At 42.0% G+C, this 65788-nt stretch overlaps 6 protein-coding genes across 6 annotated transcripts in view; 3 read left to right on the top strand and 3 right to left on the bottom strand.

Moving 5' to 3' along the window:
• The first annotated feature begins 3017 nt into the window (after positions 1-3017).
• Positions 3018-5973, top strand: LOC109473948 (glycogen-binding subunit 76A-like). The gene is given in 3 exon segments (XM_019774132.1): positions 3018-3975; positions 3977-4015; positions 4017-5973. Coding segments are annotated over 3 exon segments (897 nt in total). The 5' UTR covers positions 3018-3255; the 3' UTR covers positions 4155-5973.
• Positions 5974-18717: 12744 nt separating this feature from the next.
• Positions 18718-33643, bottom strand: LOC109473944. Its single transcript, XM_019774126.1, has 26 exons — positions 33485-33643; positions 33080-33167; positions 32402-32578; positions 30295-30534; positions 29732-29886; positions 28870-29016; positions 28520-28664; positions 28074-28250; positions 27808-27946; positions 27495-27586; positions 27159-27377; positions 26788-26907; positions 26338-26504; positions 25827-25939; positions 25313-25479; positions 24739-24912; positions 24079-24254; positions 23392-23636; positions 22610-22668; positions 22094-22249; positions 21439-21600; positions 20962-21120; positions 20343-20483; positions 19833-19933; positions 19490-19623; positions 18718-18870 (listed from the first exon to the last, which is right to left on the bottom strand). Exons 1-26 carry the CDS (start codon positions 33541-33543, stop codon positions 18734-18736), a joined length of 3849 nt encoding a protein of 1282 aa, XP_019629685.1. The 5' UTR covers positions 33544-33643; the 3' UTR covers positions 18718-18733.
• Positions 33644-35096: 1453 nt separating this feature from the next.
• On the top strand, positions 35097-41772 carry LOC109474015 (DDB1- and CUL4-associated factor 11-like). Its single transcript, XM_019774220.1, has 17 exons — positions 35097-35294; positions 35438-35550; positions 35750-35817; positions 36103-36203; positions 36460-36562; positions 36974-37017; positions 37138-37195; positions 37871-37939; positions 38057-38114; positions 38387-38572; positions 38925-39014; positions 39391-39454; positions 39601-39716; positions 39877-39916; positions 40172-40218; positions 40475-40534; positions 40728-41772. The coding sequence occupies exons 2-17, from the start codon at positions 35467-35469 to the stop codon at positions 40923-40925; spliced, it is 1386 nt and encodes a 461-aa protein (XP_019629779.1). The 5' UTR covers positions 35097-35294; positions 35438-35466; the 3' UTR covers positions 40926-41772.
• Positions 41773-42086: 314 nt separating this feature from the next.
• LOC109473925 lies at positions 42087-44607 on the top strand. Its single transcript, XM_019774093.1, has 4 exons — positions 42087-42379; positions 42976-43196; positions 43508-43630; positions 43922-44607. Exons 1-4 carry the CDS (start codon positions 42150-42152, stop codon positions 44482-44484), a joined length of 1137 nt encoding a protein of 378 aa, XP_019629652.1. The 5' UTR covers positions 42087-42149; the 3' UTR covers positions 44485-44607.
• A 205-nt stretch (positions 44608-44812) lies between these two features.
• Positions 44813-57919, bottom strand: LOC109473926 (plasminogen-like). Its single transcript, XM_019774094.1, has 18 exons — positions 57720-57919; positions 56503-56946; positions 56143-56269; positions 55732-55865; positions 55569-55595; positions 54970-55424; positions 54540-54726; positions 53999-54238; positions 50044-50166; positions 49429-49503; positions 49115-49246; positions 48391-48579; positions 47838-48086; positions 47403-47583; positions 46835-46960; positions 46134-46279; positions 45693-45838; positions 44813-45191 (listed from the first exon to the last, which is right to left on the bottom strand). The coding sequence occupies exons 1-18, from the start codon at positions 57877-57879 to the stop codon at positions 45030-45032; spliced, it is 3303 nt and encodes a 1100-aa protein (XP_019629653.1). The 5' UTR covers positions 57880-57919; the 3' UTR covers positions 44813-45029.
• Positions 57920-60236: 2317 nt separating this feature from the next.
• LOC109473754 (low-density lipoprotein receptor-related protein 4-like) overlaps positions 60237-65788 on the bottom strand; it is a 36650-nt gene continuing 31098 nt past the window's right edge. Inside the window, exons 20-27 of the mRNA XM_019773777.1 lie at positions 64874-65062; positions 64114-64353; positions 63720-63962; positions 63396-63578; positions 62709-63052; positions 62141-62276; positions 61566-61715; positions 60237-61158 (exon numbers count right to left, since the gene is read on the bottom strand). Of these exons, the coding sequence (XP_019629336.1) occupies positions 60740-61158; positions 61566-61715; positions 62141-62276; positions 62709-63052; positions 63396-63578; positions 63720-63962; positions 64114-64353; positions 64874-65062 (1904 nt within the window). The 3' untranslated portion in view covers positions 60237-60739. The remainder of the gene's footprint in view (positions 61159-61565; positions 61716-62140; positions 62277-62708; positions 63053-63395; positions 63579-63719; positions 63963-64113; positions 64354-64873; positions 65063-65788) is intronic.

Here is a 65788-nt window from a genome sequence, read left to right as displayed (position 1 = left end):
ATATATATATATATATATATATATATATATATATATATATATATATATATATATATATATATATATATATGCCATAAACCCTTTCTTCATTTGAAGCTGCAATGGCAACCTGCAGGTCGAATAATAATGGGTTCGACGTCCTTCAGGTTGATTGTCACCGGTGGACCAGGGTCACGTACACCACGAGACAAACGTAGGTCGGAAATACACCCACAAATTACACAACCATGTGGTGTACACACTCAAAAATAAACCACGCAATTAACACAACTGTGTTACATCTAGGTATCTATAGTATATCTATTTCAACTTATATACCTCCATGACATTAGGCATCTATAGTTTATCTATATCAGGTATCTATGTTATATCATGGCGATTTTAGTTATCTGTATTAATATCTATATAGGTATCTATATTAGGTATCTATATCTATATTAGGTACATGTATCTAAATAATCTATCTATATTAGCTATAGGTATCTAAAAGACACACTGGGAAAGACAGTCTTGTATCTATAAAACGTGCATAACAGCTCCTGAGGGATTGCAATAAAACTGAAAGCTCAGAGAGCCACACCCTTTCTTAACTTGGTGCAGTCATCAACATAAAAAATGGCACAATGATGTTAACTTGACCCTTAGGGTCAACGCCCGGCTGCATTTGGGGTAGACGTCCTGCAGGTTGTCTGGAGTCTTGCGTCGTTTTTCTCATGAACATGATGGGACCCGTTACGTTCACTATCGCACGTAGACAGTGTGATTTGTTCAGTTAAGATCAATGCGGCAGTGCCATACCTTATACCAGGCGTATATAATGAACGGATGGTTGCTATTACAGTTCTATGTTTAAAAAGTATGACATGTTATTGAAACTTAAATACTTTTCTATTCAGACATGGAAGAGAGAAAGTTGGTAGGTTACGGAAACGGTGTTTCATTTATTTCTCGTTAACCTCCCGTTGAAAATTTTTGGTACTTTACAAAATATTTGGTACTATCAACATACACATACACAACCAATGCAGCTGTAACCACTGTAATGAAGCAGAGAAACGTCCCGTGTCGCAAGGTGTCGCCCAGTAACGTTACGTTTCTGTGCTACATGTAGCTAGAGATCAACATTTTAGTATTTACGTACAGGCAGCTTGTACCAACAGCTCGGAAATTTTCGCTACAACAAGACTGTAATTGAGATACGTGAAAGAAAATCCTCTGATTCGGACTTGACTTTCTGTCATTTAGATCTTATTTTAATCATATAGGCCGACACAGGGGTTCCACGCACATTCAAGGTGTACATGTAGTACATAGCATCGCCGCTAGGAGCGCAAAGTGTTGTGTTCCCCACGATGACAACAGCTGTACGATGACGTCAGAGGGCAAACTCCAAGGGATTGCCCGACCTACTTACAGAGACAAACCAAAATAGTACGTGTGGAGCGTTGCAGACGCCACTGACAAATCGCCAATTTAATGACGCAAGTAGAGGACAAGCAAGCGCAAGTACCCAACAGAAAAAAAGACAAAGAACGGAGGGATCAGTATTGAAACGATCCTACATCTTCAACATAACGAAGAAGCAAGAATATAGGTTACTTTTCTGATTAAATTTTCTTACTGTCTGTATCTTGTAATTGCACATGTATCTTCGGACTTGTGTTTGGTGTGTAAAACTAGATACGTATAATAAAGCTGCATAATCAATATCAAGAAATATCTCCTTACAGGAAATATATTAATCATGACGACAACCTAGGCCTGGTAGAACGGGCATATTCGAATATTCGTCGTACTATACGTACTATCGCTAGTCCCACAGTGCGTTAGTCCTGCAAAGAATGTGTAAGAGAAAAAGTACCTGTAACAAAAAACTTGGCATAAGATTTTTCTATATACTAGTATACAGAAGCCTTTTTTTCTAGAAGTTTCTATGAATTTCATTTCATAGATGTTTCTAGAATTTTCTTTTCGAGAATTTTCGTTTGTAAAGGGAAAGACTTTAATTATTATTTCCTTGGAAACAGACCTAAACAAATGCATGAGTGCATGTCTGTATATGTTACATGTATTCATAAGATTTACTTTTTGTGGCCAGATGCCAAAATCCAAGTTATTTATACAGCACCGGGTTAGGAAAGTGGGCATAGTCTGCGGTATTCTATACGTCTGCCCTGCTGAGCTAGAATAACACACCATATTGTTTCCGTGTGATTTATTTACCGGTGTAATTCCGACGATAACATAAATTTTCTCTGCTAATTGTTCGGTCCTGGCGTCGTACGCGGCTGTACACAACCGCGGGTGATATATGAGCACCCGCCTTTTGTTTCACAGGGTCAAGGTCATCCTAACGATCATTGTGCTTAGTGGTGACACCCAATCGACACCAGGTCCGCTTCTTTTGTTTACCTCACCACAGGTTGACCCAGTGCTGTAGAAAACGACGTGATAGCATCCATGGACGCTGTTTGTGTTTGCAAGGGGGGGGGGTAAACTTAAGGCACCCTTAACTAGCAGCTTCAATCAGGTCTGTGTTGGCCATCAAATCACACATTTACGGGGTCACAGGACACAGTCTCAACCACAGGTAGCCGACGTCAAGCCTACATGTCTACACGGCACAGTTTTAATCACATCCGAAGTGAAAGCGAGCTTTTTTTTTCTGGAACATTCCGTCAGGGACCCTTAACTAGCAGCTTTAATCAGGTCAGTGTTGGCCATAAAAATGACAGGGTCACAGGACAGTCTACCCGATGGCTCACAGATAACCGACGCCAACCCTACATGTCTACACAGCGCAGTTTTAATCACATCCGAAGGGAAAGCGAATCTTTTTTTCTGGAACATTCCGTCAGCCCCCGTGTGCGGTATCGTGCGGTACGTGCCGGGTTGTGGCGCTATTTACCTGTTCAAGCCGGCCGGGAAACACCACGCGCTGCTGACGTCATCGGGGTTACATGGGTACAGACGTCACTCGGCCAATGGGAGAGCGCCGTCCCTTCATATGATAAAAGTCGGGGCCGTGGGTTATTTATACACGGAACAGAACTGGAGAGAGCAACATGGCGACGTCGCAGGTGATATTGGCCAGCAGAGCTTGGCGATATCGACACCTTGTTGTTGCTACGGAGGGCAGAGAATTGCAGCCAAAGTGAAGGTAGGGCTCAGAACGTTTCTTACCCAGAATTTTATTCGAGCTCTGGTGCCGTCTGTGAACCATACTGGAAATCTGACCCAAGGTTCTGCAAAACTATGTCAGCGGAAAACTCCGAGTGTGACGCCGAGGACCAGTGTAAACCAAAGTGTAAGGCCGGCCAGAACCTGGTCGTACCGCCGGCAGCGAAGCAGGACCGCGCTAACGTTAACGATATCAAGTCGTTTGACGAAATAGATCCTTCAAAGGCTGAGGAAACGGCCAGAAAATTATTCGGTCACAGTTCCAAATACCTTCTTCCCGAGCAAACCGAGCGAGGTAAGACACATCAGCGGTCAAAATCATTGAGGGAAGTAGGCGAAAAACCACCGCCCTCCCCCACTAGGCGAAAATCTGTACGTTTCGCGGATGCCCTTGGATTGGAACTCGCGGACGTCAAGGTCATTAGCAATGCGGAGCGAGAGCGGCCACCGGAAATACCGGCACAAGTGCTACAGTCTCTCCGCCGGAGTCACGAGGAGTTAACGGAGGCCACGAAACAGTTTATCGAGAAACACAGATACCTGACGCCGCTGTTTAACCAGCCCGGGTCGGCACGGGAGTTCCTAGGCAAGGTGTTCACACAGGCCGTGTGTTTGGAAACCGCCGTGGTGTCCGATATGACTATCCTAGGCACGATCCGAGTCAGAAATTTGCATTTCGAGAAGAAGGTGGGTGTACGGTGGACGTATAACGACTGGAAACTGTGTTTCGACACGCCCGCAGAATACGTGCACGGGTCTTCAGACGGGACTACCGACAAGTTCTCCTTCACAATCTACCGCTCCAAACAACATGGAAGTCGGCGGGAAAGTGGAACTTGTGCGTGCGCTTCGAAATCCCGGGAAATACCTTCTGGGACAATAACCAAGGTCAAAACTACGTCTTCGAGTGTTTCAGCCAGGGTTATAGCACCTTGTCGACATCCCCAGAGGATTCTTTCTGGCGTTTTACCTGATTTTTCCAGGTGTGTGACAATTCTTGTAACGCTGCCCCACCCCCTGCCTGCGTGAGTTTTGTAGATATCAATATCTGTTCACTACAGATCGATCTATCACTGTTCTTTTCAGCACGTTATGAAAGTGAACTTCGACCTTTATTTATTTGACCTTTATTTATTCATGCATGTGACTACACGCACAGGACTGTACCATTGAAGTAAGTTAGAGGGACTGATAATAGTCATAGTGTAAATGTTTTGAATATTTTCCAGAAAAGCACAGATGTCCCTACATTATTAAGCCCTTGTACAAATATATTTTAAAGTTGATTCAAAATCACTGCTGTATTTTATTGCATATATTATATGGTATATAAGGCCTATCCCATCCCGTATCGGGTGGTATTAATTGGGTATGTAATCGAATCGGACGCCTAGAGTAGATATGTGTGACTGTCAGATATTTTTGATAGCATTGTCCGTTTGCAGCCTACAAATGTTCTAATAGAAATATCTGTACGCCCCTTGGCCTCTACGACACGTCTGTGATTTGGAAAGTAGCAATATCAATGTAATAATTTCGTCCCCGTGTACAACAAACTGACTTCGTTTAGAAAAAGTGTGAACATTTGAAACATACAAAAAGATGTAGAAGATGATTGGAAGACTATGCAAAATGAGAAGTGAGTGGATGTGGTTAAAAACCACATGTTCTGGTTGACGTAAAATGTATGTAAAATTGGTTGGCGAGTGATGTTTGCCTCATACTCAAATTGTGATATATATATATATATATACGTCACCTGTGAACCCAAATTACTTGGATACCATTGTTGCCATGCAATGCTAACTACGAATTGATGATTACTATGTGATTCTACGCAAAGAAAAAAAAGAGATGTTGGAGTTACAAGCGGCTGAGCGGTTGTGCTTGACGTAAATGATTGACGTGTGCATTAAACGGCTGCTCAGTGCCCCCCAACCGCCATCTGTCTGACCTTGAGAACCATTGGAGAGGAAATCAGGTTATATTAGGGAGACTAGGTCGAAATAATAGTGGTCTGTCAATTATGTCCGAAGGGAGGGGCCAGTTGTACATTTTCTATTCTGCCTGACCTTTGAATCCCTGGCAGAATGTTACCGAAATTTCTATTCGGCATGTCAACACGCAGTATTGCGGCAATGAGCTGGCCTTGTTCCGTTTAAAGCAAATCATCGAAAGTGAATACAAACAACAGACAGTTGTTAGAGCAGTATGTGGAAGTGTGGTGCTGTTTCACGTTCAGTAGAAACGTGTACACAAGTGGCAGAGGCAGTGTGAAGTGGGGAGGGTTTTTCCTCGTGATTTGACATTGAGCATTCCGCATAGGTCAGACTGAGATGAGGCTAGGGGAGTATTGCACCACTGTGTTTTGCATTAAAACGATGTATCTTCGGCAAGAACAATACAAATGGATTTTGACTGTCAGACGAACGAAAATCTTCCAATTTATGACTGTATAAATGATTGATGTTTGGACGTAGTCCCTGAATCCCCTTGTGGGTTGCGTTTGCCTGCCTTAAAAAACCAATGCCATTTGCCCTGCTCTTGCCATTATGTATTTATGGCTTGTCAGATACACTCATGGCCTTGCACTATTTTGGAGCATCGCAAAATTATTAATGTGTGAAAAATGTTGCATCTTGTACATTGTTGATATGACAATAGTAGTGTACATAAATATAGTGTTAGCTTGAACTTAGCTGCTACCGTTTTTCGTAAAAACGAATACTGTACAACCCTAAGCTTTATGAAATGTTTGAAAAAGAAAAGAAGCTAATTTATGTATCAAGAAAATCGTGTTTTTGTTATTGTCTCATAAAATATGTAGAGGGGTATTCAGTGTTGAACGTACCCCTGGAGTGAATGTGGAAACATGACTTACATTTAAATTTCCTCCGAACACAAATAATGTGCACTCTCAGACTGTGGGTCACTCCATTTTGCATGTCTATTCGGACTAGTCTAGTGTATGGTGGTATTTTGTAAGCATGGACTTAGTGAGTATACATAATACCGAACAAAAATGGATAGAGGCGCTTCATAAAATGTCAATTTATGACTGCAGGAAATCTGACATCCAAGTTGGTGGCAATGTCAAGTTGGTGGCTAGGGTCACGTAGACACGTACATATAGCTTTGCTTGTTTTAAATAACGTTTAGGGCCAGGGGGCAGCTAGTGGCCTTTTAGTCTGTTGACACGTATACGGCTCAAATTCAGGGTTTGTATTTCGCGTGGTCTGAAATCGTGGCCGCCAACCAGCGGGGCAGAAATGGAGACTACAGAATCGCCCCGCTTGTGAGAATAGAACAGGGTCGGAAAGTGGGGCGGTCATTCACCCGGTACCGCCTGACGAATGATTTATGTCATCTCCAAGGTCTCTTGTAACAGCTGAACACTAGCCTCTACCAGGCTCAAGAAAGGGCTGGAAAGAGTAGAAATTGGCCAAATTTATAACATTCCAGTAGAGTTGGTCCACTAAAGGAGTACAGTTTGTCTTTTTGGCCAATTTCTTCTCTATCCAGTCGCTTCTGAAACCTTGAACAGGCTTAACTGAACACGGACAAAAAAAAGCGATCAAAACAAAAACAAACAAAAACTGGACTGTGTGGCGTCAGGAACGTCACAGAGAGTTTTCTATTTGAATGTGTGGAGCGCCTCTTCTTTAAAATCGAACCCCGATGGTAAGGAATAGTCGAGTGGGCGTGGCATCATAGGGTTCATTGACATGTCCATTTTCGGACTGCCTGCCTCCATTTGACCTAGATTATCGCCCAAGTGTAAGATTGGAAAGCTGCTAGAGCCGGTTTTATATCACCTCTGGCCTTGACAAGCTAATGGACATATGATCGTTAAATTTGTGCTTCTACTGTAGCTTGTCATGAGTCCAATTGTGTATTTTAGCATCTCAAGTGACGACCTGTGACGATACACCGAAAGAAAATGGTTGCAAAGATCACTCATCCCATTTTGATAGTTGCTGTAGTCTACTTGAAGGAACGTTTTCGCTAAGTCAGTATCAGTATTATGTACATAATATGACACTGGAACCTACATCATTGATAGCCGTGTGCAAAATGTTACTCATTCATACATGACCGCTAGTGAGCCCGTGGCCTACGTGATACCGGCCGCATACAGAAGAGCACTTCAACGCCTACATTTCAACTCCAGCAAGAAGTAACCATGTGATAATTCCATTCATAATCCAACAACACTACCACGGAACCTCGATTAATCAAATTAAATAATAGAAATTGTAGAAAGGAATTTTAACTTACAATCAATATGCTTGTCTCGGCGAGATATGTATAGTGTTGGACATTAGAAATGTAAAACAAACAAACAGACAAAATTAGGTCACGAAAATTCTATCCACTGTGGTCACCCCCCCCCCTTGTTAAAAAAAGATAAGCGTTAACTCCTCTAAACTCAAAAGATTATATGAATGTGAGCCTGCCATTAGAGACGCTGTTTTGGAACGTATTCAGAACTCACTTATGGTGTATCAAATGTGATTCCGCTTATTTCACCAGACACAGACGGGCAAACTGCCTTACAGGGCAGTATGTCTGGCACCATGTTTCTACATGCTTGCCGTGTGATGTACCCTTTTGTGCCAGTAGAGCCAAGAATGTGGTATCTTTGCCAAAGACTTGGGGTTTGGACGTGGTGGCATCAGGGATTTTCAGTAGGGTCGACATTCCGCCAGAAGGACGAAAGCGGAAATAGAAAGGGGAAATGAGTATGGGAAAAATTGCACAGGATAGGAATTTACGTTTCACACAAAATTTTGGGCCACGAGCGCAGACAAAATAATAACAGGAACTGATGTCGGCAGTGGTAGCCTAAAAACTATATATTTTGTCCTTTCCAGATCTTCGCGATCCTTTTCAGTCTGTCTCAAAGAATTAACAGCATAGGTTTACGTATTTCCCGTTTTCCTATCAGTAACGACACTCGTAACAGAATTATAGATTAATTCCATAATAAAACATAACTACACCAACAGCAGTTAGAGCACAATTACATGCTATTCCTGATAATTATCAGGCGAATCGATAAGAGTAGTTACATATACAGTTATAGTTATATATACAGTTACATATACTAATTTGTGATCACTATAGACGTTTCCCAAATTTGGCAATGCTTTATCTATCCATTCACACAACAGGTAGTCAATGTTAGAAGCTCGAATCAATGAAGTGGAAGAAAAGGCAGCTGTGTTGTCAATTATACCCAGATTGCAGCGTGACTAGAACTCAGCCTTAATGAAGCTTTCTAATCGCTTCTATTAATTCTACAGACGTAACGTTTGCGTCTTGCAATGGGCTGATATAATTGGAAACAAGGGACGTAAACACTAGAGTCGGTATTTTCAAACCTCCGGCAATTGGTGTTTTTGTACATGTGAGGTTTTTGAGGCTGGGAAACCCGATTTTTCAACCATTCAATATTCTAGTCACTTTTTTATATACTGAGAATACAGTATACACTGTCTCAATGTATATTGACCCTTATGGAGCACAAATTCTGATAGGGCCCTTGGCTGATTTTTCGGGTACCACCCATAAAATAAAGGACTCATATTGGGGCTTGCAGTTTAAATGCCCAAAGTATGAAATACTGATTGAAATGTGCTAATGTGAAGCAGTATGTGTTAATATCATTAATATCGCCTTATTCAGAATATTTCCATTTTTGCTGCTCTGAAATCGCATTGGACGTCTTTAACAAAATAGTCATCACGTCAATATTGCACATTCAACTAAAGCAAAACGTATGTTAGCCGATAAAACGTGTAGCAAAATGGAAATCCCTCCGACACTCGCAATGGAGCAAATTAAATTTGATCTGTCCCTATATCTTGCATACATAATTCAGAGTTAAGCCATAAGCATGAAACTGCCTGATATCATCATTGTCACGCGTTACTTGGTTGGTAATGTTGCTTCTAGCTGTAACTAACAATGTGTAAAACCATATACATGTAATCTCAAACATTTGTTGACCTCACACATTTCAAGTGATAGGGTTTGGGTTGAAGTAGACGTATAATACTTGTCAAAGAAATGTCAAATCAGCAAAATAAAGACTTTGTAATCTCTGTTGCACCGATATTTCTGTGTCATATGACAGGCGCTATAAAAATTAATTTTCTGAGAATATCGTTTCATTTTTTTTCTATAGAAACGACAACAAAGGTAAATTGTTTTGTATATCGCTATGTGTAATGTGGGGAGGGCACATATACAGTCCTGGCACCATCGGCCGTACAGTATTCTTGTAATGTATCTTTTACCAAAGCTAAAGGTAAATTGCCTACATTGCCACTGAAACAGCGTACGATCTGATACAGTCCTATGTACTGTGGGGAGGGTACAGAATCAGGGCATGGTCGGTCACGCTCGGTCGTTCGGCAATCTTCTAAAGAACATCCGGGCAACAACCCGTCACAAACACGTCTGCCTTTCCGGTCATTACCGAGCGTAGAGCCAAGTACAAACGTGAGGGGGGTACACCAGGGTGAGGGGGGTACACCAGGAGGTGGTCTGGAAATCCTGGAAGTTTGTACATAATAGAAATCATGCTTCTGACAATGCTTGTATTGTAACTAGAAAGGTAACATTTGCAAAGCAAATGCATAATGTTTAACTTCGCATGTGGTCTGCTCTCTTAATATTCTTACTCAAACACATTAATATACATGGTGACAGGAGTCTAAATCCCTCCTACTATAGAATTGCAACATGATGTAACCTAACACTAGTTACCATGGTTACAGACCTCTGGTTCAGGTCATTGACCCTATTTGTTTGGAGAAGAAGAAGACGAAACAGAGCAAAAACAATATGTCTTTCTTCAGTAAACATAATAATGTGCCCTTTCTCCTAGGAGATCTGGTATTCACTAGCAAATGTGTACAATAAAAATTATAATCCAAGCCTTAATCTTCCGAACCTAAGGAAACGTTCCGTTCGCACTAGAATCAATTATATTGATGTACGTGAAGAAATTACCCTAGCTTCGGCGTTGATCGTTATGTTCCTTTGTGGGAGTGAATAAGGCACATGCGTGGATTCCTCTCTCCCTAATGATCTTAAATAGCAAACCCCCTGGCATGGCAAAAGTATAGACAGACCACGTATCACACGTAGCACACGTCTTATCAACACTCCAGATAATGACGTTCAACATTCAGCTCAATATATATGTATATATGTCACAGGAAGCAATGATCAGCTTCCTTCTGGCTGCTAATCATAAAATTTTACGATCGGGCCCCACAACAAGTCGTATAAATCATTTACCTATCAAAACCCAGACTGTGTTATGGCCACGTCGAAATTTATTGTGTCGATCAGGGGAGCTCATATGTTTGCCAGCTCCCTACGATTTTCCCCCAGACGCCCACTCTTATCTGTAACTAAGTGCGCAGGAAACACCGGATGTTAACAAGAATCAAAGTTCATGTTCGACAATACAGTTTCTGTCACGGGTCACCCCATAGCAAACATAGAGTGAAGCGGAGTCAGTTGAAAGAACAAACGAATAGTTTTGAATCTGAACTCTAACTGGCATATCGTTCAAGTAGCACTCAGCGAAAATCATTCAGTCAACATAGTCTGGTACAAATATCTACACCACGGACAAGTACTTTGTATGCTCAAGCTGTTATAGTTTTATAAGCTACGTTTTCTTTAGACGTAGACAGAGATTACTGTACATGTCAAGTTTCTCGGTAATACCCATTCTTCAGATTAACAGAATGCGCAGCGTAATGCTAAGACACCGATTTCCATCGAGAAGCTAAGTGTATCGTATACAGGTGATATAGCCCGTGGAAAATTAGTTGCAGCCTACCTGGAATTATTTCCACGCCAAAGAGGAGCGTGGTAAAACCATAAAAGAAATATACCTCTGCATAACAGATAGCATCGGCATCAGCAGTAGTTGCTGCATGATTTAACCTGCCACTCATCTCACTTGCCGCATGCATCTATCTTTCCTGCTGATTTTGGAAAGCTTTTGGAAAACACCTTTCTGTTATATTAAGCAGAAGGCAACGCTAATTTGTTTAGTTCTTTCTTTTTTCTCTTTACGATCGCGCTCCCAATTTCACCTCGATTTCATCAGCTGATCCTATTCTTCAGTGAAGCGATGTAATGGACACCCTCAGCATATTAAAGTGTAAAGACATCTGATACAGCACTGGAAAAAGTCACGGGGTATAGTCTAGTCATGATTACAGTTAAGGCCAATAAAGATCTGCCAATATTTCCCCAGCTATATATTTCGTCAATGGCAGCTCTGATACTTGATGATTCTGATCTCAAGTCATGCCGAAAGCGCATTAGCCAGGCGGCATTTTAAGTAATTCATCGCACGTCTTTATACCGACTATTGTAATGTTATGATCAGTCTATATAATTCATAGCTATTCACTGCGATATATGTCCCAGCTGCGAAAACGGTGTTTGTCGGCGTTGTCTCAAAAAGAAAAAGACACACGTCCTGTAAAAAAGCGATATGTGCGAAGTATCAAAGTTACTGTTGTGAACCAATGTCTCATTCTGACCCACAAATCTTCCGAGGAATTTGCTTTGGCTAGACCAACCGTAAAAACAAGCCAAAAGTGTCCCCGAAATGTCCTTTCTGTTTAACTTTTGATCTGGCGTCAACATTCTGGGCACATCTTGCAGACAGCTGCATTCTAGTCCTTAAAACAGCGTGTACTCAGCAAACAACAGATTGGTTGTGTAGGACAGTTCCAGGCTAACCTCTCTCTCACCTGCTGTTTTCCAAGGGCGACACCTGTGCCGAAAAAGAGACGGGCATTTGAGTAGTTTTTGCAGTGGCCTAAGGTCTTGTACATGCAATCTTTAATGGTGTATTGGTCAAACATTACCCGTGCAATCGCAGTCTTTTATAGCGCTGCATTGATGGCAATGATGCAGGGTTTACAATCACATGATACATATTTGCTCCCCACACCTTTGTGGAACTGTCGCAAGGGTCTGTGCGGCTGCCATTCGGCGCCATCAGGTGACCTCAATACGAATTTTCCCAACCGAAGTTAGGTACCCATTCACACCTGGGTGGAGTGAGGAAAGTCGTGTAAAGTGCCTTCCCCAAAGGTACAACGTCGGGGCGCATGTCGAGCCATGTCCCGGGTACAACTCGGGATCGAACCGGGTCTCCCCGTTTCATAGTCGAACGCTCTACCATTACGCCACCCGACGCCAAAATTCTCGACAGTTATATGTCGCAGAATGAGAGTTTTTATTATGTTCCGAGGTGACGCTGAGAAGTTTCAAAATAACGATCGTGTGAAGTGAAGTTGAAGTAAAGACAGATCACGATAACCCTGACCCAGAAGATTGTGACTAGCACGGGGAATTACTTGTGTGGTGGATCGATATAGAGGAGGATCCCATAATCAAACATCTTGAAATTTTTCATCACCGATACCTATACTTCATTTAAACCAGGGCATACCTGTATACATCTCTTGGGAAATTATGACCCTTCTTCAAAAATACAAAGTTCAAATACATTTTTATGACGAATAGATATCATAACCCAGTTCCATTTCGCGTCCAACGACATTGTATATGACTGCAATCGTCAGACGCGGTCGGCGTCAATATTAAATCTCCAAGCAGATGTTGGGAGGAGGTATTTCAGACACAACTTTACGCGATTGCCCATCCAGTATCTGCTTGGCGATCAAGCGGCAGTACTAATCTCTGGTGAAGCGCCAAACGCTTGCACGTGCCAGCAGTAATGGGCACGTGTAGGACACGTAAGTCATAAATTTGCTGCTCTAGTCACGCGAGAGTCGTAAATTAACTACTGACATAATGAGAGTCTGATAAAAAAAGACATCCAGGTCAGACAGCACTACTTTACCCTGAAATTCGGGACGAGTGGGCGGGGTCGATGTGCGCGTTAACGGCCGAGTCTGGGGGTGCGTCTGCAGGATCTACAGCATAACTAGAACTGTTGAAAGAACTGGGTACAGTATATTGTATGCATGGAGACGGTAAGAACCTTATCATACTTCAGAACTCATGATGTCTGTACATCCAGAGATGGAAAATGTGCTGTAATGATATCTCAAATCTTCAATTGACAGGTACAGAAACCAATAACCTCAAGTCACTCATACTACTGATCTCCTAGCCTGGAGTCCAGCCTTGGAATCCGCTCCCAAGATTGGGGCTACTGATCTCAAACTCTCAAGGGATAAATACACAACGCCTTCAAGCATACTATTTCATCATAAATAACATTTCTGTGATTTTTGAAAATTGATATGAAAGGATGTGAAAGATATAGTATGCTACAGAGATATATCGAGGATAATGTTCCTCTTCCCTTTCTCCCTTTTCTTTATCTTGCCTAATGGCACACAGGGTAGGACTAGTACTTGCAGCAGATAAGAGATAATAGAAAGCATTGACGGCCCCCCTCAGTACATACTTCACGCTTTATACACTAAACCCTGCGGATCTAGTAGGCAGGCAGCTATTCCCGGCAACACATGAGATGTATTGTAAGGATATGTCTCTCTCCGTGAACCTAATGGTTCTGTCGGCTTCCGAAAGTCTGACCAATTAATCCGGCAGACCGGGTGGGCGTACTAGACGCCTGTGACGTCATAGCTGGCTGAGGAGTCGGTCACGCGCCCTGGGAACGTGAAAAATTAATTCTAGCAAGCTGGGAACGAGGCATACGTGTTTCAGGTCAAGGCCATTTTTGGTCACAGTTTTTTGAATTATAAAAATAAAGATTCATCAAAACGGTTGATAACCTTCTCTAGGACAGTAACGGGTAACTTGTCATTGAATTAGACTACCTTGTCGGCAAGGTGCGTGTGTTCTTTAAAACATGTTTTCCAACATGCACTTTTCTTGTGTTGTGGATTGGGATTAAGCCCCTCCCCTCCTGATATGTAACGTTCGGTCAAAATGAATGACATACAATTAAGTATGAAATACACTGTAATAAGAGAGAACAAGATAAAGTGTTCGGAAGTCGCTGTTCGGCTCTCGGCAATCTTCGGGAGACTTCGGTATCTCTTCGTATGGTTCTTTGGAATCCTCGTCAGGTTGTGGACCGCGAGTTCACAGTCCAGTGTATGATTCTCCATGTTCTAGGAAATCTTTTAACAGACCGTGTTCACGGTGTTTGTGTTCACAGTGTATGATTCTTGGAAATCTTTTAACGGACCGTGTTCAAGATGTATTGTGATGGCAACGGACTGAGTGAGTAGACAGTATATGTTCTTACCGCAAAACAATAGCTTTTGATGGTTTACAAAACAATATAGATTTTAACAAAAACTCGCAGTGGCCTAGCGCAGGGGCTTAGAACCCAGCCATGTCGGGCACACAATGTAGCTGAGCTGTTCTGCAGCAAGGTGGGCGGACCAATCTACAATATTTATAATGTCACCAATTTTCACGTTGCCTCTCATGATGTTAGTTTCCACCTGATGAAGTGTTTTACACGGAATGTACCATAATGGGAGGTCTGGTCTCACCGGGATAAACTGTGAAATTTTATTTCATCTCTAGATCTCTACCCGTACATCGTAAAGGAAGTTGTCCCGTGATGATTGGTACATTAGGCCACAGCAAGTAATTTTTATGGATGACATCAGCACGCATTGATTTTCGCCTGATTTAGGGGGAAAAATTGTTGCCCTTTGACAGTAAACAACATGCCGAAAATGGGCAAAGGTGTCTGTTGAATTGCCATGCCGGAAGGTGGATGACGATGAATATGAAGAGAGGAGACAAGACAAGGCTCTGATTTATTGTTTTGTCTTTTGCTTGACAACTTTTATTTTTCGAATTCAGTGACAAATGGATGTTGTGACAGTTGGCAGTGAACTTAGCCCAATATAGGTATCATGTCTTGTTTAAGAAGATTTATGATGTCAAAATTTAAAAATGTAGCAGCCTTGTTTTTGGGGATCACCTTGTTTCTTTTTCGCACTATCGCACTAGATTTGGAGTCTGCGGAGGATGTCATCTTTAAAATTAACTTGCTGTGGCCTAGAGGGAGTTGTCCCGCAATGATTGCTACATTATCCAGACATCTTTAGAGCCGAGAATAAATGTCTCTGAACAGGCGCAGAATCGTTGATTGGCCGGATTGAAATTTCATCACACAGTACAACGAACTTGATGATCGTTTCTGAGGTGTTAAATCTTCCATGCAAAAAGGGATCACTCAAGAAAGGAAGACGGGTCCGGACTTACATAATTTTAAAAATGCAAATTCTGTAATAGAATTAACGAAGATAAACATTTTTCCCAACCGACAATATGTAAGTCTTAGCTTCAAATTTCATCTGTGTGGAAATAGGATAAGCAGGATTCACCAATAACTCGTGATCTTTGACGAGTGATTATCAGTAATGTATACTAAGAAGATAGCATATGAATTATAAAAAACTATAACTACAATCCATTATTAAACAGGAATTTGAAATAGGATCATTTGTAAATACTGTATTAGTGCACAGCAAGGTGTGCTTAGGAGTTTATTACATGTATTTTTAATTTCGCTGCGTCATGATTTGTTAAAATCCGTGCTCATCACAACAAATATTTGACGTTGACACTACGGGGGATTGATACAACGTCTCCAGCTACGGAAACTGTATTAGGGACACGGCATATTCAAAACCTTTTCAGTACACTACAGTATATCCCCTGATTGATCCTAGAGTTCCCCGGCCATGCATGCCATGATAGGGTGGCGTATTAGTATATTCTGTGTTATCAGTGCTTGTCAACTACGTTCCCTTTTCAAAACCACTTCCGTCGGGTTCCAGATGTTCTTTCTGTGGAAGTCAGAATACCGAGCAGTCACGCCTGGGGGGAGCTTTTATGCGAGGGATGTCGGCAAAACAGGAGAGCGAAGGAAGTTGAAAAGGCGGCAGCCTCCTCTACCAGGAGAGCAGGAAATGCCATTTCCCGTGTACTTAGAAGTCGTGATATATATGTATGTGTGTGACCGCCGAGTTATGCCTACCGTGGAACGTCGGTCAAAGGTGGCAAATGCTTCAGGCCGTTACTAGTACTCTCAACACGCAATCAGAAAACTATACTCACTGGGATTTTAAAAAAAAGACAAATATAACCTGGCAGAGAGAATGTAAAGCAAATGCTTGGCATATAAATGGTAAATGTCTAACAATATTCAAAAGTGTCAAATTCCAACGATGTAAAAACTTATACAAGCCAAGAACGGCATACATGTATGTTGTGCTAGAAGGGAGATGTAACGAAAACGTATTAACTCTATTACGGTTAGGTCTACATTAACTATAAACTATAGGTAACGACTTGTACAAATCAGGATACCCGACGGGAAGAAATAAGGGAGCAGGGCCCTCATTCCCGTGAAAGGCTGTCAATAAGCGTAGCTACATAACAAGATGAACGGCGTGCCGGTGATCAGGTAGAAACGGTGCCGTCAGATACCATTCCCCTGGGTTGTTCTTCAATCTAAACTTTGGCGGGAGTCCAGACATGGCAGCTCCAGACTGAAAATATAACGACTACATGCAGTATCCGGCCGCCATGCCCACATTCGAACAGGTGGGTTTTGTAGACACAAAACCTTTATTTTACGCCAATTTCGGAAAGTCGTGGTGACTAGGGAGACTATTGCGTTTTTTTTCCAAAGATGCACAGCTCTGTTTTTGTACAAGGAACACTGGTAAAAATTGATGACCCGGGGACGTACAATGTACTAATACTTCAGTGTGTCCAGGACATTAACGTTATACATAGACCCCATTCACACTCATTTTTTCTATTCGATTAACAGGGCTATCAGAATAGAAAATTGTCTATCCGAATAATTTTTGGAGATAAATGTCCTTGAGTGTGTTAATGTTATTTTTATTGTTGCAGTTGTTATTTCAAATTGGTATGTAATGTAATGGACCAATAGCTGTTGAGCTAAATGTGGATTCAAATAAAGTCAAGGTCAAAAGTTCTGCTGCTGATCACGTTAAGGACCTCACCGTACACGCACATGCAGCGACATCCGCCGGTGTGCGCATGCTCAGGAATGTTTCGTAATACTCTTATGCAGGTCACGTATTCTCCGGATTGCCCACGTTACCTACGCTACGTGCACTCTACAATACGGGCTTCCCGCTGGGCGAATCGATTCGCCCACGGGCTCCTGGGTGGAGGGTCACGTTATGTACGTCTCTGTAGAGACTCTTTTAAACGGCAATCTGTAAAAATTACCCCGCCCTTACCACATAAAACGTTTTGGTACCTGTGAGCGCCAATACAAATACATGTAATGCTAAACGTCGCAAACTCGACTTGGAGAAGATGAGAAGATAGGCTCAGCCAAGACGTGACATTGCATATTTTCCACACAAGTTTATGCACGCCACCTTGCGGCCGCACGTATGCTAACATGCACGTAGATGTGGTCAAGTGACAATGTTACAATCAACCTTTCGTACTTCTTGGCTTTCCCTCCACAATTAGAATTGTCTTGAAGGGTTTGTCAGATACTTTTACATCAACAACAATGACACAAAAGTACACGCTTGAACAAACAAAGGAAACCAATAGTTTAGTTTTTTTAATAGAAAAAAGTGTGACAAAACAAAAGTGTGACAAAACACAAGTATCCATTCTGCAGAAGTGTTCAGGTTTCTTTTTGACCAAGAATACAGACATGGTTATCATGGGTGTAAAAATATAGTAAAAATATATATCTTTAACCTTTGTTCTTCATCATTTACCAGTTAACTATAGACATTGTCATTGTGCATATGTGAATCCCTTGCCAATGATAAGCAGCAGTGTTGTTTCTAAGTTTTAATTTAAATTTATAAAAAAAACTGACCTATCTAGCCCTTTGTATCACTTATCAATTACTTTCCACTAAAAATAAAAAGCTACAAAATCCTGTCTTTCTTTATCTTCTTTTAACTTCATTGTCTCTTTGTGCAACATCTCTATCTTCTTTGAACTTCATCTTCTCTTTGTGCAACATCTTTATCTATCTACTAAAATCTTCTCTTTGTCCAACATCTTTATCTTCTTTTAACTTCATCTTGTCTTTGTGCAACATCTTTTATCTTATCTACTAAGATATCCATGTACCCTCCTATCACAGTATTTTGCATCCCTCATATCCCCCACTCAACCCTGGTACTAATAATATCACAGTTTGTTTAGTTCCATCTTTTTCACTTAACAATTACGCTCTCACTTAGACAAAACCATTTTTGATGTCCTGATTTGATGGGGTAACTTCAAGCTGATCCTTTTCTGAAGTGAAGCAATGGAATGGACACCCTCAGCATACTTAGGTATGAAGCTACAGCACTTGAAAAAGTCACAGGGTATATATAGTCTAGTCATAATAATTATTACAGTTAAGGCCAATAAAGATCTGCCTATTTTTCCCCCCAGCTATTTCGTCAATGGTGGCTCTGCTACTTAATAACTCTGATCTCAAGTCATCCCTAGACGTAGTGATAACACAGTGCTCCCACTACCCCCTGGTGAAGAGCTGTGTGATCTCGTCATCGTTCAGATTTCCTATCCAGGTCTCCCCGGCCTGGACTGACAGGTTTGACAGGTCCTTCTTCTTCTCCAACATGGCATCGATCTTCTCTTCAAAGGTGTTCTCTGTCGGGCCAACAGACACACCAAGGTACAGTTAATAAAAGTCTGCAGTGGCTGACGTTTAAATCTTCTATTCTGAAAGTAGGAGTGCAAAAATTGGGAGAAATTGAAAGAGATAAAATCTAGCCTCCATAGCCAGGCAATATAAAAACAGCAAAACAAGATGCTACCTTGGAGGCTAGATGTATCATAATACAAAAATTATGAATCAGATAGGATCAAACATAAGGAGAACCTTTTAAGAACTGGAAATGGCTTCTAAGTGTTTTTCATAAACATTGCATTTAGTGAGATTTTTTCATCAGAATTTGCCAAACCACACTTTTAAGCATAGCAAGTTGGCTTCTTTTATAAGATCCTACCTGATCATGGAAGTGTATTGCAAGATAAAAACAAATACATGTGCAGAAATCATACAGGATCCTTGGTAAGAACACCATAGCAGGAAGATATTTCCCTAGAGTGTAACGTCAAATCCACATTTGTATGATGTATAACTTTGATAAGATCTTTTCTATCTTGGCTACTGAGCATCTTTCACACTTCAGCCTCAAAACAGCAATTGCTGAGCTATCATACAGCTGTCACAGTGGAAAGAGGGCGCTAGACAATATTATCTGACCTGAGATAAAGCGATAGACAAACACGGTCTTGGTCTGTCCGATGCGGAAAGCGCGGTCAGTTGCTTGGTTCTCCTTGGCAGGGTTGAACCACAGGTCATAGTGGATGACATGGTTGGCCGCTGTCAGGTTCAACCTGTGGAAAGGTGAAGTATGCAATTTCCAAAATTTAATCACCTTTTACTTTCCCATCAACACATTCAAGCATAACAACAAACCAGCAAGAACTTTACAAAAGATAACCTTCTCAGCATACATAACAATCACACAGCACAAAATTCTTAAGAGTCTTGTAAGAAGTCTAAGCCTACACTTGGCAAAATACAGAACTCTGACAGAACATACCCAACCCCTCCTGCCTGTAGAGACACGATCATGATCTGTCTGTGAGGCTGGGTCTGGAACGCAGTGATGGCCTCATCCCTCTGGGGCTGGGTCATGCAGCCCTGTGATTGGTCCAAATTCAAAACATCTTCATGATGTGCAGACAGCTGTGTTACAGTAGTTTTCAAGCTGCACAACAATTCCCATATTGTTATGTTTTATGTGCCTTCTGTATGGCTATACATAAGGGAAGGCTATGGGTGCTTCGCATTTCAAGATTGTTTGATGAAAAAAATGGTAAACATTTTGGATGGAGAACTCCAAAAGGACTCCAAGTAGAACATGATAGCAGAAAATGTGTCAACAACTGAAAGACTAAAGACTAGAACAGTTCATTGTACAATGTGATATGGTTGAGAAGAACAGTATTGGAAATAGAGAACGGGTTGAAACATACTACTAACTACTATGACTGCTGCTTCACGTCACAGAATAGTAAAAGCTTTTCATAAACAGCAAGACAATCCCCACCTCGAAGATGAGCGGCTTGACCTTGAGGTGCCCCTCCACCATGTGTGCCATGAGTTTGATCATCTGGACGTACTGGGAGAAGATCAGGACCTTCTCTCCCTGCTGCAGGATGGGCTGGAGCAGGTCTATCAGGACCTTCATCTGGGAACAACAAGCATGTACATCAGGACCAGTACAAGAACAGAACATGGAAATCCTTCATTTAGTATGGACTATGGACCCTTATCTGGGGACAATGATGTAAAAATTTTGTGTTGAAAATTACAGTTTAAAAGTACCTGTTTCAGAATGTCCTCTACCAAAACAGATTAACTCTCAGGTTGTCTCAACACATATGAACTTTCGAGCTAACAATGATGTACATTAGGGGCATTACAGGAATAGAACATGTAAGGTGGGCAAAAATACATGTATATCTTTCAGGGTCACACTTAGTATGCTCATTTGTGGGGTTATAAACTGAGCTTTGAACATCATGGTGAACCTTCTATTGTCTTACCAAGTATCACATTCAAATCAGTGTGAGAGGAGCAGGATGTGAGGAGCACAAGTAAATAACACCGGTAGTCTTTCAACCAACATAAAATCATCAAAAGTCAAACACAAGGCTGATGTCTACCTTGCCAGATGCCTGGATGTCCCTGTTGCTGTTCTTGGTGAAGTTGGCAGGGTGGTTACAGATCTGCTTGAGGAAGGTCATGGTCTGGAAGATCACTCCTGTCCTCTCCTTCTTCTCCTTGGCCTCCGCCAGCTTCTTCACCATGTTCTGAACCACGCTCTGCAATACACGGAGGATTGGGAAGGAAAATTATCTCACTGTTAAAATGAAACTAGCTTTCTATACACAGTTAGGTTTCTAGTCTATTCTACATGAATGGACTAAGTCAAATCTAATAATTACTTTGAAATTATGACTTTCCCTGACCTGCTATAAATTGCAACATGATGTAACCCAACACTAGTTACCATGGTGACAGACGTCTGGTTCAGGTCTTTGACCTTATTTGGAGAAGAAAAAGAGGAAGAAACTGAGCAAAAACAAATGTTTTCTTTCGGTAAACATAAAAAAGGAACCAGTGCTAAGTCTGAAGACTACCTCATACAACGCAGCTTGTTCAGCAGTCAGAGAGTTGTACTTCGGCGTGGTGATCTTGTCAGGTAAGTCCTTAATGATGGACCTGTCTGTCTTCAGCCGGCGCAGGAGGAAGGGTCTGGTGATGGCACGGAGGGCCTCCACACGATCTGGGTCACGATGGACCTGGAAACAAGGGAGAGGACTGATGATGTCAAAAACAATCTAAGGTTTTAAATACAAATATGCTGGTCTTTTTCATGGCTGCTTCATTAAATGAAACACTGTACAAACTGAAGTGTTTAATAAATAATCATTTCTCTTTTTCAGCTTTTTCAGCTTTCAGCTTTACTACTGACTATATATGTATAATATACTATAATAATTAATCACTAATAAAAAGTAATTTTGCATGTATTTTTCAAATTGCACATAAAATGTGGACCAACATGCAATTTCACATATGCCATGGGCATTTATTTTAGGCATGTATTTGCAGAAAATCTTTACAAATTGCAGAAAAATTTTTTTACATTCTACAGTATCGCAGAACAGTGAAATAAAGTATTTCTATGACTGCAATCACTGTCAGGATGCTCAAAAAGCAATAGAAAGTCTGATTGACTTGACCAGGGGATTAGAATAGACAAGTAGTTGAAGTAACTGGGTCTGTACCTACCTCAATAGGCTTGGCAAATGACTGAGTGAAGTCCTTGTTGGTACCCAGGTACTTGGGGAAGGTGAAGTCAAACACAGACCACAGCTCTGTCAGGTTATTCTCCACCGGGGTTCCCGACAGGGCAACATGCATCTTTGCCTTCATCCTTTTCACTGCCTGGTGAGGGGGAGAGACGAATACATCAGAACTAGAAAGGTAACATTTGCAAAGCAAATGCATAGACTAGTGTTTACCTTCGCATATGGTCTGCTCTGTAATTCTTCCTCAAACACATTCATATGTATGGGGACAGGAGTCGAAATCTCTCCTGCTATAAAATTGCAACATGATGTAACCCAACATGTGCACCAGTCACCATGGTGACATACGTCTGAGCAAAAACAATGTCTTCCTGCAGTTAACATAACCAGTACATTTAAGTGCTAGGTGCTACATGTAAGTTTAACATTTTAGAGTGTTAGGGTTTCATATAACTCAAAGTTTGTACTTTATAGGGAACCAAATTCTGGCCCTTACCTTTGCTGTTTGTGACTTGCAGTTCTTGATGTACTGAGCTTCATCGATCAAGACCATACCTACAGGAAGAACAAGGCACATTAGAATGTTTCAAAGTCTGAATACCATTCACGTTTGCTCTGTCCTTGGTGCTGAATGCTACTCATTTTGCACATTCCCTGCAACAGATACCATTAACACGTTCTCTTCATGGTGCTGAACACCATACAAATCACATTGTCCTTGGTGCTGAATAACTTGCCTAGAGTTGAATACCATTCACACTAGCTCTGTCCTTGGTGCTGAATGCAATTCATGCCGCCCCCACAATCCACTGTACTGAAAACCATTCATACTTGCTCTGTCTTTGGTGCTGAATACACAATCCAGTGTGTTGAATACAATTCACACAATTCACACAATTTTTCTCTATACCTTTTCATGATATTGTTTGATCTACTGAATACAATTCTATTCTGTTATCCCAGCCAAAGCACCAATACTTTTAACCTTCCTCTATCTCTAGCTAAACTAACATGGCGACGTACCCTTCAAAAAGATCTGGAAAGCAGGGGGATAACATTGAAGGATGCCGAGTCCCTCGCCGAAGACAGAGCAGAGTGGAGAAGACTTGCTGCCCAATGTGCCTTGCACGGGAGGAACTAAGTCTAAGTAAGTCTATCTCTAGCACACCATTTACAACATCCTGTCTACATAACAGCCTTTGTGCTGCTATTGGTGCTATGTATACTGCTTTGTCTGTGGTGCAATTAGCTATCCTCACACAAGACAATAAAACATACTGTATTGTATCTTTGCCAAGGCATCGACGTCGATCCTAACGATGTGGTACGTGGTGATGATGATGTCCGTTTGCGGGATATCCCACGATAGACGCGCACGCTTCTTCTTGGGACCGTCCCTGGGAGAGGGTCGCTTCCCCGCTCTGTTTGGCGTGTCTGGTTGGTTCTCGTACTCCTGCAGCGCTAGGTCATCAGAGTTCCCATGGCACTGGCTACTGGGCAGCATCCTACCTGCACCATAGTACCTATGGCAGTGATACATAATAAGTCAGTTTGTTGTGCTATTACAACTGTTAAAGTCACAACTTACATAAAGAACTGGCCTGTTCAAACAGTAACTTCTGATACAGTACATGATACATACACAGATGGGAGCAAGGATTAATCAACATTTAAGATATTCAGGACCAACCTTTTTATTGCATATTAAGTCAACACATCAGCATTGTTCAGAAATGTTATTATGAACCTCTTAGGAAACTGCAACTAACAATACTATAATAGATTAATCTGAAACAAAAGCATTTGTCCATGTAACCTGTGATGTAATAGAATCTAATTTTGATTCCAGGCTTATTTTCATGGTTGATGAAAGAAAACACAAACATCTGTTCCTTAAAATATATAAGTTAAATATATTTTGTAATACACTGTACCTTACAAATGACAGATATAGGTTCTACTGACCTTGAGACAGTAAGAGAGGGTGCGAAGCGTTGGATCTCCCTCTCCCAGTTACTCATGACACTTGTAGGGACGACAAGTAGTACAGGGTCCTTCAGGTCACCCCGATTCTTCAGGTGGAGCATGGCAGCAATCGACTGGATAGTCTTCCCCAGACCCATGTCGTCTGCTAGGATCACCTGAAGGATTAAGTGAGAGAGATAAGCGAGTAATAAAACAAAGGACTGATAATAGTTACTGTCTAAAAACAAAAAGGTAGTCTCATAGCCTTTTTGGCAGTGGGTTGCTAATCCACTGTGTCAAGGAGCATGGTATTGGAAGGTGGAGCCCATCCCTCTTCTTATACCACCTTTTCCCCATTTTACACCTGGATGGTGTGAGAAAAGTTTTGTGAAGGGTCTTTCCCAAGGACACGAGCTTACCAGCAATACCAGGAATCAAACCCCGGACCTCTCAATCTCATGTCCACTAGCCTTACTACCCTATTCTTTGAAACCATCCACATGAGAAAGTAACCTATGATACATTACAGCACAGGTCTGTTTAGATCACTAAGAATCACTATTGAATTGTGTTCACATGCACAACACTTCAAACACCTGCATGAAATTCTGAACAACTTGATACAGCTTTGTTGTGGATGGTTGTTTTGAGAGAACTTACCCCAAAGCCGTGCTGTATGTTGGAGACCAGCCACCTGTATCCTGAGACCTGGTACGGGCGCAGTGTTGCCTGCAGGTTGTGTGGAATGGGATGTTCCTCCACATTCTTCACAGACTCCACCATAGAACTCAGGCTTGCTGACAAGTGGAACTTACTGTCCTCTAACAGGGACTCCTGGAGGTTAGAAAAACAAAACATACTTTAGTAAAACAAACAAGAGATCACAAGGCCTGCATAGATATTTGTAAAAAAAAAAGTTACAGTATATATTTTTGCCATAGTGATGGTACCTTCTAGTTTTTCAACAATAACATGTTCTGAGTATCATATAGTGACAACTCTCTACCCCACTAGTACTAACTGTATTCAAACTTCATTGCAAACTCTTGCCTGAAGGCTAATCACAAGAAAACACACAGTTTTGATAACATAGAAGGTCTAGAGATCTATTTAATGTTTCAATGCACATAATTGGAGGCAGTGACCAATACATAGTCCCACATGATAGGTGGGTTTTATACTTAGAAGAAATATTATTTTTGGAAGTCTTATTGTCTGTCCACCCAGCCATTACCTTGAGCAGGTCCAGGGGGGAAGGTTGAGGTGGCTCCTGTTTGACGTTGTTGAGGATAGTCGTCATCTCTTCAGGCTTGACAGAGATGTACTTATCCCTGAACCTGACCAGTCCCTCCCCGCTTTGCACCAGCCTCTCAAACTCGTGCACAGCAATGTACTCATCCCCTGCAATATTAAATCAAATCAAATCAAATCAAATCATATTTAAAGTCAACTTTGCAGACGTGCTGAATTTCTTCATACACAACTGAATTGCATTGAAATTTTACAGATACGTAGATTAAGAGCATATTGACATTTACATAATTATAAAATATGATGTAAACAGTGCTTAACTATGTCCACAACAATCAATGTAAGAATAACTGGCGCCTTGTCAAGAAAGTTTTTGTTACAAGGCACCAGTGAAATTTGTCTTCTCCATCACTGAAAACTGAAAAAAAAATTGTTCATACATTTTATTATGTAAATTTTGCTGCAAATTATAAACCATTGGATTATCAGGCACTTACCAATGGCAATTTTCCAGTTGTACGTGAGCAGGTCACCGATGGAGAAGAAGGACTGCTGGTTCTTAGAACCCTCCAGTTCAGCATACACCACTGCTTTGGGCTTCAGGATCTTCCTATTGGACAATGGTAACAACAAAGAACAGTCGTGTTAAAACTCGTTTGAATTCAACTGTCAATTCTCCACTACTGGGACAACTAAAGAGAATTACACTGTAGTGAAAGGAATAAGACAAGCTCAGTTTTTTCATAACTGAAGTTGAGGTGAATCACAACATGTCTACACAGTTCTATTCATATAGAATGGAGAAGGGTGCTTCCTAGATATTTTATTAAGTTCCTTATTGGAACTGAACCCAAGTTGCAGCATGCTACTAAGTACTTTTATGCATCAACACTACTTGTCTCAACTTAGCAATCCAACCAGTACAGCAAGAAAAAAATATTCAAAACTACTTAGAAATGTCAGATATTCTAGAGTATGTTCAAACTTGAGTGAGTTGTTATGTTTTACCTTAGCTCCTTTGGGAGAATGACCTTGACTCCCAGGTTGTTGAAGACATCCACTGTGTTTAAGATGAAGTCCTCCAGTTCTCCTGCAGTCAAGGCAATGGAGTCTTCCTTCAACAGCCGTCCAACATGGGGGAGGTAGGAGTGCAGGGTGGCCAGGAACTTCATGGCCTGGGGCAGGGAAAAAGGGATGAGACAAAACGTACCAGGCAATCAGGCTTTAAATCTTTTTTTCAAAGGTGTCATCTGTGGTAATGTCGTATGATTGCTTTACAAATGTGGTCTTTTGCACTCCAAATCTTTAAACATTTCATAAACCTCAAATTTACACCCTGAAATAGAGAAATAATTTGCCTTTTCAAAACATCTTAGCTTTTCTAAAAGACATTACTCTGGTTATGTGTTTTGGGTTAAAAGCATCTGCAGAATGAGAATTCCAAAGATGCCCTGTTACCTGAGCTTTAGCCCAACTGTTGCTCATCAGGAAGCGTCTGATTGGCTTGTGACGAGCTATGTCGTTGTCGATCATCTTTACCCACAATTCCATGGCGTAGTGATCTGGGGGCGGCAGCTCCTGTGGAAATGAGTTTTAGTTACCTAACAGACTCAGAGACAAATATTTGAGAATTGACAATGCATGATTGTTGCAATATAGTCAAGAGCATATCCTATTTTTCTTATAGTCAATACAAGTTACAGTAAGAAAAAGTGGATTTATCAGAATCACCAAACATTGTCAGTTTCTTACAAATGGTCCATATATAACTATACAAAACTGTAAAGATATGAGATCTGGTGATATCAAGAATCATGACTAGAACATACTTCATTTTTGATCTTGAATCCCTTAGTCTTCAGGGGACTGATGTGGACAGCTACTTCCAGGTCTGTCTTGATCAGGTCGAAGTCACCAAAGTACTTAGCGATGGCCCGGGGTACACTCTGTTGGGCAATGGACCTGATGTTGTACACACTACCACGGAAAAACGCCAGTGACTCAGGAGGAGGGTTGTTCTTGGACTTCTTGTGCATGAAGTGTAGATCCTAGGAGAGGGGACAAGAAAAATGTATACTGTGGTGGAATTGTTGCATCAGCTGTCAGAAGTGCAGAAAACAAAAGTATCTGAACAAACTTTATCATGAATCAATTGTTTTTCTCACCGTGACAAACCTGGTGAGGAGAGTGGACAGCACATGGAGGGCTGCAGAATGTCCACCGAGAAGCATGTTGTCCACTTCAACACAGGGGTTGTCTAAGCAACACAACAAATCAAGCAACTTCAGCATAATATTTCCTTCTACAACAGTTCTGTCTAACATAGGCATATAGGCAGCCTGGACATCAGCACCCTTACTGGTCATTTTCAGCTGAGTACATGAATAGATCTTTGATTTATCTTACCATGTCTTACCTTAGATCATGTTAGTAACAATCTTTAATAGACAATGACAAGGCACAGTTAAATATTTTTACCTTCAGGGTAAATCTTGGTGAGATTGTCCAGTTGTTCTGCCACCAGCTCTGCAGTGTGTGCTGGCCTCCAGATGATCTTGAAATCTTTAATCTTGTCCTGCTGTTGTCGACTCAAAGGCAGCACATCAGGGATGAATGCCTGGAGAGTACAAATCATTTGGTACACTCCAATGCTTTCACTTATCCCATAGAAGAGTATGTCACTAGCATTGCAAAAACGAATGCAGAAGAATGCAGATATATAGAAACAGAGACATTGTACTTACCTGGTTTATCATAAGCATCCAGGCCACCCTGCAAGTGTAAAAGAAGAACCTGTAGGAAGGACTGCCGAAGTCAGACTTCAGCCACAGGAACAGCTGCATGGCTGTGAAGAGATCAACTTTCATCCAGGTTTCTCCTATTTTTTCTAAGTGTCCGTCCTTTTGCACAAAGATCAATTCCTGTATTTGTAAGGACAAAAACAACAAGACCATTATTAGACCAAAGGGAGAGAACGAGCCAAATACAAAGTTAAGTGACACAATTCTTCATTTGTGGTGTTATGAAATATCGTTTTCTATTCAAGTTGTTCTGTATCTTAACTATCAACATTTCTGACTAGGGTACTGTCATGAATAGCTCCCATCCCCTTCCATTGCCTTTCATTCCATTGCCTGTTTTTGATTTTAACAACATCGCTTCGCAACATGCAGTAGCGTGCAATATCTACCGCATCATATGAGGGCATCTCGTCCTTGAACACTCTTTTGATGAATTCCCATTCTTTGTTCTCCGATTCATGTTCAGATAGGTTGTCCCAGACTGGGTTGTGTATCTGCAGCTGTGGTGCATACTCAGCCCCGGTATAATCAAACCTGGTGGAAAATAACAGATACACGTAAGTAAAAGAAAAAAATGCTCAAACTTTAACAGTAAATTCTCATTACTGTTGAAACAAAACTTAGCTCATTAGTTCACTGCTACACACAAGCCAAAGGCGTTGCGAGACCAAGGGGGATAAAATTTGTTGACAGTTTTTTCATTGTCTATGTATTACTAGTAGTAAATGCATCACTGTACTCTGCATCCAGATATAGCTGGAATCTTGCAGCTGACATGATGTTCTGTACTTCATCGTAGTCCAGTTCACTCAGCCAGTGAGCTGAGCCTGCCTTCCCTGGATTCATCAGGTCATCCAGCACCTTTGTACTCTGCTTGGCTGCATAGCTGAAAAGTTTACAAAACCAGCTATTCACTTAGACTCTCATACTTCAAAAATCAACTTTCTGACTATAAGTTCATCTGCACTCACATTTTAAAACTTTTTGGCTGGGACAACTTTTAACAATTCAATATAAAGAGCACCATGTCTTGACTATGTATTGATGCTGCTATCGTTCACTGATAGTTTATACTGTGATGCAACTTTCTTGCCAACTTCTGGCAGTAATGTTTCATCATTATGTTTACCGAAAGAAAACATATTGTTTTTGTTACGTTTCTTCTTCTTCTCTAAACAGTGACCTCTGACCTGACTGAACCAGACTGTCTCTCACCATGGTAACTGGTGTTGGTTTACATAATGTTGCAATTTTATAGTAGGAGGGATTTAGACTCCTGTCACCATATATGTGAATGTGTTTGAGTTAAGGGTTAATGACCCGCCCCGAGGTGAATATGGTGTGATAAAGCCTTGTCAGTTGCTATAACCACCGAATAAAGCCACAGAGTGAGCGCAGCTAATGCTAACTGTGACATTATGGTGTCATACTAGTAATCAATATGGAATGGGGGCTTCTGATTGGTCAACGCCACCTGGCCATGATAATAAGAATTAACAGAGCAGACCATTTGCGAAGGTAAACATGTATTTGCTTTGCAAATGTTACTTTTCTAGTTCAGACTAATAACACAGTAGTAAGAACTTTTGTTGTTTTGTTACCTGTAAAACTCCTCCATGACACACTTGTAGTCCAGCTCCAATGAGAAGGGAGGATTGCTCTTCAGACAACTCAGGATGAAGTCAGACATTGGAGGGATTTTCAGCAAAGGGCAGGGCAGAATGTGGTTCTCATTGACTTCAGTCTCTGTGGATTGCTGAAATGAAGGAAATGTAAGACTGTAAGTTGTGCACTTCTACAGTACGTAGGGGAACAGTGGGTATGGGTAGATCATTGATTTGAACTATCTGTTCACTAGGGTAACATTTTTGAGTCAGGTCCTGACCAGGCACTTTGAGGGAATTATAATGATAAAAAGTATTATATAAAAGACAACAAAACAAACACAGTGTATAAAAATTAATCATCAGCATTATTTGTGGACATTCCTAATAAGCTTTTTTTTTCCTTATTTCAAACAGGCCAGCTAAGCCCCAACCTAGAAATGTAACCCTAGCATTATATGGGATACTAGTATTTAGCATCACCTAGTTAAGCCATAGATCCCTGGACAGGGATAGTTTGTGTTACACAGAAAGTCACTGTATCACACAAAAAGGCGTACCATACTACTAGGCCTGTTGAGTGGCAGTGGATACCCTGGATCAGTGTCGGAAGGGCTGATGTTGAAGTACCCCATCAGATCCACTCCTCTCAGGTTAAACAGGGTGAAGGGGTTCTTGTCGATCTCTGAGGTGATGAGGTAGTACACGGCAGCCATGTGCTTACAGGGGTTGGCTTCATCCGGACACTTGCACCGGGCATTCATATCATACCAACTGGCTGGAAGTAAGTCAATGTCAGCCTGTTGGAGAGAAAGGGCACATTACTAAATTTACATTTCTAGTAAGTAAAATTAACTCTTCATGTGTCATGAAATTCACATATTGCTTTGAAGCCTGAGCCCACACATGCATTAAAGCTTATTATCATATAGCCGGACGGCGCGGACCAATCAGAGGCCCGGATACCCGTGCTGTTATTTCCCGATAACAGCACATGTGGTGTTATGGCGGAATAACAGCACATGTCGTGTTATGGCTGATACCATTATGTTATAGGGTATAGGGGCATGCGACTCTTTTTGTAAACCTTTGTAGCATTTTTCTGTCCAATAAACTTTTTTGTTTAGCTTCATTTAAACTACAATTTGCATTAAATGAAATTATCCATATTTGTTTTAAAGCGTATAATATATTCGAATGTATTTTTATGTATGTATATATATTAAAGCTGTTGTATTTCAAACAGGAATTGTGTTGATTGACAGTTTGGATAGGCTATATGATAATAATTTTAATGCACTGCCTTTTCCTCGTTGTATATGGTGTCATAACTGCATGGGCAGCTGCCATAACCACCTCATAAACCACCTCGTTCGCTTCGCTCACACGGTGGTTTACTGTAAGTCTCTTTAGATTCGCGGGGCCTAAAGTTCGCGGTTTCGGGAAAATGGACAATCCGCGGTATTTTTAGATTCGCGATTTCTCCTTGGCTATTTTTCAAAGAAAAATTTGTAAAGTGTATATTTAAAATAATAAAAGTTCGTGTTCCGGCATTTATATCCTAAAACGCGACGCAAAAATTTGTTTCGTGCACCGCGCGAGACTGCCGGCGGTATAGCTGACGATCGATCTGACGCACGTGTAAACAATTTTCTTTGTTCGGAAATAAGCGCTAAAACGCTATTTTCCACGACTACACATCGATACTCTAGTGAAGAAATGCATAATCGAAAGAATCTTTCGGGAAAATATATATTACTAAGAATATTTATGCCGTCTTCGGCGAGATTTTGAACCCGGAAGTATGCAAAGGTCGCCTACGGTTTTGTAGCGGCCCACGGTAGCGTTTCTATCCAGCAAAACAAGAAAAAAAAAACGCCCGCAAAGCAGGGCGCAAAAGAGAACCAACTAACACTTCCCAGGTACCAGTAGTTATATTTTTCATCAAAATATTTGTAGATTTGCCCGATGTGCCCGCAATTTTCAACCGCCCGGGCGCGCATGGCCGGCGCTCAGCACACAGAGATTTTTGTCCGGCGGTGCACGTTTGACACGGCCAGTGCCGCAGTATCACGATTCGGTGTCTCATAATATTATAATTTTTTGACATCAGTATAACTTAAAAAATTTTGGTACTCAACATACGTACATTTGCTAAGAATGGAGTTGATTAGCAGTGATTTGTGTTTGTTCCGTGTGTTTGTGTTTCGCTTACCGTCGTGAATGCATGTGGGGAGGGGGGCGCACTTACGCAAAACATATTCGCGGGGTAATAGATTCGCGGTACAGAGGTCCCCGCGAATTCCGCGAATCTAAATATACCGCGGAAATTTGTAGACTTACAGTATTCGGTGGTTATGGCAGCTGCTCATGCAGTTATGACACCATATACAACTCGGGGCAGTGCATTAACCCTTTAGTACAATTTGTACCTCGAGGATTGAAGAAAGAGATTTTGAAAAGTTTTTAGAAAGTCTGGAGCAAATTCTGTTTGTATGCATGAAGCCCGATTTTACATCATTTAGGAAAGTACAAGCTTTACTAACATCTAGCTTTTCCTTTTGCACCTACGTTCTATTACATTGTAAGATCTACAATAATCATAACATTTTCCCCTTGGTAAAATGACAATACTTTTCCCTTGGTAAAATGAGATGGAAATATCACCTCCTCAAGAGTGTCGACCAGCTCGTCTGGGAGATCACCGTTGATGATCTGACCGTACAGAAGGGGGTTCTCATTGATGACATCATACACCCGCTGGACTTCAGCATGGTCCAGGAGTTGGAACTGTATCTTCACCTCGTAGGGGCGAGGCATGGTTCCCTGGACATGGGCCGAGACCTGGGTTTCAATGGAAGCATGCACATGTTAAATGCTTTGGATAGAAACCTCTGAATTTCTGCAAGATTCTTCAATATGAATGCATTTTGTACATGGAAATCCATTTTAGTCAAAATGCCCATGATGCATATAAATTTTAAGAAGACATAAGAACTTTACATAAACCTTAATGATACTCATGTGTGAGACCCCAAATAACCGAGTTCATGTCATGATATTGGAAATGTATGAGCTCAGTACTTAAGTATACTGATACCAAGGACATTATTCTGTGTATAATGTCCTTGCTGATACCAATTCTCAGTTATTCTGCACATCAAAACAAACAGCACATGCTTAGACACAATATCAATACTTTGAAAGCTCAACAGTTTGTCAAACTTTGCGGAAGCATTGAAACTTTGAAATTGTTTGAACTGGTGACATATGCACAAATGATGTTATCTATTTGTTTTGTCCCCTCTTACTAGTCTTAGATCTATATCTTTTACTGCACCTAACCTTTGGTCCATTGATGTTTACATTCAGCACTTTCCCTGTGTTGGCGTAACTCTTCCCTCGCTCAAGTCGTCTATTTGTATCCAGGTTCCTGCAATCACACAGACGGGAAAATTCAAATCAATGTCTGAAATAAACCATCCACCAAAAATCAACCATCAAGTCAGTCTACTAGTATTTCACACTTACATGATCAAAAGCAAAACAAGACCTTGTGAAATACTGAGGGTGGCTATGCAAATTACAGACATGAAAGAACGATGCCCCAAATTTGCATGAAAATAATTGAAAGATCTGAATAGATAACATGCCAGAGTTACAGGATAGAGAAATTGTCATTATGTTATTGAATAGGAAATGTCCTAAACTTTGCCAGAAAAAAATGCCTTAGACTAAACTGTGACTTACCCAAGGGCATCTAGAAAGGCCCCGCCCCACGCTGTCTTTCCATAAGTGTTCCTCACCATCTTGACTCTTCCTACAACTTACAAGCCTGTGAATAAATTATCAGAAAAGTCACATCATGATAATCCTGAATATGAGGTCAGTAATTAGCATAATTTGCTTCTTTCTTCTTCACCAAAGGATTTTATTTGAAACACTAGGTTGTAAATTACTTGTGTGAGCTTTCATCACCCGCAAAAATTATGCTGTTTCCCTATACATATTTTTTATCATCAAAAATAAACTTCCTACTGAAAACACTGGCAATTTACTGTAAATATATTAAATTTAGAGAAGAAGAGTGACATGGTGTTTCTGAACTTGATGACAATTAAAAGTAACTCTTTTTCCATTGATTGCCATACATTAATCTGGAAACCAGATACATTTGTATCAACTTTGTAGGGTCTCACAGACAGTCGATTATGATTAATTTGCTGCCTCATTAACCAACATCTGTTTTGAGGAAGCGACTTCCTGGACTTTTCGCGCCAAAAGAGTGACAACAATACCCAAGGGACGCGGGGCGGGGTACCAGAAAAACAGCCGTGCATGGCACCAGATGCCACGCGGTCAAAACGAATTTCTACAAAGAAAACGAACAAATTGTGCATAAATATTTGTGGACCTCAATAACAAATTGTTCTAACAAGTACTTTTAGTATCTGATGTGGTCAACCGAGTGGAGATGTCTAGATTACAGTTATTTTGCTTAGCTTCAGCTACTAGTATCAAGATATTTGGTTTGCAGCTGAGAATTTCCGTCTTGGAACTTCGAATTTCACCTGAAGTTGTTGTTATTGAAAAAAAACATCGTTGTTTAAAATGGTTCAAACCTGACTAGATTACGAATCGGACCGTTTAGTTCTTACTTTTATGATTCGAAAAATCCTAGACAGGCATGTCCATGCATGAGCGAGAATCGCAAAAAAATTACCCGCGTCTTTTCTAGATCTAGCACTTCCACGCTCCTTGAATTTCTAAGATAACGGTACGGAACAAAAGATCGCACTCACCTTCCTGTTTACCCACTCTTGCTATTTTCATGTAAGTCTGCCTAAGACACCGGCCTGGATGCGGGAAGCCTCCGTTCTTACGCACAGTCTTCTTGGGCGCGTCTGGCGAGCTCACAGCTAGACGTCTCCTTCTCCCAAGAGTTCACTTTTTCCCGCGGAAAAACTTTTCAGACGATACTACTGAGCTTTCAGGGTAGGCATTCCAGGAAAACTTGAGTTTCTAGAAACCCATGTCGAACTTCATCTAATACTTTGTTATAAAAGTATATGTTATTATTTCATATTCATAAAATGTTTGAAAAAGACTCGAAACTGGAATATTTTCAAAAAAGGTCCATTTTCGTATCACCCTACAGTATCTAATGGTATAGTCTTTGTCACATGATAGCTCTGTTACAGCTGAAAACATTTATTTCCGCAAAATTTGGGTCCTAACCTGGTATGAATACGCTCCCCATACTATGAGTAGGTTTTTCAGCGTTATTAGCTAAGATTGCGATACACTAACCGCAACAGAAGTGGAGAGCCATAAGGAGCCAGAGGAATTGCGTCATAAAGGTCAAAGGTTATGTTTTTATCTCGCGCCATGTTTTTGCCCGAAGCGGCAGACCACAGGATGGGAGGATGAGTCGACGCTTTTCTTTGTTGTATTCCGTCTATCTCTGTCGGATTTGTCCGACCAACGCTTGTCTAAAAAACCTTCCGTTTGTCAAGATTATGCAGGGATAGTCTTTGGAGCCAACCGTGGCTTTGTAAAGGTGGGCTGTGTTTGTAAACAAATGCTATTTTTATGTGACTTCATCGAGTCTGCTTCATCAGATCAAGAATTATGATCAGGTCGATACCCGGTCCTAGCATTTTAGTTTTGTGACGTTGCGATGTTAACTTCTTTTTTCTTTAGCTCTAGCTTACTGCAGAAGTTGACCAGGGATGGATACACTTGTGGGCAGTGTCAGCCCTCTGAAATGTGGTTCCACAACTCTAGATGGGAGCACTGCATATCTTCTGAAACAGGTAACGTTACATAATGTACAAAGATATGTGTGTTATAAAAGTGTGTTATGAAAGTGTGTATCATAACTGGTTTAACACAAATACATGTATTCAGTAAGCCGGGCGACAGTAATACAGTCACATACTAGCCATATATCGATGAAGGGGTCCTCTTTTTTTTATAGGTTAAGGGTCATTCGACTTGTTCTTTTCTTTCCAGAGGGAGTTTGGATTGTGCACAAATTCTGGTCCATTTTCAAGTGGTCAGAGAATCTCCATTGGAGCTAGGTATGTCATACATGTAGATGTGATAAAATGTCAAACTTATGGCAGAACACATGTTATTTGACAGCTTTCCATGCATCCTTTTCTTTTAAATCAAATAGCTATTTCCGACTAAGAATTTTGCAACTTTTTACAGTGATTCATATTCAAGTAACAGTTACAAGTACCACTATTTTAGAATATATATATTTTTTTAACGGTGTCGCTCAATGCAAGGCCATTTGTTCACATTATGACATATAATGCCAGTATGATCATCTGTGCAACATTCACCATGTATTTCTTCAGCTTCATTCCTAATCGAATGAGAACAGTGGCAGCATATGGTGAGAAGGCTTTTTGTGGGACATTCTCAAAGGATGGATCAGTTTTCCTGAGTTCATCTCAGGGTCAGTGACATCATTATTTTGTTATCAGTACCATTCCATTTTACCAAGTATGAGTTGTACTAAGCTATAAGATCTAGAAGTAGTGGATCCAGTTATGACAGCAGAAAAGGCACAGTTTCAGTTCGTAGATGAACAAATAAATTAATAATCATAAGCCAGACGGCATTAGCCATTAAGTTTTATACAAAGTCTAATTCTCTCTGACGAAGTATGGGCAGGAATTGTCAAACCCCCTGTAATGCCTATTCACCTACAGATGACAAGATCCGGCTGTACAACACGTCACATGGCAGCTTCACAGAGAAGAGATGCATCACAGCACGAGACGTGGGCTGGAGTGTGCTGGACACAGCCTTCAGGTGTGACGAAGATTCTAAAACACTTCAAATAGAATGTAGTAGAGTGGATTCATTCCTAGGATCCTCAAGCTAACCGAAATCTCCTACATGCAGTCGTCCTTCAGCAAGACATCTGGAGCCGCATACTAGTAGTTCCCATTTAGAACTTTTATTCAGCCTGCTGCACTTCAAATAGAAATTTCGTTTGAAGATTACTCTCTTGTTTTCTATGTGGCCTTTCCTACAATTCATGGCCACTACTACTGGGAAACATAGAGTTGTAGAAAAACAACAAAATAACCCCTGACCAAAACCTCTACTAGTGCTTAAAGAGTGCAGCCATATCATACCGTCCACAGGAATGTCTTCATGTACCTGTTATCAAAATGAATATGGTTGTATGATCGTTTGTATTTGTTTCTTTCTCCCCAGTCCTGATGGTTCCTGTGTTATATACTCCAGTTGGTCAGACTTCAGTGAGTAAACACCAACCTTCCCATCTGTGCTTTTCTCTAATTGCCTTTCTTTACGAGATAAAAAGTTGATCCCTTACATTTAATTGTTAATTAAGTATGTAATATTTCATTGATTTACAGTTCATCTTGTTGATATATCCTCAAAGAATGTGGAGTCCCATATGGCCTTGGACCTCAGGTAAAAGACATTTTTGTGTTGTGTTGTGTTGTGTTATGTCATGTTATGTTATGTTATGTTATGTTATGTGGGAATGTCATCCTTGTCAAACGGAAATGTAAACCTTCCTGCTGTCTTACCAGTAACCAACAGTGAATCAGTAGCCAGACATTCCAAAGGTTAAGAACAATAGTTACAGACATATATGTAGGGGGTATTTTCAAAATAAGATTAGAGTTTTCACGCCAATAGAACATTTCCTGTCTTCCAATGATAACTTGAAGAACTTCTTTTTTTCATGCAGTCAAATCTCATTATAGTTTTGACAAAAACATGGCTCAGTGACTGTGCCTTTGTTGAAGGTGTGCCATAATTGGAATGACTACAGTAAGGTATAACAATAGCATGCAGGTGTGGAGCAGGTGTGCCACATAGGCATTATATGGGACCATGCAAACATGCTTTCATGTTTGACTCACATGTTATTTTAGATTAAGCCTGAGTCACATAGTGTAGCTCAGCAGTTTTCTTTGAGGTTCAACCTAGTTTCTCTCCCATTTGTACTGTTATGAAGCATTGTTTCAATATGCACAGTTACAACACCCATCATTTATGACACCTCACAAGTGATGAAATCCTGTAACATCACTGATAGTCCCATGAGTTATACGAACAACCTCATGTTATTTTTTCCAGCCCCATTGAACGAGACTTTGCAATCTTTTCTGTGGCCTTTTCTCAGGATGGCAAGGAAATTCTTGGAGGGTGAGTAGTCTGTGTAGATGATTATTTTTTTTGTTGCAACTCTTATAGGGTAAAGGTACATGTACTTTAATCTGAGACCACAATGACCATATGTTCTTATTCATCCCCTCCCCCCAGTGCCAGTGACTGCTACATGTACGTTTTCAACCGAGAAAGAAACCAAAGAACACTGATGGTAAGTCAGCACTCTGACAGCATATCAAAATCATGTTCTATTGTTCTCATCCTGAACTACCAGTATACTACCAGTAATCAAAGGCTATCTGCATAGTGGCATACAAAAACAGGTTGCATTCTATCTGATGATACGCATTAAATGTGCCTGTATCAGAAAGATGGCCTGTATCAGAAATTAGACCATAGGAAGAGATCCTGTAATTATAGTGAAACTACCTTGTTTAGAATGATGGTTACATTTCTTGTAAATAATGTTCAACACACTTCCAGATGGATGCCCACGAAGATGACATCAACAGTGTGAAGTTTGCAGACGAGTCTTCCCACATCCTGTACTCGGCAGGGGATGACGGTGTGTGTAAGGTCTGGGACAGGAGGATTCTGGATGAGGAAGACCCACAACCTGTCGGCATCTTCGCTGGCCACAGTGATGGCATCACTTATATCGACTCCAAGGTAGATCAAGTCTCAGTAGACAAGGCACACAAAAATCAGCCTAATCGACCAACACTCAAAATGCTGATTGGAAGTTATATCATGTAATATCATTGTACTGCACCAGAAACCATTTTGCTGCGAGTAAGAAGAGCATCCAATGTTCATTCTTGTTGGTTTCCTTGGTGAAATACTAGTAGGCTGTACCGTGAATCAGTGGGAAAAATGTAGAAGGAATCACATACAGTATACCATTGGCACAATGAGTAAGATTAATCTTTTTGTTATTTCATGGGCTATGTACATGTACATCAAACCACACCTGTAGCACTGGTGTAAATGACATAACACATACATCTTTTCCAATCCTCAGGGAGATGGTCGCTACCTCATCACAAACTCTAAAGACCAAACCATTAAACTCTGGGACGTCAGAAAGTTCTCATCTTCTGAGGGGTTAGAGGTACGTGTAGAGAGTGGTCTATGTCTGTTGTCATCTTGTTAGTTATATATCAAGTATAACTGTTACTGCTACAATGTATTACATAAGACTTTCCTTTACTGTTTCTTATAGTCCCCTTCTCAGTGCATTTTGCGCAATGATAATATCTAATTGGTGTTATTTGTCTCCCATATTTCTAACTGCAATGACTGATCCTATCCATGTTCCATATATATTGTATAATTCATCACTCACAATTATAGGGTAGCGTTGGAATAAGGTATCTAGAAGTAGATTTTAGTATTGTTGTTATCTTTTGATTTAAACACTTGCCATACATTGTATCCATTGCAATTGTTGCGCAATAAAGATTGATTGATTATCAAATATTTTGCAGGCCACGAGACAAGCCATTACAAACTACAGGTGGGACTACAGGTGGATGGCGGTGCCCAAAATAGGTCAGCTGTTCCTTTCTCATCTTCAAGTCTTTTTTTATCTTAAAACTGCAAAACATTGTAATTAATGCTGGATGTTTGGCATGCTCAAAATTTATTACCTAGACATTACTTGAATATAACTTAATGTTGTGTTGTGTGAATAACAGTGCGTAACAGCAGGAGAAAGCTGAAGGGTGACACATCTGTGATGACGTATCGGGGCCATAATGTCACCAAAACCCTCATCAGGTGTAGGTTTTCACCTGTACACACAACTGGGCAGGTAAGACATGCAACTGTTTGGGCATGATCTGATGTATCTGGTTGTTCTTTGTTACATGATTCTTTGTGAAAGAGTCAAGAAAAAATTGTACTGTTAGTCATGTATTTCACAACTTTACCTACTGCAAAAGATTTCAAGTTGCATGTGTGATTTCTTACAGAGGTATATCTACACTGGATGTGGCACTGGTGCTGTCATAAGTAAGTCCCTTTCCATACAATATAATGAAATTATATGCAACAGTTCTAGACAGAAGCATAATCAAATGTTGTGACATTAAGACTTGGTTGATTTGCAGCAGCTACTGTATCTAGATGTACTAACTTGCTTGTTTGGTAACTCACATGAATACAATGTATATATATCGTTGGAAATTGTATTACATTTTTGATTGCAGATTACACCAAAAGCTGTATGTAAAGTGTAAAATCACCTGTTATCTTTTTCTTCCACAGTCTATGACCTTCTCTCAGGAAACATGGTTGCCAAGCTGATTGGTCACATATCCTTTCAGTGTTACAGTGCCAGATATGGAGTCTAGTATTACTCAACGGTTGGAATACCTGTATACTAGCACTTAAGACACATGCTCTTTGTCACCTATGTGTTGTGTTAGCCAATATTGCCAAATTGGTGGTTCTTGTGAGAAGACATTTAGGCTAGGATGTTACCTGAAAACATGACTTGTTCTGATATCCCTCCAATTTAAGTTACCCGTCAAGTTGCCTGCCATTTTAATTAACCTTAACAGTTCACACAAAGCCTGTGTTCGGGACGTGTCATGGCACCCAACTGATGTACGGATTGTCAGCAGCTCTGTGAGTGGGAGTTTATTCTTATCAAAGCACCATTGTCCTGTTGCATGTGAATTATTCAGTATATAGAGCTATGGAGTTGTATGACTGATGACTTTAACAGTACAAGAGCACTATACATCCAGTTGTTGCTCCACATACCTTCAAATATGATTGATTGTTTATTTGTTTGCTTATTTGTTTGTTTGTTACCCAGTGGGATGGACATGTCAGCCAGTGGGATTACCAGGGCACAGATAACCCTCAGGATTCTGACTCAGACTCAGAGTACGGGATGGAGCAGAGCGGCGGCCGACTTGTCATCATTAACATCAACGGTGTGCGCAGGCGGAGTAAGAGGTTAAGACAACAGGACCAAGAAAGGCACAAGAGACCTCGACCTGAGGAGACATAGAGGGCCTGCATGGGGGGTCCCGACAACGATCTACGCTAAATTTTGAGAGCTTGTAACGTATTACACTGAATTGAAGAAGCCCCCCCATTATGTTTTACGATAAATTCCGGGTAGCTACAATGCATTACGTAGAATTAAAACGGCAAAACACGCTCTAAAATGCGCCAATTAAGCTCTATGTTGAATTAGACTGGTCCGACTATGGTCTACGTAGAATTAAAACGGCCGATTACACTCTACGGAAAAGGGCATGCAGGCCCCCATAGAGTCACCATTAATGTCCCTTCAAATGTTCAGACTGTAGCAAACTGTTCATTGTTTTCAGTGTTTGCATGTTGAAATTTGAAAAGGAAAATTTTACTGATCATTGCCATACCTGATGAAATTCTAAGCACTTCACAGGTGCCTTTCTGCACTAATTTGGACTGGTGCACTGGAGTGTGCATGACCTAATGTATAAGACTTGAAGATATATAGGGTTGTGGTAGCAGTTTTGTTTGTACAGTAATGCAAATATCCAATTTTTAAAATAGAAATGGGCTATTTAAGGATAATGTTGATTATGATTTGTTTTCTTCACCAAGTTTATTCAACTACATGTAACAAGTTTTTATATGTATTTTAAGTCCTTCATTTCCCTAAATCATGAAAGATGGTGATGGAATTTCTGCACTGTTTTGATCTATCTTTCAGCACAGAATGTTTTCAACAATATTGGAATCCTGGTATTTTACAGGAAATACTGAGTTATGTTTATTATATTTGCTAGACCTGTATATAACTTTCTCCCTTTAATACCCCAGGCTTCCAGAGGGATTGTGTCAATGGAAAATTAAATGATGTGTGACAATCTCACCATTGTTTATGCTATTTGTGTTAGATTTGAATGTTTGAGAAAAGTTATCTAAAATTTATGTATTGGACTTATCTATGTTGAAAGCTCCTTGGATTTATTGTACCACTCCATAGTAATAAGTCGTACAAATGGTCAGTCTTGGCCCTGTGACCAAAGATTAGCCCAACTGTCCTGCCATTCATCAAGTCATGCAGTATAGGATCGATGCAAATGATTATCTTTACAGAAAAATGGTTCAATAAAACGTAAACGTTACGCGCCTTGTTGCAGAAGCCCGGGTGACGTGCATGTGACAGTGATTAATTATACTCCAGCAGTCCTGGTCAAAGTTCACTACACCTTAGGGGCCTTTAGGCTTGTTGCCTGCCATGGGTGACAACGTGGACCAACAAGGGGCGGCAAGCACAAGTCCCACCGACGGCCAGGCCGACGAAACCAAGGCGGTATTCGCTCAGAAGATCGCGGACACGATCACGTCAGGATTCGTGACCCTGTCGCTCGCTATCGGCAGGAGGACGGGCCTGTTCGATGTACTGGCCAGGCAAGAGGGGCCGAGAAGCTCGCACGACATAGCTGCCGCCGCGGGCCTAAAGGAAAGGTATGGACACAATACTCATGGTGTTGGTCTTCTTTTGATATGATTTGTGTATTAGTCTGTGGGCGGGTGAGGTAGACAAGGATATCTGAGCCTGTGTCAGCCAGTGTAAAAGGGATTGGAGTGACAGGTGTCCGTACGGTATGGTGCCCGAACAGCCAATGATCTAGATTATGGCACTCTACGTAATACTATGTCTTTACGAGGTAGCTAACATGTTAGCCATTTACAGAGTGTATTGTGTGTAACTTGACAAGAAACAAGAAGTAAATCATAGCTATAATGTGTCAGAGAAGCAGACTTTGACATCATCGATTGTCCACGGTTCTGGGGCTCTCACTTTCGCGTTTTTGTTGACCTCTGAACTACGTTGTACGTTTGGGAGTTATATTATTCAAATAGTGTCGCATAATATCCGCTTAACTTACTTACATATATTGTACGATTTCGTACCTTTGTGCACATAGTACATGGCTTATATCTACTTGAATAATTGTTCTTTCATTTGAAGTGCCAAGGTGATTTTAAACCTCCTTGGAAGTGCTCTGTTAGTTCGTTATTTTGCTTTCATGGCCAACATGTCTCTGGGTACTATCCAGGTATGTCCGGGAGTGGCTGGGATCCATGGTCACCTCCCGTATCATAGAGGTAGACACGTCATCGGACATCCCTCGGTACTTCATCCCCCCTCACCGGGCGGCCGTTCTGGCGCCCACCGACGGTGCTGAGATCTTGAGGATAGCCTTCTCCGAGAGAGTTGTTCACCTCGGGAAAGTCATGGACGACTTGGTGGAGTGTTTTAAGGAGGATGGTCCTCCGGGTATGGTAAAACTTTTAATGGAACCGAGTTTTAGGAAAAGCTCTTGAAAACAGTGACGTCGACAAGTTCCAACATATTGTTTCCGTTTCGTAATACGATATCTTTGGAATTTTTGCGGGTGTATTGGTTTTTTTTTTTATGTTTACCGTTTCTTCTTCTTCTCCAAACAAATAAGGTCAATGACCTGAACCAGACGTCTGTCATTTTGCATTTGCTTTGCAAATGTTACCTTTCTAGTTTTTTTACATTTTCTTGTCCTATTCGCACTGTGATTTGTTATGATTTATCTGATGGAACTTGTTTTTTTACAGGGTTACCAAGCTCTGCTTACCCGGACTTCCAAGGATGGCTACAGAACGTGAAAGGACCACTGCTAGATTCTACCTTCATCGACAAATTCCTTCCTACCATTCCTGGGCTAATCGAGAAGCTAGGTTAGAAGAACCAGATTTCTTGTGACTTAAGATACGACTACAGTTCTCAAGAAAGTAAAAGTTCGTGGCCTAAAGTCCAGCCTTGTTACGTAGTTATAGGTCCGCTCCAAAACGTCCCTATAGCTAACAAGTTAGCAGTCATAAAGATAAAACTTCTTTTTTCAATTTTCGGTGAAATGGCGGAAAGAAACTATCGAACCTGTTTTGTGTGTTGAATCAAAGTGGGGTGCATTTTAACGTACCCTTTAAGGCTCATGCTGATCTTACATGTATAACGATGTCCTTTTGTAGAGTCAGGTATCACAGTGTGTGACGTCGGCTGTGCCAGTGGCTACCTTCTCTTCCTCATGGCCCGACGATTCCCCAACAGTACGTACTACGGGATCGACGTCTCTACGGAAGCCGTCAGCATGGCCAGGAGAGAGGCCGCCACCAAAGGGATCACCAACGTCATCTGTGACGTGGTAGACGCCACCAAACTACCCGAGGACTGGTCGGAGAAATTCGACTACATCGTCACCCTGTCCACCATACACGACGTGCCGGCGCCAGAGCGGACTCTGAGGGAGATCCACCGGGTACTGAAGCCGGGCGGGCAGTACTCCATGTGGGAACGGGACGCACACACGCAGCCCCGCGACAACATCGGCGTCCCTAAAGCCAGTATGATCTACGTGATCAGTATGATGTCGTGTGTGCCCATGTCGCTCCATGAGAACGGCGCGGCCTTGGGCGCGATGTGGGGGCAGGAAGAGGTCCTACCCATGCTCAAGGGGGTAGGGTTCTCTGACGTGAAGAAGTTGGGTATCCCCGGTAACCAGGGTGCAGCTCATTATCTTTGTTCTAAGCAATGAACCCTATAGCCTCCTTGTTCTAAGTCAGGGCAGTAACGTTAACATGGAGCAATATACCAGAATGTATCACTATGTTTGGTCCGAAGAGGATTTATGGATATGGCATGTCGCCGATTATTAGGTTGCAGTTCAATAAACCGTCAAATGCATGAACCGTTGATACTGGCATTTGCAGCAGATGCTGCTTACTTGTTTAAAGGAGTGTGGTCATTTGTGGTCATTCGATAAAAAGACGCTCCCGAATTATTCTCCAGTTCTACCTCAGTGTAACATAGACGTTCCTACCTCGACTTCAAACGTATAGCGAGATTTAAATGGTTAAGAAATAGACATTGGATAGTGCTTTATTTGGAAGCAGTAGTGGATAATATGAAAAGAGCTGCTAAAGAAAACAGCATCTATGAAGAAAGACATCATAGTCCTCTAATAAAACGTACCGTTATCAAATGAATGAATGAATGCAAAGTAATTAAGCGGCTATAAGTAGTTTTTCAGTACGCGGCCTTGCTTTGATTGAGATTTTTGTGAACAGTAGAAGAAGAGGATCAGTTGTTCAGCATCATGTCTTCGATCCAGTCGGAGAACTCGGTGACCTTGGCATAGACTCCGGGGCGCATGGGCAGTGCGCAGCCTCGTCCCCATGACGTGACGCCCATCAGATACCAGCGGCCGTCCATGGAGCAGACCAGAGGGCCGCCGGAGTCTCCCTGTAGAGGGAACATTTCATATTTCAGTATAGGCGACGATATAAGATTATGTAGTAGCTTTAAGCAGTCCCATTTTATACTTTACTACTTGTGGTGGGGTCGTGTGGCATAACGGTAGAGTGTTCGGCTCAGACCCAAGAGGTCCCAAGTTCGAATCCTCCTCGATGCCACCGATCTTGTATCCTTGGGAAAGGCACTTTACACGACTGTCCTCTCTTCAATCAGGTATAAATGATTGGGAGAGCCATACCCCACGCACGTTAAAGAACCCACCACACTTATCGAAAAGAGTAAGGGTCCTTCCCGGTATGAGTGGTTGAGACCTTTCAGTCTGATCTCAGGTTTTACATCTTTGAAGAGGTGATAGTCACCTGTTATGTCAATCCTTCCATTAATGTGGGAAATCTTCATAAATAAATATACTGAGATAGTTTGTGACGCTATTGCATGACATTTTACTCCAAATACGTTCCACCATAAACTGTGTGAATTATAGCTTACCCTACAGGAGTCCTGTCCACCTTTCTCGAACCCAGCGCAGAGCATGCTGGTATGGAGCCTCCCGTTGTAGAAGTTGGTGCTGTTACACTTCTGTGTCGGGATGAGCGGGAGGAACAACTGTTTCAGCGCGCCCTCACCACCAGTACCTGCACACATCGAAACGTAGAAAAATAATCAACGTAAAAAATACGAGCATTGAGCAATGTATCATGCTTTCATGTAATATGTTTTCTTTCGCAGGTTTGCAATGTTTGGATATAGACAGCAATAGACCGATCCTGAAGCCCCACCCACCTCCGTCAAAACATATAGAAATGCAAATATTTGAAGGGCCTAAAGCCACTCTCTTATTGGTCGAACTCCTAAAATTGTGATGGGAATTCGGGATCGGTCTTTTTCGTAGTAATGCAAAAGTTAGTCAGTTAGAATTCGAAGGTGCACCTAAGGTGTCTCCCCAGCCGGTAGTGACGCACGAGCCGTCCTGTGTACGTGTGGTGTCCGCCATGTTGCCGTCCGGCAGACACGCCAGGTTGGCGATCTCGTTCAACATGGCCCGCCGAGGCAGCTTGATGAGGGCGATGTCATTCCTGAAAAAGGTAACAAGTTCGTACTCAATGCTATCTTGTCTAGTAGTGCTACCATATTCAGTTTAGCGTTTACAAATAAGGCAAAGACAGTAAAGGGAGACTAAGTAATGATTTCCATTTTTCTTTTGTAATCAATGTATGAAGTGAGTTGAACAAACCGTAAAGGTAAACATATTCCCGTGAAATGAACCAGAAATATTACATGTACAACAGGAGTGCATGACGTTAACACCCTCCAGTTTAATTCCGGAATTATAGTTTAATTCCGAACTTATTCCCATGTCTCACCAACCTTACATCTAGAACATCGTAAACTATACGTAAAATGGTGTTAAAAATATTGCAGATAAATTCTGAAGAATTCTGAAAACTGAAGAATTGGGTTAATCCCCAAGGGGCCCTCGATGGCTGCTACATATCTCATTTTTACCTATAGTTTACGATATTCTAGATGTGAGGTTGGTAAAATATGGGAAATAGTCATAATCAATCTGGAATTCCGGAACTAGACTGGAGGCTGTTACATAATATATCGGATATAAGTAAGCCCTATACCTGTAAGACGGGAGACTGAACTCCTTGTGGAGGATGATCTTCTCCGCTGTGAACCTCTGCTCCATGGCGTCCTTCTTATGTTTGTGATGTTTCCCGAGGTACACCTCGATCTCATCGGCGCTCCTCCTGTAGCGACACTTCTTAATGTAAACTCATTGAAAATTTCCCTGCATTTTTTAAGCAATCGCTAGGTGTCACCCTTGCGCCATGGTACTGAAAAGCTATCCAATGGGTAAACAGGTTGCTGAAAGCCAGGAGACATAGACTTTAACAGGAATCTACGGCCAGAGAAATGGGCCATGTTATTATTGCTCGGCACGCAAGAAAGTCTAGTAAATCAAGGTGTATTTTTTTATCACGGGGACAATCTTTAGATAAAGAATATCCTATGCCTACGGAATGCATCAATAAGATTTTCATTAAAACGTATATCCCCAGCGAATAGCTAATCTTATCAACCTTGCCAAAAAGGTTCCTAGTCCATACCTACACAACTTGTTCAAGACAATTAATCCATTCTGATTAAATCAACTTAGAAATGAGTACGTCTTGCTTATTATGTACGTACCCTGTCAAACAGTGAGCCGCCGTGAGCACCCATCGTGAGGAGATGAGGGTCCCACCGCAAATGTGTCCGTACTCCTTTCTGTATAAGAACGCCATCCACGGCCATGCCCCCTGTACGGCCACCGTACCGCCAACGATCCGGGCGATGCCTGGCGATACGGTGAGGTACTGCATCCCACAGTCTGTCAACAGAGGTAACGTTGTAACCAGACAAGTCAAATACTAGTCTAGCATATGTGCGTATATATTTTCTAACCTCCAGGATCATACTTCGTTTGTCCTCACTCATTGAAAATGTCCCTGCAGTTTTTGACCAAATCGCTAGGTGCCACCTTGCACCTTGGTGCTGAAAGGCTATCCAATGGGTAATACAGGTTGGTACTGAAAACCTTAGTAGTGCAATCGCTGAGACTGAAACGTGGAGAACAGTTGTTACCTTCTTCCATCTCCTCCTCCTCTTCTTCTTCTCCTTCGTCAGTGTCTTCTTCCTCCATCTCAGTCTCCTCACCGCCGTTTCCATCACCACCCTCACCCCCTGTACCGCCGGTCTCTTCTCCACCGGTACCCCCGCCGGTGGTGCACAGTCTACAGCTGGGCCGACACCTGACGTGCATGTAGTTCGGGTTTTTGGTGCACTCACCTCGCCTGGCCCAGTCTTCGCAGTGCTGATGCGTGTCCCTGCAGTCTGGAAAGTTAAAAAGTTTGATTTAAACACAAAGATTACCTGCAGAATCCAGAGAGAGAGGACAGATTACCGTCAGCGTACAAATGTATATCTTATAAAATACGTTGTCTTTTGAATGGTGTATGCAACAAGAATGTACTGGGACATATGTGATACTACAACTACCCCCCACCACAAGCAAGAAAAACTTTTTCTGTAGATTGGGAGCTGTGTTACTTTGGGGGGGGGATGCTTTCTGAGTGCTATCTAGTAACGTTATATACACGAATTCTTGCGCTACAACACGTTGACTCTATCTCCATACCTCTATCCCCTCCTCCCTGTCCTCCCGAGCCAGTCCCGGTCCCCTCCGCGGTACACTTCCTGCAGCTCTTGCGGCAGTACCTTATCATGTAGGCGTAGTGGGAGGTGCCCTGGGCGCAGAAACCTCGAGTAGCCCAGCTGGGACAGTGGTAGTGGTTGTCCATGCAGTTATTCGTAGTCATACTGGTAGCTGGAGAGATAAGGTATGGGAAAGAAACATGAATGACCACAGGGACCTGGAAGATTGGCTGTTGGCTGAATGTTGTTTTCTACCAGTGGACTAGCCCCCACCGTAGAGTGGCCCAGGGGCTAACGTTACAGAAGCGGAGATGGAGGTGTTACTATGCATGTACACCAAAAGATGTGGGAAAGTACTAACCTAATTGTAAGCTAAACAAACAAATAAACCTCTAAGACTATGCGCAGATTGGATCTAACACAGAAGGCGCATAATTTTTTTTATTTCTCAACATGATGAGTAATATTTCGTAGCAAGAAATCAGCAATTCAAATCAATAGCGCCCCCACCCCGCCAAGCTCTTCCTCTGAGGTCACATTTCCAAACCAGGGCCGGGCCGGGCAGTCTTATGGAACGAAAAGTATGATATGAAAAACAACAATAGCCTGGAGTCCAGCCTTGTTAGCTTTGGTCGGCTCCCCAAGATCCGTTACCCTGCGGGGTAATGTGACCTCAGTAGAATGCGCCTTATTTCTGCTACACTTACATCCGCCTCCTGACACCGTACAGAAGCCGCAGGCCCGGCGGCAGCTCTGCACCATGTAGGCGTAGTTAGACCGGCAGTAGCCCTGGGATGCCCAGCTCTCACAGTACTGGTTCCGGTCAGCACACGCTTGTTCTGGGGATAGGAGATAAATAATACTGGATGAATGTGCTTCTTGAATGATGCACTTCTTAGCAAAGTTTAATGAAATGAATTGATCATTATACATGTACTAGTAAGTCAAACAGCATACATGTGAAAAGTAATGTGTGGATTTGAATAGCAGAAGCGATCGTAAAGAAATGAAGTCTTCTTACCCGGAGACATCATTGGCGCTTCTACCGTATCGTCCTCCCTGTCACCGGGTGGGTCCGTAGGCTCGGGCCCTCCAGCTGAAATAAAACATCAAAAGTGGTTCTAGCTCTTCGTGTTGAGATATATGCGTGGTAGCCTAGCCGTGTAATTTGCCCTTACATGCACGCATTTTTAATATTTTGGAAAAGACCTTTCATTTCGTATCAAATGTTAAATTCCTGCACAATCCCTGGGGTACAGCAGCGAATAAAAACGTTGCTATATACCCCCTCCCCCCCCACAAACACACCTCGTCCCTCTGTGCTTTATATTGATCGTTGCAAACCACGTGCACTGGGATCTAACCTAGTGCATAGTACTCGGTGCATAGTGAACTTGACCTTCAGATCAGGGCAATCCAGCCTAAACCAGGGCAAAATGCGGTGCTTAATGCTGATTGGTCAATATCTTAAACTCGAGCAGAACGCCCTGCAATAGAGAGGCACAGTAAAAAGTATAAAAGGAGGAGTGGTCCGATCTCTGTCATTTTTAAGAAAGACTAAATAAAGTCGAAACCGGTCTCATCGTTGTCATTTTCCCATCGCTACGACTGAAACCACGTGCACGGGCATACGTACAGCAGAAGCCGCATGTCCTGGGGCAGTACTGGCGCATGTAGGACCGGTAGTTGTTGTTACAGTGCCCTTCAGACGCCCACGCCTGGCAGTGGTCACGCTGGTCCGCACAGACCGGCGGCTGAACTGAAACGGTAGAAACTAGAAAGGTAAGAGCATAATGTTTACGTTCGCATATGGTCTGCTCTGTTAATTCTTACTCAAACACATATGGTTACAGGAGCCTAAATCCTTCCACTGTAAAATTGCAACATGATGTAACCCAACACGGTGACAGACGTCTGGTTCAGGTCATTGACCTTATTTGTTTGGAGAAGAAGAGGAAGAAGAAACAGAGCAAAAGCAATATGTTTTCCTTCTGCGAAAGTAAACATAGTAAGCACCGTAATTGTTTAACAACAAAAAATTATACAATTTCATTTCCAAATGCTTATGAAAAGCCCGTTGTGCTGTGTAAGTGGCAATATAAATATTGCCTAGTTGTTGGATGTAACGTTTAAGCAGATTGAGCACTAAACAAAGTATTGTTCCAAAACTCAAAGTATAGGATCTGTTGACGTTAGTGTATCCATAGAAATGTGTTATTTATAATGCATGTAAAATCTTATCTTGGCAGACTATAGCGTTGGCGTATACGTACGTGAGCGCATTTAAACAGGCCAGACAATCAAAGCTGTTCTGTTGTCGCGTACAGGTCTGCAGACGCGAGGAGTGAAGAGACTATTCTCGGTCTTAAGCAGGGTGTGAATCTGAGCTATCCGATGGCGGCGGTTATCCAAGAATCTCGGCCAGCCAATGACCACATCCGTACCCAAGAGACGGCTGAAAACACGGGATTGTGCGTACGTTGTAATGGCCCCTACCAGGAGCCAGAACCAGTCAAGGTAGAGAGTCTACAGAGTAATATCGGATCTACCGATAAACAAGGGCAAAACGCAACACCGTGTGAAACTACTCATGAGTACGAAGACCCAGAACCAGTAGCGCTACGGTCTCCCGATGGTCAGTCTGGTGGCCAGATGACCAGTGTGGCCGTAAGCGCATCCGATGGAGCAGGAGCAACCGTTGACAACCGGTCCCGACTGAGGCGAATGTATGGTGACCGTGTGGGTAAGTCAGAAATCTTTTCTGGGAGCGACGCTAGTTATTCTGCAGAGGGACGGTTTTGCCAACGAGAGAGTTTTGCCCGGGAGAGCCCCAAAAATAAACTCTCTCCCAGCAAACTCCCTCGACCGCAAAACCGTCCCTCTGCAGCATGGCTCGCGTCCCCCCCCCACACACACACATATAACGCTGCCACCCCACAAGTCTGCGAAGGAGGCTACATGAACAATAGCTTAAGCCTCGGTCACACAACCCACCGTACGTGCTTTTTGTCCGTACGTTTTGTGGGAGGCTACGTCTGCTACGTTTTTTCTGAAAACGCGGGGAAGGAGTGGCATCGACGCACGTCACTCGCACGTCACTCACACGGTTTCACAAGGTGTAAGACTGTGGTCTGCATGACACGTCTGGCCGTGAGCGGTTGCGTGCATCGTACGTTGCGCAAGTGGTGAGTTGTACGTGCTTACAACGTACAATCTCTGAGCGATTGCAACTTTACCATAAGGAGGCCGTACGTATACTCACGCGTGCGTCTTTCGTACGGTACGTACGGGGCACGCGCGTCGCCCGTACTCGCACGCACGGGTGGTGAATCCGTAGACCGCACGCAGAAAAAGTTTTACATGCACTTAAAGTTCTACGGAGTGTCTGCGTCTCCCAAATCCGTAGGATTCCGTACGGAAGCGGTACTCACCACGCACGGATGCCCTGCGTTTACCCACGTTTTTGCACGTAGACAGCACGCAGAAGCACGTACGGCGGGTTGTGACCGAAGCTTTAGGGACCTTGTATCATCATGGTCAGCTGCGCGCTATACAATTACACAAGTTTCCAACAACACTTGATTATCTCGAACTTCAGATCTTGGAAACGGCAGGATAAAGAAAATGCATGTCTTCATTCAGAAAATATTTATGTTCTTTAAATCTAAAATAGGCAAAATCATTTTTCTTCTTCCCAGGCGGGACCTTTTGTGGCCGGTCGGTGTCGCGACCCTGGTTACGCTGTGGTGCAGTCACAGCTGGCGCCATCATAGCACTAGTGACTTTCGGAATTTACATGGGGATAAGCATGAAGGTATTTGTTATATGTAGCCTAGATGTTTGCCCTTTATCAGCGGGGTAGCCTTTGTATAGTATATTTTGTGAACAGACACTGTCTTAAGCTTTTTGGATTTCGTACAAATGTTGAAATGCATGAGTTCCCAGAAGTACCAAGAATAATATCAAAGAGACAGACTGCTTAACGATATGCGTGCACGTTTTGAAAAAAAAACAGTCTATCGCACTAAAGCCATATATTTGCTTGATAAAAAGGATAGTAGGAAGGACTGTTCATTTTTGTCAACTATAGTTCCACGTCCCCAAAGGAAAACGTAGCCATTTCCTTCACAATACGTAAAATTTCTCGATCTCGGCATACAGCACAAATCTGCTTGTTTGTGTATTCTGCGAACACACTACTTCAGAGAGGCAGGGGGTCCTCGCTTTGTTGTTGAATTAGTCTACATAGTTCCATACATGATGATATACGCCTAAAGCTGAGGTCACAATTTCCACACGGGGCCCGGCCGGGCAGCTTTTGGGAATGGAAAGTATGATATAAAAGACAACAAAACACAGAGTCCTTAATAACAATCATGGGCACCATTTCCGTATATTCTTGATATGAATTGTTGATTTTTCGTTCATACAAACAGCCCGGCCGGGCCCCGGTTTGGAAATGTGACCTAAGCATAACACGGGTAGCAGCAGGACGTTCACGATATGCTGTAGAGTAAACTTCTTTTCGTTCGTACACTATTCATGCTATACTGATGGCAAGAACTCTAATTCTCTACAGACAAATGCTGAACCGAAGAAAGAAGGTGATGGTATGTCTGACACAACACCACCTGTGTTTTTACTGAATTCTTTGTACCTTTACTTAGTCTTGCATTTTTGGCATTGTCCATTGTTTGGTATGTGTTTTCTATTCTGTCCATGACTAAATGAGGTGTACGTTGTATGCATCAACGTTCAACCAGGAATGATTTTAACGTTGGGCCACATTCATACCCACAGGTGATCAGCCTCTAACGAAGTCTGCTGAGAGATGCTATGGAAACTCCGTGTATGACTACATGGGACCAGCAAACATCACCGTATCCGGCAAAGGCTGCCAGCGGTGGGACAGCCAAACCCCACACAAACACACCTACACGCCGGACGAGTACCCTGACGCGGGGCTAGAGGAGAACTATTGCCGTAACCCTGACTATGACGACTGCCCCTGGTGTTATACACTAGACCCTGACATACGGTATGATTGTTGCAATATTTGCGGACTGGAATACAGGAAATAGGCCGTATATTTCAATGGCCATTCCTTTGGTGAATAACACAAATTTGTTTAGAAAAAGCAAGAAAGTAAACATCCTTGGAAAATGGAGGCAAGATTTTAGTTTGTGAACGTTGTTGCCCTTACAGCATGCACTGAAGATGGGGTCATTTTGACTGAATTGCTTGAATTACTGACTACGAGCATAGATCTCGAGAGTACTATGCTAAAATGGAAACCATAGAAATCTATACTAGAACTTAGAACTTTCCATTGCAAACAAAGCTGCATACAAGAAACTAAAAGAACAGGAAATAATTTCCATGATAAAAGATGGTAGATTCTAGCATGCTGTGAGCGGTTATTAGATGAGATATTAAATCTTAAATCATGCAAAATGGTGATTTTTTTGGCATCGTAACCATAGATCTACATGTGTTGATGGGAGGATTTTTTCACCTATACATCAGAATACCGATATTTTTTGCACCAACAATATCAAAATCCTAATACGGGATACAGAATCAGGCCTTACCACAGGCTCGTACGTCACACAGCTCCCATTTCGTGCCGGGGTCCGTGGTGTAGCACCACACTCCGGATTCTCCGTCCGGATTCCGGCAGTAGTTCTGCTCCAGTCCGGATGACCGGTAGTTAGCAGGTGTCCTGTCGTGCTCATGGGGCGTCTGACTGTCCCAGCGTTGACACGTCTTGCCTGTCTTGGTCACAGGGACGGTTCCTCGGAAGGATGCCCCATCTCCCACCAGGCAATTTGCTGGTTTATGAATGTAACAAAAGACGTATTTTTATAAACGTTGTCTTGAAATCCAAGTGGGACATAGCCTGGGTGCCAGACGCTGGCGTTCATAAGCAATAGATTTTTGTGGGGAAAAGCCAGTATGCTGCCCAAACCCTTTAGAGGCAGTGTGCCAATCGGGGTTCGCGGGGCGTATGGCTTCCCTGGCCGAAGGGATTATCACTCATTCGCGGTAGGGGCTGGCACCCAGGCCAAGTGGGACAGAGCAAAGTTTCGGAGAATATGAGGATAAGAAAATTCCCAAAGACTTCAGCCCTACCTGTTCCTACTCCTGGGATCATGGCGAGTTGAATCTGTCCATCAGGCAGGACCCGGTCCCAGAACTTGAGCTCGTCGAACAGGGCCTCTCCCGTGTACTCCCCCGGCTGGGTGTTGGCGCTGCCCAGGTACAGGTGCGTGTGAGGGTCGGTCTCCAGGGGCGGGATCTCAGATTCAATCTGAGCAATCTGGAAACAACGTTAGAGGTTTATATTTGGTGAAAACTGCAAGATATAGGAGAACTAATCATAAAGCCAGACACACAAAAATACTCTGACAAGATCTGACAAGATATAGTATGTGAGTACAGTATGTGAGGGTTATCCTTGGTGGTAACTACTTTTGTCACGAAAAGGCATTTGAACTACTAGTACTACCTTTGTTGAATGCTTGTTTAAAATCTTAAAAGATAGTTGGGTAGTTTTGCGTACCAGCTGGACCATCCCGTTCCGGAAGATCTCCAGGCCGCGTTCCTCCAGCCAGGTGACGGCCACGTGCGTCCACTTGCCCGCGGGAAGGTAGACTTTTGCCTCGTGGCGAGACTGACGACCGTTGACGGCGACGTTGTAGAGATCATTGCGTAGATCCGCGGCGGTCTTGGTCAGCGTGAACCCCCGCGTACTGGTAAAGGCGTGCCCGCCGCTGTTGATGTAGTACTGAGCGCGGTTATCCTCGGCGGGACGTTTGAACCAGAAGGCCAGGGTGAAGCCTCGGGGGCAGTTGAGGGTGGTGCCGAGGCAAGTGCCTGCGAAGTCCCCCAGGTCGGCGTACTGGTTACGGCGCGATTCGAGCAGTAAGGCCGAGCCGCCGACACCTTCGCCCAGTGTGTGACCGTTAGGAGTAGTGAACGTAGACTGGTGGTCTAAGGAGTTGTAGTACGCCGGTTCTGTAAAGTATGAATAACCAAAGATATAACGTCCTTCGTATAACCAAACCAAAACCATCCATTTTGTATTATAAGACTCAACATTAGCAGGACTATAGAAGGCAAGAAAACAATTGTAATTGTCATTTTTATTGCAAAGCTTACCTGGAACTGCCTCGGTCTGTGGCCGATCTGAGTAAAGAAAATGGCAGAAAAAAAGTTTAAAACTAACAAGAAAATAAACTACTAAGAGAAAATTTGACGAGATGGAAACTGTATTTTCTTTCTTAAGAAAATGTCTCGTGGTAAGAGAGAGGTATGACCGTACCCTGTTTCTCGTAGTAGTCCGTTTGCAGCTGGTATCTGACGGGACAGTTCTCGTACGCCTGGGCGGCACTCTCTCGGGTGTCGGTGGAGAAGGCACAGGTCTTGTGGTGGAAGTTGAAGTCAAACGACCGACATCTGCGGGGTGTAATGTACAACACATATGTGAAAACGATATTTATAGTCAAGGGCAGTTACAAGTATAATTTAATTATTAAAAAAAAATACACTTAAGCCAAAATGACTAAGCCAAAAATACTGGTGGGGTCTATATATTAATTAAAGATATCCTGCAGCTTTCAAACATTGCACATTGCTATTGTTGAGAGAATCGATACACTACTAGTACTGAACCGAATCTTAAGATCAGAATAGTCTGAGATGTTATCAGTGATAGAAAACGAAGGAAACTCACGCAAGGAGAGAGTCGCATCCCTCCGCACATCTCTGCACGGTCGAGTTCCTCTCACTGCCGAGCTGGTTCCGGTGCCGGATGCAGTTATTCCGGTGAACGGTGTAGCCAGGCGGGGTGTCCGTAAAAACTGAACAAGAATGTTGAACAAACGACCATGATGAAAAACAGAAATTTCATCGTTTTGGTAATGTTGCAAAAACGGCTGAAAGTTCGTCATAAATGTTACTCAAAATAACAGACGATGTTTATAATTATTCAGAAGTCTGTTTTCCGTACAAATATTCTATGTAACTACGAGTATGGAGGTAGAAAATCATATTTTCTACCTACATGATGTAACACAGCTCAGGCCAAACTTACCACGGTGCCCGTACAGCCCCAGTTCCAGTAGCCATGGCTGCCACCCGGTGTGGGTCTGGGTGATGAGGAGCCTCCAGTACCGCGCCGTCGCTTGAAAACCGCCGCGTTCTTGCCATTGGTCCGTCCCCGCCAAGATGTCGTCTTCGCTCGTGACGTTCACCCAGTTATAAGGTTCCCCGCTGACCGACTTCTGCAGCGTGAATGCTTTAATGTCGTGTATGTCGTCTCCGTAGTTGATGATTCCGACACTAGACAGACTGTAGGGCACCCTGAGGTCCAGGACGACGTACCAGTTGTTGTAGTACCGCTCCAGTCCGTAAGGGTTCCAGTAGGTTTCGGTGTCGCCATCCAGCACCTTCCCGGCGTCTAAAGTAATATCGCCGAAACTGTAGGGAGTTCCGGACGACCCCACAGTCCATGACTGGTCCCGAACCAACCATTCGGCTGTAGAGATAAGCGACATGACGTTAATAACATTTTTTGTTCCTTCAAATTGTTAGCTGGCTGTGCCTATCTATCTACCAAGTGCGTAGCTGGTCGGTAAATGTCCATTGCAGTTGTAACAGTATTAAAGACTGGATTACGATATTCAACGAAAGTACATGTATATCACATCGATATTTTAGCCCGGTAAGAAAGATTTTACACATTGCAATAGATGCACATTGATATATCAGACGTCTAGACGCCAATATAATATTAATCACCATTGCACCGTGGGCAGGCGCTAGGACAATAGCAGAGCCACTTAGATCTGTCACAGTGAGGTCAATGATCAGATAACGATCATACATTGTACTTTGTTTGTTGTAACAAGGTTTACAGCACTCCGACTAGCACTTGTACAAACAACGGCGTCTAGGCTGTTGTTTTTTTCTTGCCTTCTTTCTTAACACGCTCTATTAAAAAGATGCTGTTTCTTCTAACTGCAATTCAAATAGACCATCTAGATCTAATGACTGAATTTGAGATACAAGTAACTTCTAACTGCAAGGATAAAATTTCACGGCCTTCCACAAACTTAGAACAAACTTAGAAGAGCTTTCACGCAAAGTTTCTTTGTGTCTTTAAACTCAAGTTTAAGTGTTCAATGGAACAGTGCAGTAAATACTTTTGAGAAGGCGTTTCAGTGAACCTATACGGTAACATAACATTTTACTCTTAGACTAGAGAGACCCACACAAACCAATTTTACGACAGTTTCATCTGCTTTATACCTGAAACGTCGTCCTGGAGAAGCGTCAGCGACGACAGAACGTCAGAATCCTCCTCGTCTTCTTCAGAAAAGTAACCCTCCGGGCCGACCGAGTCACTCAAAGGTGTCGCCAGCCCCTGGCAGACCACCAGCACAAGCAACAACCCCGTCAAACGCCGCATTTCTCTTCACGTCTGGGCTTCTAGGGGCGAATGGCGTGGCCTTGTCTACCCCAATTATGGGTTTCTCTGTGTACCTGGTCACATGTGATAATTTATGATCCACTTGTTTGTGTGAAAAGTGCCCAGGATGTTTGATCAGCGTCTTAGGAATTGCCGTGATTCAAAGTTTGATCCAATCTGCTTTAGTAAATTACACATTCGTATCGCAGTTTTCAAAGTTAGTTCAGACGCAAACACTTTTTGCATTATGAACATTACGTCGATGAAGGTTAGACATCCAGGTAATACGATACGCCAAAAACAGTTACTCAAGCAACTGGATATGATTTTGAAAACGTCAAAACGTTTTCAAAAACGTCAAGACGTTTTCAAAATCATATCCAGTTGCTTGAGTAACTGTTTTTTGGCGCATTATGAACATTATTCTAATGTCCTTGGTTCGACATTAATATCGTAAGGCAAAACAACATTGTACTAGTATAACAGTGACCACACATAATCAAAGTAAAGTAAAGACACCTTTATTGCAAAATATTTCAGCTTCATAACACTCCGGTTCAGAAGAGTAACAACCCGACTATACAGACAAAATAGTTGTGGTAAACAACCCGAATATACAGATTTCTGACAGAATAAAATCTCCTAGGCTATGAAAGGCACAGTTATATCTCGGGTATCACTAAGTTCCAGCAACACACTGCCATTGTAGGCACTTCTAATTTAAGACACAGTTCATTCTCCCACGGCAGAGCTATCCCGCGGCAAATACGCCTTACTGGTAAGAAAGCACCCCTGGCGTGGGAGGATGACACAGTTGTGCTTATTGAAAACTTGAAGCAAGAGAAAAGGAAGGTGGAAAATAAAAAGGGTTATCTAAACTTTCAAATGGAAGGGGTAAGGAAAATTGACATGAAAGAACAGCCCTTCTATATACTACTTGCATATTTTTACCTGACCTGATTTCAAAGAAAAATTACAACATATGTTCCCATAGTAATTCAACAGATCCCTTTATAAACTACAAGGCAGATTTACATCCATTTGAAATGAATAATGAAAAAACTATGAAAAAGATGTAAGATTGTTGAACTTGTATAGAAGAAGGTACAATGTTAAAAACAAACATGTCTTGCACATAGAACGTTCATGTTCATTTGCAACAGTGGCACATGACAAAGATGAGGCTGTAAGTATATCTCTTCAATAAGTCTAAATGTAGATTTCACTCTGAATCACTCACTATCCCAGGTTTTAAGGCACATGATTATATAACATCCAATCACCCGAGTAACCAAATAATACTATATACTATTAGTATAACTCTAAAAGAACCCTAACTCATCAACACCACAGGTTTATAAACTTTCCTTTGTCTAGTCTTAAATATCACACCATCTTTGATGTAAAATACATGTACAAATGCATCATAAAATGTGAAAAAGGTACCAGTATTATCATAAACAGTGTAGAAAGAGCAATCTTACAGTAAAAATGACCCTTCTATAAAAGGCAGAGCTAAAGATGGCATTGCATTCAGATCTGCAAATTTCTTCACCATATACTGGATGAAGAAGTCAAAGCCCTTACTTGTGACACAAGTTAAAAGAGAACAGTACACATTCAAATGTCTTTGGAAGCCTCAGAAATTTGAGGACCACGGCTCGGAATGTCATGTCAACAATTTTCTGAATGTGCAGAAAAATGTCCTGCTCTTTCCAAGTCCTTTCAGAAACTGTGCCTTACGGTGATTCAATATCACTCTCCAGAAGAACATGGAAACTGCAAGATATCCTTCTTAATAGTATGCATCTACAGTATATTTTACGTATGATTGTCTTTGGGAATCAAATAGCTTCAGTTTTCCAAAGCAAGCAGAAATGTATACATCTTGTTTCATTCCCACACTCGTGGCAGTAGTAGCAATCAAATATACAAATACGATTAATAGAAGGTAAATATCATTTTTGTCAAACATCAGATTCACTCATAAACACTGCTAATATCAAATTCAGCCAGTGATTGAATGACAGTAGCCAGTAACAAATGCATACTTCTCCCTTCTTCAGTCTTCCATGATTAAATATTCCATCAATATTTTCAATACACATCCTGTAAACTCGTAAACTCTTTTCCTCTTCTCTTTCAAAACTATTGTCAGTGCATGGTACTGGCATATGACAAAATGTGTTGATTAAATCTTTGGCAAAAGCACCAATTACATTCTGTTGCCACTGCATTCCATGCATTGTGTGAAAAAATACTACGTTTCAGGGCCACCAAATATTAGACAGAAACCTTTACCAACTTTATCAAGAGACCAGATTTTATATGACTACCAGTAAAAATAGTATACTGGTACCCAAAATAGTCATAGTTCCCATATACAAATACATAAGCCTCCACCCTGCAGAGAATTTGAAAAATAATAGACATAGAAAAGTAAAAATCAAAGCAGACCATGCATCATTATGTACATGTGTACATAATGAAAATAATGACAGTAATGATTGTCTTGAATATGTTGCCAAAAACCCGGTTTTTCACAAAGGTAAAAGAATTCCATACAACTCAACTTGTTGCCACTTTGACTGCTCATAGTCATAAAGAGGACACTACATATCAAGTGATTGAAATGATTCAGTGTGTGCTCAGAATAATACTCTATATGAATTTTAGATGTGATCTGTTTTACAAACCATGCTATAGGTTCATCTTAAGCTGTCAATTTATCAAACTGTAGCTGAGATGCCGGAGTACGTTACAAAGTTGTTCCAACTGTCCCCTTTCAAATGCACTGCCCTAGGATGATTTAAAAGTATAATCTGTAGTGACACACTACATAGGCTAGATATAGCCTTGTTTATGCAATAGTGGTGACTTTCATATTTTGCCTGGGGTGCTGTAGGCCCTGGTATGGGGGGTCCTGTGTTTTTTGTAACCCCTGGTAGGTGTCCTCACCAGGTGGGCCACTCTTGCGCTGTGCGGGCAGGGGTGGGGCAGCAGAAACATCTCCCTTGAAGCCATACTCCGGTATCTCAGCATACACATTTTCCTGTGGAACAGACCCCCCTCTAGGCTGCTCGTAAACTCTGTTGCCAAATTGTTGAACGTTCTTGTTCTTCTTGTTCGGATTCTCATTCTCCTTCTCCCTGATGGCACGACGAGCACAGCAGACGATGGCGATGATGATGATGATCAGGAGAGCACCTCCGCCGGCTGCCCCCGCTATGATGGCGATGGGGAGACCAGCTGATGACCGTGGCTCTGGTGGAACTATGCCTTTGGGAAGAGAAGATTTTGTGTTAGTGATTGTGTATTGTGATATTCCTGAATGCATGTCAATCAATCAATCATCCGCGGGCTTCAGGGTAGAAGCATGTCAAGACCAAATAATACAGAATGGAAGCCCATCAGACAAACTACACCACAGTCCAAATACACATGTACCTACTGTAACATGTATTATGAAACTTAGTGTCTACAAGTCATCTTCCATATACAACTCACTTGATCTCATAAAGACACCGCAGAGAAACTGACAGAAAAAAAGCGACATTTTTAAAGACATAAAACCTAGGCTCTCCAGCCAAGTATTCTACAGTGTGAGAAAATATTATTTCCCTTGTAAGAACAATGTAGACAGCCACTGTATTTTATCTTGTGGAAAGCATCAGCTGTAAACTTACATTGGTCTTCACTGTAGGCTCCAGGCAGCTCTGTCATGGTTCCTTCCGGACATGCCTTGCAGCTGAGCTGTCCTTCCTCAGGCTGGTAGAAGCTCTGAACACAGTACGTACACTTGTCTCCATCGTGGAAAGTTCCGGCAGGACAGGTAACTACACGTGAGCGAGAAAAGATATAAACATGATGATGAGAGTCAGATACATGTTTCAATAAGAGCACAACAACACCTGAATTAGATAAACTTTGAACACTCACTTTCATTCATTAGCCAGCGATGCTATTTCTCAGTCTGTTTGGAGGTTGCTTTGACAGATTCACAAGCATGAAATACTTTCAGAGTTGTTTCTCACGTAACGTAAAGTTTTCAACTCATCATAAACAACATAAAAATCACTTCTTCTCAGCAAAATTTGAACTGGTGCTCCGGTAAATTGGATTGCCACAGTTTAACCTATTATTAGTAGATACAAATTGTCCATAAAATTATTGGCATAGATAAAATAAAAATAACACAGAAAAACATAAATAGCAATGCCAGTTGCCCCATGTCAATAGTCAAACAACAACTAAATCTTACCACAAACTTTGTTGACCTCAACCATGCCTTGGTCACACTCGTATGTAATTGCTGAGGCAGTAAATGAATCACTTGTGCTGACGTACGTCTCTCCGCGCGCCTGTACCGTCACACCCGAGTCCGTGAGCCGTTCAACCTGCACATAATAATTGTAAGAACTGGTAGTTGGCGGAGGGTGCTGAGGGAGTAGAGGGGAGAATGGGGAGAAAGACAAGGAAAAAGCATTGGAAAAGGCACAGATACTAGACAGCAAAAGAAGCAGCAGAGTGTGACACAATGCAGAGAGAAAGGTGTCATTTGCAAGGACAGTGTAACAACAGACAATGTTTACAAAGCAATAGAAGCCAAGAGAGTTTGTAACCCCCACTCAAAACTGTCTGTAAGGCTACAATGGCACAGTTGAGTGTATCTCCTTCTGCATTTCAGCTTTTAACCTATGTATTTCCACTGCATGTTGCAATCAGCATATAACAGGACAACCTAACGTCTTTGAGCTGACAGTGCCAGTTTTCATTTTCTTGAACGTAAGAAACAAACATGCCAGAAGAAGTCGTGCTTCCTTTCTAACCTGTTCCACTGCTTTATCCAGCACCTCATCTCCCTCGTCCACGTTGGCCACAGCATCCCCAGACTGATCCGGCTGGATCTCCAGCGGGATTTCAACAGACACGCCATCACCCGATCTCTTGTGCCTCCCAAACACAGACCGTTTCTCCAGACCACACTGAACATTGTAGTTGTCCCTGTTGCAGAGTCCTACTGCATCTGTTTGGCCGGACGTACACAGACCGTTGTTCTGGAAGCTGCGGTACAAGCCGTTGCGGAAGTCATCCTGGAAGGACTGTTCACTGCTGCAGTATCCAGAGAACCTCATGTTGACGCTCCTTCTCTGCCTTCTGGGGGCTGAGGCACCTGGAAAATTAACGTTAAAAATTCAAATTGAGTAACAGTTCTTAACAATAATTTTCTGCTACCAACATATAAGAACCATAAGTCCATGGTATAACACACATGCCAATCTGTTCAGCCAGAAGAACAATGTACTATGAATTTTAAAGTATTGGATGATTTACGGTATTGTGAAGCTTGGTATTTTTGTGGTCACTTTGCCACTGCATCACATCCATTACCAGACACTGGCATTTCCACTTCTACTATTGTTTCCACTCCAAACTCAAAGATACTGAGAACTCTGGATTTCCTCCAGGCTGTGAAATTAAATGCCAGGTACTTAAACATAATTGACAGCACTTACGGACACAGGAGTATGTTGTGATGATGCTGCTCCACACACTGCCCAGGCAGTAACTTGTGGCAGGCCCTGACAGCAGCTGGTAACCACGGTTACACACAACGGTGCACGGTCCACGCTCCCGATCGCCCTCCTTACAGTCCAGGCGGCCATTTCTGGGCACTTCCAAGGCTGGGCACTTAGGACCTGTAGTGATCAACAGAATTCCATTTCCTTTTCAAATGAATCAAAATAATGTACTGTGACAAGGTTCTGGACAGAAAAAGGAAAACAAAATGTAATTCTAACAGAAATGGATGACAAAAAACAATCACAATTAATTCTTACCTTGAACAGCAACAACAAATGAACACGTGGATGGGTTCCCTGCCTCGTCCCTTGCTGAATACGTGACGGTATGAGGAGAGTTTTCTTTGAAAAACCGTGAGCCTGGTGTGCGGGAGCTGGTCAGCATGGGTGTCTTGCCACTGTTGTCACTAGTTACAGGAGCATCCCATCTGACAATAGCCGACTCTCCTGATGTCTCAACAATAATGTCATCGGGGCAGACCAGTTGGGGAGGAGTTATATCTGTAAGAAATGAAAAATTTGTTGTAAATCTTGGTTGGTACATTGGAATCTCATTGGCAAGATGGTAAACTTAATTTTTATTTTTTTTAGATTCTCAATATTCAGGAAATGCACTTAAAGATGATACAGCAAGCTACAGAATCGTAGCTACCTTCTATGGTGACCTCAATCCTACATTTGACCATGTTGTCCCACTGATCAGTGGCTGTGAACTGGTGAATCATGCTGCCTGTTCCATAGTAGATCCTACTGGGCACTCTAGGGCTGATCTCAAGGGGACGATCGTAGCCGTCCAGAGCTCGCAGACGGATGTCCCAGGTCACGTAGTTGGCATCCTCGGGTAGCTGCCAGCTGTGAGTGTCGGGGCAACTTTCAAAGCGTGGCATGGTGCCTGGAATGGGGGCAAATTTACAGGTAAGTACATTTGTAAGTACGGAAAGTTCGTCACATTGTGGACATACAATGTTGACGAGAATGTGTCATCTCTCTCTCTCTCTACCTGGTTTATAATCGTCAGTTGTTCCCTGTAACCAAGGCTTAGAAGTGCTTGCACTCTGATGCTGGGGCTTGATGGTAGCTCGGTCATATGGAGGAATGCATTTGTTTTACACTTAAATTTGTGACCTATTAAATATGAATGTACTGTGAGGTACATATGTAAGAAAGTGGACAAGGTTTTCCACCACTACACTGGGAAGTACACCCATACCAAAATTCTCTTTTCTGGAAATGTGTTAAAGAAAAATTCTGAAGAAGGCACATTTGATGAACACAGCAAATGGAAGTGATATAATAGAGACAGTGTCAGACATAATGTAACACAGGTCTTGGTGATAATGTAGAGGTTGAATTACAAGCTAACAGCATTTTCCCCGTCCAGATGCCCATCTTTGTAAATGACCCATCTGTACCTGGGAAGCGTAGTGGTGTAGTAGGCCTGGCCGTCACCTCAGGTACATTAGAGGTACATTCACCCATGTACCACTGCAGACCACCGCGGCAAACACAGCTGGTCCTGGCAGCAGTGGACGACACACCGTCGGGGCACCGCGTACACTGTCCTGGTCGTAGCACGGACTTGTAGTACCCAAAATCACATGCTAGAAACAACATCACGCGGGTAAGTTTCAACAACCAATTTGACATGTACATGTATGTAAAATGCTACAAATTGTTACTGTAATGCTAAAGCGGGAACAGGACAGGCATTCTTTGGTTCAAGCCAACAAGTGAAGAATGAACAAATCTACATGTATCTGTACATCACAGTGCATTCTACTATTCACGGCGGTCTGTCACTACGGCATTCTTTCCCATTGCTATGCGCGTTCTAAAAGGTATCGGGTTACAAGACGCTATTTTGGCCTGTTTTGGACTACCCGTAAAATATTTGAAAATACACAAATAATATTTAGGGGTAAATTTCGTCAAATTAAAATAAAATTATCGTCTTAACATCCTTTAAATGTTAGCTTTTTATGCTAAATCAATGATTTTTTAAAATTTCGCTCAGAAAGACGATCATTTTCGGGTTTCCGAGCACATGTCATGTCACGTTTTTAGGCAAATATCGTTCAAACCTGGCTACGTATATTACCCCAGATCCCCGATTTTTATATTTTTCGCAGACTAGGAATAAGACAAAAAATCGTGTTTTAGGGATTTTTTAATTTCTGATTTTAAGTCTAGTTTTTGTCGACATTTTGGTGAAAAAATGGCATTTTTTGACATTTTTCTCACTAAATTACCCATAATTCAAAATTTAGGCCATTTTTCAAAAATCCCTAAAACACGATTTTCGGGACAACCGTTACAGTCATTTTGAG

Source organism: Branchiostoma belcheri, unplaced genomic scaffold (genome assembly GCF_001625305.1).
Source record: "Branchiostoma belcheri isolate BF01 breed outbred unplaced genomic scaffold, Haploidv18h27 scaffold3, whole genome shotgun sequence".
Taxonomy (NCBI): Eukaryota; Metazoa; Chordata; class Leptocardii; order Amphioxiformes; family Branchiostomatidae; genus Branchiostoma; species Branchiostoma belcheri.
The sequence above is the reverse complement of the archived record's forward strand: the minus strand, read 5'-3'. Positions and strand labels throughout refer to the sequence as shown.

What these genes read in the sequence shown, in the direction of transcription:
- LOC109473944 (XM_019774126.1), bottom strand. Translation starts at nt 33,543, where the DNA reads ATGGTGAGGAACACTTATGGAAAGACAGCGTGGGGCGGGGCCTTTCTA. An exon ending in TCAACAGGCCTAGTAGTATG is followed by an intron (nt 29,887 to 30,294) that starts GTACGCCTTTTT and finishes CCTTCATTTCAG; the next exon opens with CAATCCACAGAGACTGAAGT. An exon ending in CATTTGCCAAGCCTATTGAG is followed by an intron (nt 21,601 to 22,093) that starts GTAGGTACAGAC and finishes CCTTGTTTCCAG; the next exon opens with GTCCATCGTGACCCAGATCG.
- LOC109474015 (XM_019774220.1), top strand. Translation starts at nt 35,467, where the DNA reads ATGGATACACTTGTGGGCAGTGTCAGCCCTCTGAAATGTGGTTCCACA. An exon ending in GTGCTGGACACAGCCTTCAG is followed by an intron (nt 36,563 to 36,973) that starts GTGTGACGAAGA and finishes CTTTCTCCCCAG; the next exon opens with TCCTGATGGTTCCTGTGTTA. An exon ending in TACGGATTGTCAGCAGCTCT is followed by an intron (nt 40,535 to 40,727) that starts GTGAGTGGGAGT and finishes TTTGTTACCCAG; the next exon opens with TGGGATGGACATGTCAGCCA.
- LOC109473925 (XM_019774093.1), top strand. Translation starts at nt 42,150, where the DNA reads ATGGGTGACAACGTGGACCAACAAGGGGCGGCAAGCACAAGTCCCACC. An exon ending in TAAGGAGGATGGTCCTCCGG is followed by an intron (nt 43,197 to 43,507) that starts GTATGGTAAAAC and finishes GTTTTTTTACAG; the next exon opens with GGTTACCAAGCTCTGCTTAC. An exon ending in TGGGCTAATCGAGAAGCTAG is followed by an intron (nt 43,631 to 43,921) that starts GTTAGAAGAACC and finishes GTCCTTTTGTAG; the next exon opens with AGTCAGGTATCACAGTGTGT.
- LOC109473926 (XM_019774094.1), bottom strand. Translation starts at nt 57,879, where the DNA reads ATGCGGCGTTTGACGGGGTTGTTGCTTGTGCTGGTGGTCTGCCAGGGG. An exon ending in GATCCCAGGAGTAGGAACAG is followed by an intron (nt 54,239 to 54,539) that starts GTAGGGCTGAAG and finishes TTCATAAACCAG; the next exon opens with CAAATTGCCTGGTGGGAGAT. An exon ending in GGAGGAGGAGATGGAAGAAG is followed by an intron (nt 47,584 to 47,837) that starts GTAACAACTGTT and finishes CTCTGTTGACAG; the next exon opens with ACTGTGGGATGCAGTACCTC.